The sequence below is a fragment of the Heloderma suspectum genome, chromosome 1 (assembly GCF_057233095.1).
Source record: "Heloderma suspectum isolate Gila_16-S chromosome 1, 16-S_ref, whole genome shotgun sequence".
Lineage (NCBI taxonomy): Eukaryota > Metazoa > Chordata > Lepidosauria > Squamata > Helodermatidae > Heloderma > Heloderma suspectum.
In genome coordinates, this window is record NC_139458.1 from 125,236,937 (window position 1) to 125,309,025 (window position 72,089).

The 72,089-nt window shown below is 44.2% G+C and overlaps 1 protein-coding gene across 5 annotated transcripts; it reads left to right on the top strand.

The window, feature by feature from the left end:
* Positions 1-4,221: 4,221 nt before the first annotated feature.
* Positions 4,222-45,261, top strand: IFITM10 (interferon induced transmembrane protein 10). 5 transcript variants are annotated; one of them, XM_084856162.1, is made up of 4 exons: positions 4,222-4,326; positions 4,451-4,503; positions 5,421-5,853; positions 43,963-45,261. In XM_084856162.1, exons 3-4 carry the CDS (start codon positions 5,641-5,643, stop codon positions 44,110-44,112), a joined length of 363 nt encoding a protein of 120 aa, XP_084712288.1. In that variant the 5' UTR covers positions 4,222-4,326; positions 4,451-4,503; positions 5,421-5,640; the 3' UTR covers positions 44,113-45,261. The 5 variants fall into 5 exon arrangements, with proteins under 5 accessions (XP_084712288.1, XP_084712295.1, XP_084712310.1 ...); XM_084856169.1 differs by having other exon boundaries at positions 4,222-4,264; positions 43,963-45,254; XM_084856184.1 differs by lacking the exon at positions 4,451-4,503 and having other exon boundaries at positions 43,963-45,260.
* The last annotated feature ends 26,828 nt before the right edge of the window (positions 45,262-72,089 follow it).

Genomic DNA, 72,089 nt, shown 5'->3' on the forward strand with positions numbered 1-72,089 from the left:
GAATATGGATTTGAACAGAAATCTTCATGGTCCAAGTTCAACACTGAACATTATATCAGCCTCCCCCAACCTGGTGCCCTCCAGATGTTTTGAATTTCAACTCCCATCACCCCCAACCAGCACAGCCAAGGTTCAAGAATGCTGGGGGGATTCCAAAACATCTGGAGGGCACCAGATTGGGGAGGGCTGCACTATCATACAAGCATAACGATGCCTGTTAATGTTTTTCTGGTAGCATGACTGCCATGACTAGATAATACCACATGCATCCTACTAGTCATCCCTCCTTGTCCCCCTGCCCCAACAAAAGGTAATGGATGATAACATGATGGATAAACGCCACACCAAGGGCTTCATTCTTATAAGCAATTTCTTGAGCCACGCTACAGTGCATCTCAGCCTAGCAGCTAAACTAGGGCTGGAGAACCTCTTTCTGTCCAAGGGCAGAATTCAGTTTCAGAGAAGCTCTCAGGAGCAGCATTCCAGTGGTGAATGGGGCCAAAAACACCAGCATATTTCAGTTTAAAGCTCTTACTGCCAGGAACTAAGCTTTGGGAGAGGCATTTCAACTTCTTAGAATGGGGAAAAAACAGTGCAAAAGGCAGGAAAACACCAAACAATCAGTAGTCAGGTGAAAGGGCGTGGCCAACTGGGGAACCCTGGAGGTTCACATTACGACCCCAGGTGGGCCAGATTTGGCCCCTTGGGCCTGAGGTTCCTCTGTTCCTGTTATGTATCCTAGCAGGGGTACTGTGGCTTAGTTATTGTTTTGAACCTTGGCAGCTCCTGTGTTGCAGAACCCAGAGTCAGAGAGACCACGGAGTGAAGGAAAAAGAGATTCTTTATTTAACGCGCGGGCTTAAGGCTGGAATCATTTCCAAAGAGCCAGAAGCCCCGATTTACATTAGCACATTGGTTTTATAGACATTGTGACACATATGAAACGGCTCCTCCTCCCCCTCCCGCATGGGGTTGCAATCCTCAACATTTCTTCTCTTAGCACTATTGTTTATAATACAAGAACTGGGTTATAGGGTAGCCATGATAAGGAGAGAACAGAAGAGAACAGCAGAGAACAAGATATACAACTGTATGACCTTTGACAAGATAAGGAATTCCTGTGTCTCGTCAGCTTACAACAATATATTCAAGGGAGAAAGAGCTCAGCAAGAACATGAAGCATGAGACTGCATGAGGCTACTTAGTCTGACCCCTGATATGGCTGCTATACCTGTAGAGTTGGGAGTAGGAACAGTGGGTGGAGCTTCTGTTAAGTTCTTCACTTCTGTGTGTGATAAATAAAGGACAGGTAATTGTATTTGAGGCCTGGCATTCCTTCTACCTATACAGTAGTTCCCCACCCCTGAACTACACTGAACAAACTGCAGCACCAAGCCAATCTGTTCAGAAGAAAAATGGGAGCTCAGGAAGTCACGCTGAATTGGAAATATTTCAGGGTTTGTTTTTAAAATAAGTTTCTCAGTGAGGGGGTAACTAGTGACACAAACTTCCAATGGTACTACAAATCATCTAGAATTCTAGGATCAATGTAATGATTACTGTTATATGTGACATGCTTTGAAATCTCGAAATACATCATTCAAATGCAAAGTATTCTCTGTTTAGAGCCCAGTTGGTGTGTCATACAGCAAGGGCACAGTGAAGCAGAGCAAAATGCAAAGCTTCCAAGGCTGCATTTTTGTACATTCCCTATAGTCCATGTACATGGCTGCCCAGGCAGAGCTTGCAGGATCTCAATGCGTGGCAGAGATTATGACTTCAGGAAGGGAAAGTGAGATTTGCTAGGTACTGGGGAATATTTTGGTACAAGGGGTACTGGCTACTGATCACACACAAAAAGGCTGTAGAGGAGAAAGCCGAGTGGTACTCAAAGCATCTGGTTCAGGGTGACACACTCTTTAGGTGGTGGTACTCTCTAAATGTTCTGTGATCTCAGAGTAAATACAGACAAGATCAACAAGCACAGAAACAATCCAATTACCACCAACTGTCAAGGGTAAAATTGCACATAAAATAGGACAAAATATATAGGTGTACATATTGAAATGATACAAGTCTCAAAGCCAAACTGGGTAAATCCGGGTGCTTTCAGATGAGGCTTTTATTATGCAATCACACTGCCTCATTCACAGAATTTTACAAGGGGTCTAGATGCAATCTTCCATTTGTAGCTCTCCTGTATTTTCATGCTGCTTCTTCCATCATTTTTCTTATCAGTAAAAATACATTAAGGGAAAAATATGGAATAGCTACACAATTTCTTTTGACTGGTAGCACCTGTTCCTGATATAGTAAATCTTTCCAAAGACCATACTAGAAGTGACATATTTCAGAGAAGAAATGGATTCCAAACAGGTTACAAATACTACAAGAAACAATCTTATCTATAGAACCACTGTGAACAGCAATCGGGGGGGGGGGGACCAATAGAAGGATAGGAATAAACTACTTAACCAAAATCTTGACAGGGATCATGAAATGCAAGAAGAATTCAGAGAAGTACTGAGAGACTGTAATGAACACAAATTATTTACACTGCTCTCAAATAGACAGGATAAATCTCGTCTCAGATCATGAGAACAAATAAAAGTTTGGAATGAGTGTTGTTTTGATCAGCATGGAGTTAGCAAAAATAAAGGTGGCTCTTGTTTTCATTTTCTTTTTTAAATTTATCCCTGAAAATTAGCTTCAACTCAAAATGTGTATGAGGTTATCATACTTCTAATTTTTGAAATACACCTTCTCTCATACACATTGAAAAGGGTGTGTATGTAGAGGGGGTACTATTGGATGTTGGCAGGACTCTTCCCCCTCCCTTTTTTTTTGTATTTGGGTGAGTGTGGAGAGGGCACCCTCTAGCCTAGCTCATATGGGGCCTAAATTTTGGAAGGGAGTTCTGGCTCTCAAGCCTAGCACAATTTCCCGTTCCTTTCTGAATTTTCCTCTATCTTTCCCACGCCCGTTGGTCATATATATATATATGTATGTATGTGCGTGCGTGCGTGCGTGCGTGCATATATACATATCTGTATGTATGTATTCTGTATCTGTATGTATATTTTAGTGTTGAAGTTACTGTAACAATATTGTTTACTGTAACAATAAAAAAGAACAGCTGGATTTTGACCAGATGGTTTGTGCTTCCTGGGTGGAGCCAAGAAGTAGCCGAGGGCAACACCCACGGCTTCTGGCCTGAGAAGAGAGAGGCCGTTGCCTGAGAACGGTCTGTAGAGGGGGATTTGTCTAAATAAAACTTGGATGTTTGTTTATAAAGCGGAGTTTGAATCTGTGGGGTGCAATCCACCAGCTTTGAAACAATTATGCTCACCGCTTTGGTAATATTACTCGGAAGTGGCATATAAATTTGCGAAATAGTGCGCGCGCGCATGCGTTCTACACAGTCCGCATTCAATATTTATCCAGTTTCTATCCATTCCCCGTGACTGGGTCGCACGGAGCGCTTCTTCCCTTGCTCAGCATCAGCGTTGTACTACCCTCACCACACGAGACTCTTCCCCCAACACCTCATCTGAAGGGGATTGGGCGGGTAGGGGCGGCCAGCACTCTTCCAGTACTGCTGGCCATGCATGCTTGTGACAGACGGCATGAGTGTGTGCGTGCGTGCGCGCGTGCGTTGGGGGATTTTTTTTGTTACGGATACCCGAGCCCGGCCTGAAAGACCTTCTCCTCACAAAGTCGCCTCGCGCCGAAGCGACCCTGCCGCCGTCCCGCGCTTTAATCATTGGCCGTCGAGAGTGCGTGGCCGGGAGATGCCGGCGCCGTGGCACCAGGAGAGGGCGGCGGGCCGCGTTTCTGGCAGGTAGGCGCCAACAACAAAACAAGCGGGGGGGGGGGGGGATTATGGGTGTGCATTTTTTTGTTCGCTCCCTCAAGCAGAAGGTCGCCGTGTGTGTGAGCGCGCGCGCGGGCAGGCGCGTGCTCGGGGCCAGAAGGGCAGCGACGGCAGCGGGAAACACGCACACGCACACGAGCGTGCCTCGGCGAAGTGAAGTGGAGCCGGCCAGCCTCAAGGCTCCAATGAGCCCGCGCGCGCGCGCGCCTGTGTGTGTGTGTGTGTGTGTGTGCGTGCGCGCGCGCCGGGGTGGGGGGAGAGATGCTAGTTGACCTCTCCCCCCTCCTTTTTCCACTTCCCTCCTCTCCTCTCCCACTAACTCCAGTTGCTAAAGAAGAGCCGGAGGCAGTGTTGAGCTGGAGATGTAGGAGCAGCAGCAGCTCCCTCCTTGTGAGTATCCTCTCGTCCTGATCTGTTCTGGAGAGATGGACGGACAAACGTGGAGGTTACAGGCAAGCTGTTTTCCTAATTGCAAAAGCTGATGGGATAGAATGAGAGCGAGCGAGAGCTCTTCTTTCAGGCTCACCCCCCTCCTTCTCCCCTCCCTTTTTTCCCCTCTTTCTTCTCTTTTCACAGCCACCCCTGACCCTGCGACATTGTCCAAACCGAACCGGGAAAACTGCTGACAGGTGAAAGGGGTGGGTGGGGTGGGGGAGGGAAAGTCAATTACATCAGGAATCCAGCAAAGATGAGGAGTCAGCAAAATCTACATTGAGAGGGAGAGGAAAAGACAGAGAAGGCAGGGCTGGTCTGTCGCAGCTGTACAGCCTGTTCCAGGAACAGAATCGCCCACCCAGCCAGCGCCCAGCAACCCGCTTTGATCCTGGCATGGGACAGGAGAGCTTTGATGAAGAGATGGACAGAAGGGATGAGAAGGGCCGAACTGGGAGGTGGGGAGGGGAATGCTGGGACACAGTTGGGAACCCTCCTCAATCCCAGTCTGTGCTCTCATCTTTGGAAGTGTTTCTCTTTTTAATTTTGCTTAATAATAATTATATTTTTAGAAGACTGTTAGTACCCATAAAACTAAGGTTGAGTGAGTGAGTGGTGACAGAGTTGCTGTTGTTGTTATCAGACAATACCGCAAAGGACTTTGGCAGGGAAAAACATAAGGCAGTGGGGAATGGATAAGAAGAGAGAGAGAGCGAGTGTGATGGATGTGTCAAGCTCCATGCCTTTCCCAGTGTGTTAATGAACTCTGGGACTGTCTGTGTGGGAGGCAGGGGAGGGGAAGCCAGGCATACTGCGGGAGCTGGGACACCCAGCTGCAGGGAGCCCAGGAACTGTTACACTGCTGCATACATTAATGACTGCTCAGTGTGCAGGAGAATACTCCTTTGTGGTACATGTGTGTAAACAATATTCTCTCTCTTCCCTCCTTGCCTGGAAACCCTTCCCTCCTCCTCTTCCGCCGCCTCTTTTTCTCCTGAATATCTTTACTGCCCCTTCCTCTGTCTTCATTCTGTGCTTTCCTTTTCTGATTCCTGCATCCTTGTACTCTGTCTCCCACATCTTCTTCCTTCCCGATCCTCCCTGCCTTCTTCAGGGGATCACTCTTTGCCAGGATATAGTCGTGTAAACTGGGGGCTGCCACCACGGAGAGACCACAGGAACCCCCTTTGGGCCCTCCATGTCCCTTTGACGGGGTCTTTTGGACTCGAAGACCCCCACAGGCACCCCAGCAGGGGTGCTTTGCTTGCATCTCCAAGACACCCCCTGCACAGCAAGGATCGCCTGTCCTGTCTCCCTCCTCTGCCGTTTGCCTCATGGAGAACAAGAGCTGCAAAGGGGATAGCCTGCGGCCACCGGTCCAATGCAAACACTCTGTAGAGAAGAAGACGATGACTAATCCCACCACGGTGATTGAAATCTACCCAGACACCACTGAGGTGAACGATTACTATCTCTGGTCCATCTTCAACTTTGTATACCTCAATTTCTGCTGTCTGGGTTTCATTGCATTGGCGTATTCTCTCAAAGTAAGTACTGGTCTCAGCCCCATATAATGAGGTTCTCTGGGGTCATTCCACATCTAGAGTAAGCCTGTGTTCCTCCAGCTGGACTCAGTGGAGAGATGCTGATTACTCCAGTTTGGGAATGAGAACTGTTCCTTGTTGTATATTATCAGGGGGAATGTCTTGGGTTAAGGAAGTGAACATTCTCTAGACAGCGGCATAAATATTTTGGTTTGTATACTCAGGATCCGGAATCTAATAGAACAGTGAAAAGGAGTCTTTTGGGGGTTCTTTTGGGTAACCTACAGACATTCTCATGCCAAGATAAGGGGAATAAATAATATAAGAATCTAGATGGATAAGATTAGATGCACCAGCCATTATAAATCTGAATTGGCTTTTGCTGTTGCTGGAGATTTGCAATTATCTCTCTTTCAGTTTCATGGCTAATAAGGTAGACAGCTGAATTTTACAACTGGAAGACAAACAGCCAGGTGTGTGTGTTTGGGGGTGGGTGGGATGTAAGTAGAGGTCTTTTGGTGGGTTAGGGAATCTTGCATGCCACTGTCATCGATACTGCCACCATTTCTGTATCACTTGTAACATCCTTTATGAATGGTATTGCATTTATCTTTACAACAATCCTATGAGGTATGTCATCAATTCCCCCTTTTTATAGATGGTGATCTGACGATAAGAGATTTTGACTTGCCCTATAGTTTTCTAGTGAATCCATGGCTGAATAGGGATTTTAACTCAGTGCCACAGGACCACGCTGCCTCTCATATTTCATGAAGCATTATCTGTGCAGCACTTTCCAAACTTTAATTCAGCTTTTACAGTGTTCTGGGAAACAAACTTGTTTCCCAGCTTAACAGGCAGGAATGTAATGGCTCAGCTAGGTTTTAGACATTTTTTCACTCATCAAATGTAGGAATATGGTTTTGGTTCTCTGAGTACGTCTTGAACTTAGTACGCTAGAATGTGTTGCATCAGTGTTATGTGAACATCTGGAGTCCAACTGATGTAAAAGCATGTAATAATACTGATGCCTGCAGTGGAGGAATTGGGCTTATTCCTACTAGGTGAGAGCCTAGCTCAGTTTTGGCAAAGGGTACTTTTTGAATATAAAGAATTCCATAGAAGAGTCCTTCATACAAATATTGGCAGGATAAGTGGGAGTCCTTTCACAAACCTGTGGCATTGGGATCTGACCCTTCATCACAAACCTTTTTGTTTCTGGAATCTGAGTGGCTCCCAATGGAAAAGAATCCTTTGATGAAGAGAGCAGCTGCAAACTGGAAGACTTGAGAAACCCTTGGGAAGCAGCTTTAAGTACAGATGAATCAGTTGTCAGCTTCTAACTCTGCTCTTTGGAGGACCTCTGGTCCTCTTGTAAACTCCACTACTCACTGCATAGGCCAGTTTCTTCCTTTGGCAAGTAGGAAGGGTTGAAAGAAACAGCTGCTGTTCTGCTGCTGTTCAGATTACCCAGGCAAGGAGGAGGAGGAAGAGAGCAACTCATGCTTCACTCTCCCCTGGGCCTCATAAATCACAAGGTCAGTGAGGGAGACCTTCTAGGAGAGAAAGACTGCTGGCTAGAGTGGTGGAAGACCAGGGGCGGGATGGGGGATGTCACTTGGATAAGGAGGGTAGATATGGAAAATAAAAAAGGGGGAAATCAGCAAACATGCTGGAGACAATGCACTCCCACTATTGAGTTAAAAGGAACCTGCAGTCTGTTATATGGCTGTAAAAGCTCTTTGGCCCACTTGGTCATCACAGAAATGAAAGTGGCAAGGATGGGTGTCAGTGAGAGAGAGGAAGAGCTGGCCATAGAGCTTATCTAGCTTGTACCTTTTCTAAGGTAGCACTACTCTCTGAGCACATTACCTGCTGTAATTATTCCTCATAACTGCAGGGTGAATATGAACCAGCTGTGTGCCACAAATTCATTGCTGAGTGCAGCCAACAAGCAAATTGTGATCATCTATCAAAAAGGATTGTTTTCTCTCTCTTGCTCTTTTCACATACCCCTCTTTTTTAAAAAATAAAAAGGGGAAATAGTTAATGGGCTGTGAGGATGAGGAAGGCCCTGGAAGTGCTGTGCAGCCTCTGAAGTCCAGTGTCCTGAAAGATGGGGCATATAACGAATGTGTTTTGGCAGGCAGCATTTACACTATTCAGAGGGATTTCATCACAGAAATAGATCAATTAATTGCATATAACTCCAGCAACCGTGAATTCCAGAAGAGTGGAATGGGGATGTTTCCAAGCTAGCTGTACCCTCAGTCTCTTCAGTATTACAAGCAGGCCACTGAATACCTGGCTTGGACCAAGTGGTTCCTGTGTCCCCAAACTCTTGTGGGGGGGGGGGGATTTCAATATGTTGCCTCCATTTGTTGTGTTCTTCCATTCTTCAGTTTCACTATGTGTGTACAGGGTTGCACGTACCTTACAATGCAATTCTGTACATGCCTACTCAGAAGTAAACCCCATTGAGTGCAATAGGGCTTACTCCCAGGTAAGTGGGTATAGGATTGTAGCTTTGGTCTCCTAAAAGAGATTTTGGGATGTTGAATGCATTTAATGTGCTGTTGTGTGCCAGCTGCTATACAGGGGCTAGGCATTCTTTGGCAAGCAGTTCGAAAGTTATACAGCTCACCACCACCATCCTCCTTCGAAACATGGCTTTGCACCCACTTTAAGAGCCGTGTCTTATTTGGAAATGGCAGGAAGGTCATTTTGATCATAAGCTCCCTTGTTGCATGTTCAAGCTGCTGTTTTTGTCCTGTTTATCTGCCTTTCTCACAAGCTCCTTGCAAAATGGGAAAGAATGTCAGAGCAAACAGGCCATGGCTGTTCTATGTTAACTCTGAGGACATATATATAGGCACAATACAGTATGCAGCACACAGGTTGGCTTTCTATGAATGTCAGCTTCCATTTTTAGAAAAATAATGTTTCTGTTTCTGATGGTAATAGAGAAAAGTTTGAAAATATGTATATAAGTGCTAGAGCTTTTATATCCCTGGGGGCTGTGGGGAGAAGAAGGAATTTGGCCTGAGCTTTTTGGCCTGTTAGCCAGCCTTTCTTCAAGGCTGTTAGGCTCTAGTTCTCCGTCAGTGTTACCACCATGGTTCAAGTATTCTTGTATCAAAATATTCCAAGTTATATTGAAATAATGGTACAGGGTACAATCCTATGCAATTTAGGGTACAATCCTATGCAAGTTTAGACAGAAAAAAAGTCCTACAACTCCCAGCATCCCCTAGCCAGGATGGCTGGCTGGGGAATGCTGGGAGCTGTAGGACTTTTTTCTGTCTAAACTTGCATAGGATTGCATCCTTATTTACTATTAGACATCTAGGGCATATCTCCACAGGTATTTTCTTGGAATACCTACTATGTATTCAAACTCTGTGTTACACACTGTACCCTTATCCTGTCTTTGCTAACAGTGGTTCAGCTGGGTAATTTTAGACCCTGGACTTAATGATCGGGGGGGGGGGGCTTTAGACGGTCATGTGTATTACTTCAGTTGTGAAGCGCACCACAAACATTTATCTTCTCCCGCACCCACCCACCCCCATGCTATGCTTTTCAACTGCTTCTACATTCCTAAATATGTTAGAGAAAAAGCAAAACAAAAAACACACAGTTTGTCAACCCTGATAAAAAGGAAAGTACCCTGGGCATGTGCACATTCCTGTTTTAAACTTAAATCATAGCACCACCATTACAAGAATAAAATGGGGTTTGCTTCTGCTGCCCTGATGCTAAACACATTTATTTGTGAATAAGCACCATTTTATTGTAGACAAATACAATACATTTTAGTAAAAAGAATAAAATGAGCATCTGTAAACATGTACATGCTCAGCCAGCCACATATATGCAGAAGAAAGGATGCTGCAGAGCAGAGTCAGCCCTGGCAGGCCCCAGGATGCCACGCCAGCCCAGATGCTCACTCCAGGCCTATTTAACTAACTTAAATCCCATTTATTTCAATGGGTCTACTCTACATAGGACTAAGATTGCATATTATTCCATGTTGCCTACCTCTGCTATAAGCCATCATTCTAAGTATTTGGGTTGGGGGGACTGATAACTTGTAGCTGCTCAGTGGTGAAGGAAATACATTCTGCACGTGCTGAGAGGCACTTTTTTCATGTATTCTGGGACTCACACCTGGCTTTGAAAACAAATTGCAGGGTTGATTACCCCTAGCATAAATGAAGCCATGGGCAGGGTGCCACTTTCTCTGTTTTGAGATGGTTTTTCTACGCCTAGGACACAGTCATGTATGCATCTGAGTCCCTTGCTTCCTGAGAAGCAGGAACCTTGGGGGAGCATTTGGCTTGAAGGAAAGTACAAGACTGAAGCCTTTGAAAGAGTAGGGCTGAAGGAAAACCAGACATACATGCACACAGAGCAAAGGACATGAGAAATTTGGTGTGTTTTACACATTAATAAAGTGGGGGAGACATGCAAGAGAGATTTGGAGGCTCTGAGCCAGAGTACCTACACTGCCAAGTTTCAGATAAATCTGTTGAGCCATTTTCTGAGTATAAACTACTGCTACCCTGATTTCTGGTTATAATGACAAAATGTGATTCATCCAACTTGCCCTCAACATAGGACCACTATTGTGGCACTGGAATTGAATGGCACTTGGGTTGCTGGGTGGGGAATCAACAATAATTTATTAAGATTTTTCATTTCTAATAACAATAATAGAAATGAAGGAGAAGAATTATAACTGAAATTGTAATGCCCCTGACAAAATCTTCATTTTGAAAAATTGTCATTTGGGATGGTAGCATGACAGCCAGGAAGCAAAGAGGCTTCTGATAATTAAATTGAATGGAATGTATCAGCCCAAACTCTCTCTTCCCTTCTAACTCATTCTCTACCTCAGCAGTAGGCGACCGGGTGCCCACTAGGTGTTTTCGACTTCAACTCCTGTAATCCCTGAGTGTTGGCTATGCTGGCAGGGGCTGATGGGAGTTGTATTCCAAAATATCTAGATGGCACCCAATCGCTTACCCCTACTCTACCATTAATGGTATTTCTGGTTTCTCTGCATAAAAGAGAGTCGTCTTAGCAATTGACCCAGTTTGGGGAATTCTTTCCCCAGATTGGTCCTTTTGTCTTTCTACTTGCTGATTTTCTGGCAGAGGGTAAGAGATTATTTTATTTCAAAGCATGTAAAATACAGTATTTTAGCAGCATATTGCTTGCTACTGCTGCTTATGTACCTAATCTGGTGCTACTTATTGTTTTACATTTACTGCTGCTGTTCTTTTTTGTTTGCTTCTTACACTTGTAGTTTATGGCTAATTTTATGATTTATTTGGTATATTTTTATTAGCTGCCTTGGCTATCCTATTGATAGAAAGGCAAGACAGAGATGATGGTGATGATGGTGATGATGATGACGACGACGACAAAAAATAACTGTTTGACTAATACAATCTGTCACACATTGATGTGATCAAGAAAGAAAAACCAGGATGGGGCGGCTGGAGGGGTGGGACCTACACAGATAGAGATGGAGTTGTATGCAGTGGGTGCCACTGAGTTCAATGTAAACAGAATGGAGAGTGTAAACAGGGTGCAATCTGGGGAACAGTTGAGAGATGGCAAAGCCTGCAGCAGATACTGGGACCAGCAGTGTTTGAGGTGAGAGGCAGGTTTTGCCCTCCTTTCCACGTTCCCCATTTGCAGCCTGTTTACTTTCTCCCGTATAATTTAATGGCACCCCTTGACTTACATGGGATAAAATAAACAGATTCCAGTCAGCAAGACTGAGGTGGGATGGGGTGAGATCCACTTTTAATATTGAGGGGTGAATATAGGGGTGGACATGCTGTTGATGTTAAGTGGCCCAGACCCTCCTGGCAGAAATCCCCTGTGGGTAGTGTACTGGTGAATTGTGCAGAGTGTCATGAGATGGACCACATTTCCCAGCAGTCCAGTAAAGATGTGCTTTCACATCAGACTAAAGCCCTCTTCACATGTTATTCCTATGATGAAAGTCTGGCAGTAGGATGGCTTAAACTGGAGCCTGGTCCAGCCAGGACCCACACTAACCAGATTTGAGGATACCAGTATGATTCAAGTCCACTTATGTGAAAGAGTGATAGAGTTTATTGATGGTAAATGGATGCAGAGAATAAAAGCAAAGAAAGCTTTTACATCCTTAACTCTCAGTTCAGTCACCCTGGTTCCCAGGGAGGGGAGGGATGCTGTCCAATGGGGCTGGTTATCTGAGCAGGTGGTGCACCTTCCTTCTCTTAGACGAGAACAGGTAACAGGCCAATTTGCTCAGGATTTTATAGAGCAAGTCTCACTGAATTAGAAAACTGTCAGGAGGCACACCCACACTGCCCACCCACTCCCACTCCCTTTATCACCCCCCTGTTCTCTTGGAACAGAAAAGGGAGTGTCTTTATCAGTTGAGGAAGTACAGATCATGCAGAACTGTGCAAAGCAACTACTGTGCATTGTCTGTTAGTTTCTGTTAGTAGCAAAAAATGTGGCCTTCACTGTATGTGATTACAGCTATGGGAACCCACTATAAATCATAAAAATTGCCAACTGCTCTAGCAAATTAGCATTTGTTGTTCCGTTCAGTCGTGTCCGACTCTTCGTGACCCCGTGGACCATAGCACGCCAGGCCTTCCTGTCCTGCGCTCTCTCCCAGAGCATGCTCAAGTTCATATTCATTGCATCGGTGATGCTATCTAGCCATCTCATCCTCTGCCGCCCCCTTCTCCTTTTGCCTTCAATCTTTCCCAGCATCAGGGTCTTTTCCAGAGAGTTTTCTCTTCGCATTAGGTGGCCAAAATATCTGAGCTTCAGCTTCAGGATCTGTCCTTCCAATGAGCACTCAGGGTTCATTTCCTTTAGGATGGACTGATTTGACCTCCTTGCAGTCCAGGGGACTCGTAAGAGTCTTCTCCAGCACCACAGTTCGAAAGCATCAATTCTTGGGCGCTCAGCCTTCCATATAGTCCAGCTCTCACAGCCATACATTACTACTGGGAAAACCATAGCTTTGATTAGACGGACCTTTGTCGGCAAGGTGATGTCTCTGCTTCTTACTATGCTGTCTAGGTTTGCCATAGCTTTCCTCCCAAGGAGCAAGCGTCTTTTAATTTCATGGCTACAGTCACCGTCTGCAGTGATCTTGGAGCCCAAGAAAGTAAAATCTGTCACTGCTTCCATTTCTTCCCCTTCTATATGCCAGGAAGTGATGGGGCCAGATGCCATGATGTTAGTTTTTTTAATGTTGAGTTTCAAACCAGCTTTTGCACTCTCCACTTTCACCCTCAACAAGAGGCTCTTTAGATCTTCTTCGCTTTCTGTCATTAGGGTGGTATCGTCTGCATATCGGAGGTTGTTGATAATTCTCCCAGCAATCTTAATTCCGACCTCTGATTCATCCAACCCGGCATTTCTCATGATGTACTCTGCATATAAGTTAAATAAGCAGGGTGACAAATTAGCATACCTATGCTGTTAATTACTGCATAGGGCTACACCACTGGCCCCGCCTCAACATTGAATAGCTCTTTGTCCTTGGCTCCTGATGTCCATGTGTTGAACGTGGACATCTGCAGCGGGGAAGCCTACATATGGGAAACTCTACACGAGGAGACTTCTGTCTCCACACTCAACATGTAGATGTCAAAGGCGAGCAAGTCAGCTCTGCTTCCCTTTCGATATGTGCAGACTGCTGTCACATGAGAAATACAAAATGGGGACTTATTTGCAAAAGAAAACAACACTGTTTGTTCTTGTACATTCTAATTATGTATTAAACATATCAAAAATCAAGAGAAAAAATGTTTAGGTGAATATTTCTAAAATGTCAGTGTAATGATGGTTGCCACTTTAACCTGAGAACGTATGATCAACTTTTTCCAAAGCTCAGTGCTCTCATGCCTACTAACAAAGCACATCTATTATTTCTCACTTTCAGTAATCCTAGCCTTCCAATTATGCAAATAATATGTAGGTCAATTAATAACCTATGGAGGCACAGCAAAAATGTGCTTAAATATGCTAGGAATAATAGTCCTGCTTGGAAGATAATGGCTATATATGGTCTTTGTCACAACCATATATAGCTTAGAAAATACCAGTGTTCCTGACGAACTTTCCGGAAATTTAAAAGTTGTTTTTTGACTGCTTTTTGGGGGCAAAATATTTCTGTGATTTTCAAAATGGTATACTATTTCTCATATTTGATCAGAAGTCCACAGAAAACATTATGTTGATTCACATGCAATGCTAGATCATGCTCTGCCCATCTTCAGGCTTGCACACTCTTTCAAATTCCTCCCCCTTTCTGCTCCCCCCCCCCATGTGCTTCATTCCCTGGGTCAAAATGAGCAAACTATGGTATGTCCGCAGATCAGAATTACAAACCATGATTGCCACCGCCACGACTACAGATGGTATGATGGGCAAACATTTTGCCCATATGCACAGCACATATACGCTCACCCTGTCCTGAATCACTGCCCCTGTTTGCAACCCATGAACAGAGCTGTGGAGATGTATAATGATGCACAATTGTGTTCTTTCAAAGCAGACATGTCAGTTAGAAATCCTAAGAGGAGATTGTCCATAGGGAAAAGTATGCTTAAACAAGGATTAAATGAGTATTTAGTCCAATCCAATCATCTCTGTAGTCTGTTATATATCACAGAGCTTATAGCTCAGTATTTTTTCTATATAGAAGCAGTTCTCATGTTCGGTTAATGCATTTTGTTAGGATAATCATATCCAAACTTTGGAAGTTCTGTGACAGATGTTGGAAATCCTCTGATATATCTCCAAGTTCAATATATTGGACACTATCCAATAAGGTACAACTGCGAATGTAATTTATGCTGCGCTAGCGTAAATTATTGTAGTGCAATGTCAATAGCGTTACTGATGCACCGGTTTCCCTAGCTATTATCGTTGTGCTAGAGTAATTTGCACTAACGCAACAGAATTTACATTAGCAGTTATACCCTGTTAGATACTGCCCGTTATTACTTTTTTGGGTATGGGCAGCAACTGACAGAACTAACAAAGTTTAAGAAATTGCTAATAAAATTAAAACAAGCAACATTCACTTCCTGAGATACATGGTACGTTATTATGAACTGAATCTAGAACTGATCTGTATGAAAGAGCAATTTTAGATGAAGAACAAATACCTGTATGTAAAAGTCAATTGAGTGTATTACCATAAAGGAGAATTTGTATCATTAGTATTATGCACCATAAAACATAGTAAAAATATATATAAACAGTTCCAACTTGTGTGGGAGGAGGAGTGGTCAGGAGAAGCAGATCAATGTATATGTACAGCCAGTCACAGCTCCAATCTGAGGGTTCACTGAGCATCGCCCCACCACTGCAGCAGCAGCACCCCCCCTTCCTGCATCTTTAAAAATCTTTGCTGCGCTGCCACCAGCTTCTCCCATTGTGACAGCTGGCTCCTGCTGCGTTGCTGTGCTGGGACCAGGAATTCCTGGTTGAGCAGCAGCGTCACTTTCAGAACTTCACATGTGTGTGCTCACAGCGCCTTCTCCCACAGCAGGAAGGCTCTCTGAGGCCACCCAGTGCCCATGCCCAGTTGGGCACACTCCCTTCACACAGGGGAAAGGTGTTTTTTTTAAAAGGGAGCCAATGACAATAGACCTGCTTCCTTCCACAAAAGGGGGGGTCTACTGGACAATGTGGTGGCCACCCAGGACTCACTGCTGAGCCCAGCCAGCCAATCAGACACTTAGAAAAGAGGCAGAAAAGAATGAGAGGGAGATCAGAGTGGGAGAGACTGCATGTGTTTGCTTGCTTGTTTGTTTGCTTGCTTTTTCTTCATTTGCTTTGAGGAGCCAGACCAGACCAGCACAATCCCAGTATTTAAACTTGTCTTAGTAGGGGAGGGGGGAAGGGTATATCATTCATTTGTGAGTCTAGTTTATAATGCATTTGTGAGCCTGGAAAAATCATAAACTAGATTATAATGCTTTTGTAAGACTGGAAAATCAGAAACTGGTATGTAGTTGATTTGTGAGACTGGAAAAATCATAAACTGGATTGCAATGGTTTTGTGAGAGTGGAAAAATAAACTAGCTTATAATGCTTTTGTGAGACTTGAAAAATCATAAACTAGATTATAATGCTTTTGTAAGACTGGAAAATCATAAACTGGCATGTAGTTCATTTGGTTGAGTGGAAAAATCATAAACTGGATTACAATGCTTTTGTGAGACTGGAAATATAATAAAATGGCTTATAGGTCATTTGTGAGTCTAGAAAAATCATAGATTTGCTTATAATACATTTGTGAGTCTGGGAGAATCATGGACAGGCTTACACCATATTTATGAGTGTGGAAAAATTATAAACTGGTTTATAATGCATTTGCACAATTTTATCTTTTTAAAAACCCCTGTGCAAGATGGATGGATGGCCAATTTTTATATGTTTAAAAGCTCCTCTGCACAATCTTGGCCCCACCCTGATGACCCTTTGACTCTGCCTCTGCTGACCTTCTTTCTGCCCCACCAGTCAGATTGGCCATGAGCAGAGTTATCAAGGTGCTGTAACTTAGGGGAACAAGGTTGTGAAGTCCAAATCAGATATTACTAGTGATAACATTCACTTGGATTCTACAGTAATAGAACTTGGATTATTTAGAAGAACTGTTGAAATCAAATATTGTGCCTGGGATCCTAACAGCATGCCCAGTTGCAATTTTTCAATTTCACCCACCCCCCTGCGACCTTTGAACAGCAGGTCTTCTGTGCCCTGTCAGATGTCACTTTTGAAATTCTCTTCAGCTTCGAAAGAAGTTTGCCATGTGGCTTTAGGATTGCTGTTGGGCCATACTGAAGTCCTATAGTTCTTTGGTTATTAGATTTGTGTACCACCCAAATGGCAAATACCCTCAGGATGGTTTACAATCATAAAAACAACAACAATGTAACAACAATACCACAATAATAGTATCAAAATAATACAATATGAAACATTAAAATCATTTTAAAATATTTAAAAAACCAGCTCATTTTGTATCAAGGCCTGTGAAATTTTGCTAACTTGCTAGTATAGCAGGGTAAATATTAACATAGTGGACATAGTAAATATGCATAGAATTGCACTTCATGTTAACATTACATTTATATTAAAGAATGGCAATCACAAGGAAAATCATGTTGTTTGAAGCCTTTTATAGGAACAAGTTGTGTTCTGTTATAAAGTGCAAATTATGTATTGTCCTTGTGCTAAGCTTAAAACTGAAATGAGGAGTAACTCAACACAATGAAACAGGCAGCTAAGAAGCAGATCTTGAGGTTGAAAGGAGGCTTTTCTTTAGATGATTCTAGTAGTGTAGGTCTTGAAATACCTTGCTTTTCACCCTTCCTCCCAGTATATTTATTGTTTTAATAGAATGGACTCCTGAGAATCCTAACAGCTTGAGAAATACCTTCTTGTGTGAGCAAAGAGTTAAGCAAGATATTTTTTAAATGCACAGCCCAATAATTAGAAATGTCAGCCTGCAAATCCTTAACAGGTGTCTTGGATGATGTGTAGTTTTCTAATTCTTGCAGCCCTCTAACCTCTTGTCCCCCCAGGTGCATAATCTGAGCCGCAAAAAAAGAAGTTAACTAGTCAAAAGCTCCACCAAAATTTCATGCTGAGGATGCAGTCTTCCAGACTTGGAAAGGTTGAAGAAGGCACTCCAAACTTTGCAGGATCAGAGCCATGTTTGCTATCTGTAAACGTTGCTTGAAAGTAAAGCCTAATGAGAAAATAATGCTTGGAATTCTCCAGAGGGATATAGCTCGAAGCTTGGTTACCAAAAGTACTGAGAATCTATAGCTGCCATTGACTCTGCCAGTTTGCATCAGTTCTGAAGATCAAAAATATTTTTTGGCTCAAATTAAGAAAAGGGAAACACGAGCTGTTCACTGATGCAGAGGTGATGTCTGTCAGACCGTGGAACTATGACTGCATGCTGTCACTGAGAAATAAATAAAATAACCTGCTTTGTAGACTGGCAAAAGCAATATAAGGAATAAGTCAGCAGGGAAATGCAGTGGGTTAAAACAGCTTCTGTATCTTCATAGCTCTCACTGTCAGCAGGGCCTATTATGGTTAATTATTTTGACCTTCTGCATGGCATAGGTCAGATTTCTTTTGTCAGTAATTCCTGCAGCAAGCCCAAAGAACTCTTCTGTCTCTTGTAGCTCTGATGTTATAGCAGTGGGAGGAGATAGGGAGGAATGGAAACAATGCAAACACAACTTTTTTCAAAGGAACAGTAAGAGAGTGACAAAAAGGGCAGTGACCATGGCATCTGTCGCTTGTGCATAGGGGTCTTTGGGACAGAAAAAGGTTGGATGCAGAAAAAAGGAAGCCTTTGAAGAAAGCCCAGTAGTGTAGAGAGTGATGGTAAAATTCTTGAAAAATGAGTGCATGTTATTTTACACACACACAACCACACAATTTTAATTTTAAAAAGTTATTTGGAGGATATGCATTCCCCTCTATCATGCTGGGGTGGAGCATATATGCAGCCAAGTTTTAAAAATCACATAACTGTTGCAGAGTAAATTGCAATGGACACATTGGTTAAATGGTGATGATTGGGGCATGCACTAATTGTATAGAAATACCCTTAGGGTGCAATCCTATGCATGTTTAGACAAAAAAATGTCCTACAATTCCCAGATTCTTTTTCTGTCTAAACACAGATAGGATTGCACCCTTAGGTATCCTAGTGACAGGATAGGGGAACAGATTCATTGCTAAGTTGCCCCCAAACTGTTAGGAGTTTCATAAATCAAAACCATCCCCTTGAATTGTGTCTTGAGATTCCATAGGGAAATATTGTAAATGTTGGACACTGGTGAAATATGCTCCTGCGAGCCCAGTCTCGTCAGGGGATGGACTGCTGTGTGTTCTCCACCAGCTGATGCTTTCAAGCAATCATCAAGGGCAGCCCCATGTTGGGTGCATTACAATTGCCTAGCAACAGGGAGAAGGCATGAATCACTGTTGTTAGATTTATATCCTGGCTAATGGAGGCCAGTTTTCACATGAGATGGAACTGGTAAAACGCATACCTGCCCACTGCTATAAGTGAGCCTAGGAGTATCCCAAGGCAACAATCTTGGGTGACAAGATGGAACCTCCAATCACTGCCCCTGTTGCCCCGCAAGCTAGCATATGTGCACCAGAAGAAGGCAGTCTAAAGGCAGTCTAAAAGTAATGTCTCTTACTTTCTGGAAAACTTATCAACAGAATAGAAAACTGGAAATATTTTCCCAGGTTACTATAAACTGTCCTAAGGCTGGTTCACACATGCATCATCATCACTCAGCTGGAGCTTCAAGTGATGATTTGCATATGTGAATGAATCCTTACAGAGTCATCACCACAGATATAAGTTTTCATATCACCTGATCTCAGCTCAGACAAAAGACTTTTCAATGGATACAGGTCAGCTGAGATTCAACAAAGTTTGAGGGTGGGATCAAGTGATGAGATACTGCATAATGGGAGACCACATGATCTGCATGCCAACTGTTGTGTGAATGCAGGTTACTTATATTAATTGAGAAGTAGTTCATTTCAGGCAGTACACACACTTCAACACAAATTCTGTAAAGAACATTGAGCCGCTAACGTCACTAGGGCTGCATGTCTGTTCAGGCAGTATTTACTGAGGCCTCAGTTATGAGTACAACTAGAGGCTGTCTCTTAAAAAATACAGACTACTGTTCTGTGTTAAAGCAAGTTCAGAGTATTGTGACTGGGATGCAGCCAACATGCTGAAGGGTATAGGATCCCCAGTATTTGCTTTTGGAATTTATTAATTTAGGGAGCAATCCTATGATCGCTAGATGGCCATAGGATATCTGGTTTTCCAGAAACTGACTTTGGAGCCCACGCTGCAAGGTTGGTTCCCAGCTGCCTCAGAAGCAGCGTGGAACAGCCTTGTGCTCCATGTTCACAAGAGGAGTGTGGAGTTGCCAAAAAGGGGCATTCCCGGAGGGCGTTCCAGGGCATGGAGGGCGGAAATGCCTGTACGACACATCCAATGTGTCGTACAGCAGCCTCCTCCCCCACTCTGCCCTCCCACAGCTAGAGAGCCGCAATCGGCTGTCTAGCCAAAAATGCAGGGCAGGAGAAGCATGGAGGGAATGATCCCCTCCGTGCTTCTCCTGCCCTGCATTGGATAGGCGGTCGCCTATCTGAATAGGATTGCACCCTTAAGGACTTAAAAATATAAAACTTAAAAATTATGCTAAATAGCTGAAATAGTGCTTTAATGAACTATATTTTGGATCATTTTTTCGACAGGTTCCTAAGATCCCAGCGCTGTGAGCTGTTACATTAGCACAGCAGCATATGGGAATTAGATTTAAGAGTCTCAGGACTGGCAAAGCAGCAGACAGTGATAGCCTTATAACTGGCATCCTGAACAGCTCAGTGTTGGATTATTGTTAGAAACTTGCAAATGCAGTTTTGGATTGCAGGGGTTTGTTTGTCTGCATGTGGTACAAAGCCCCATAGCCTCCCCCACCCCTTGCCTTGTTTGCCACTCCACAGCACAAAGGTTTAATTTAAAAGCAGAACAAAATCCTAGCTATGGTGGGAAGAAGGACACAGCTTAGCCTTTTCTTTACTGTGTTAGTTTATACTGAATAAGATCGTGACTTCAAAAAAAAGGAGGGGTGGGGAGCACATTTGAACATTCATGGCCACACCTGCTGCCTGAAGTGGTACAATTCTTCATCATGTGATGCTGCTGATAATGTTCCTCAGCATTCAGTGCAAGGGCTTTGCTTATACTCGGGGTCTACACAATTGCCATATTAAGGATCAGAAAGGAATTTTTCCTCAAGTCATCTGGATATCAGCTGGAGGGGGGTGTTTTTCTCTACAGTGTATGGTTTGCTTTGCATGTGCAAATATGGAGCGATTTGCTATATGTGTGCCTTTCTGTATGCAACTGGTTTGGATTACACAGTGGTGGATAGTATTGTGGATTGCACTTCTGTTTAGATTATAGTTTGATATGCAGAGGATTGTTGGCTCTTGCCTTTGGGGAAGGGGTGGACTAAATGGCCTTTTGGTCACTTCCGCCACTATGGGCCAATTCAGGGCCAAACTAGACTTGACATTAAGCACATTAAATGGTGCCATGGGTTTTTCTCTCACAATGCAAATACTTCAGAGGATTTTCCTTGGGACTACAGCAGGGGAGGAAAAGGTTATAATCCTCCCCGCCTGCTGTGATCCTGATAATTATCACCCCCCCAGCAGATGCTATTTTTTTAAATTGCACATTAAATGTAAAGATTCATTTAATGTCTCTAGTTTGGCCTTCACATGCTCCTTTACTTCATTTCATATTCATCATGTGATGACTTGCAACTGAATGTGTGACTTGCCACCATTTAAAAGCATTGGGCCAGGTTGCATGACAGCCCATGGGTTAAACAGCCCATGGACTGTCAAGGACAAGCAGGAGAGAGCAAGCTGTATTACTGCCACTTGCGCTTTTATGTAGCAACCCATGATCGACTCCTTCATAGGTTGCTGAGCGTGTCATTTGAACCCAGACCACTGCATAGTTTAGGGTCTAAACAACCCAGCAGTTAACCCAACAACAAACCATGGGTTAACTGCTGGGTTTTTTAGCCCCTAAACAATCCAATGGTTTGGATTCAGACACGATGCTAAGCAGCCTACGAAGGAGCCGATCATGGGTTGCTAAGTAAAAGCGCAAGTGGCAGGCAGCTTGTTTGCTTTCTCCTGCTTGTCTCCAACAGCCCATGGGTTGTTGAAGCCATGGGCTGTTGTGTCATGTGAACCAGGTCAATGTGTCTGAGCCAATATGAAAGTTCTGTCTGGGGTTGTTTGATCTGTATTAGTTTGTCTTCACATGCAAGTCACTGCTTGATGCTGCTTTCATCAAGTAGTAAACATGCATATGTCAACCAGCCATTAGAGTCTATAATTCTGTGCTGATGCTCTGAAACGAGGGGAAATGGCCCAGGAACAGGTGACCAAGGTCAACTGCAAGGAAAGGAAGGAGGAATGTTGCTCTTACTTGTAACAGTTAGCTTTGTGTACATAGACCCAAAGGAAGGATGAAAAGCAGTGAATGTAGACACAACTTAAATTTCAGCTAGTATTCAAGCAAGTATAATCCCTAGGGTGGCAACATACACATCACCAAAAAAGAGGAAATGCATCGCCAAAAAAGAGGACAAAAGAGGAGGGCAATTTGCATAATATTAATTTGCATAAAATGTATACATAAAGGTGCAAATTTAGATGCAATAACTATAATTTAAATAGAAATACAAGACATTTCACCATAGTGGGGAAAACTGTGACCAGGTGACCTGTGTGGCTGCTCAGTCTGCTGTCCAGGTGCTAACTATGGATGGGCAACTTCAAGGCTCCTGCTCACGCTTCTCTGATGGTTCTTTATCTTCAGACCAGACTTGGACTGGACAGCTCCTCAAATAGAAGACACTGTCAAATAGTGCACTGTCCACTGCCCACTCTACAAATAGAGGACTGTCCTCTGTCAGATAGCAAACCTGGCCACCTTATCCCTCATGCCATTACATGAACCCTGGTGGGGCCAGATTAAGTATCATGCCAGAGCTTTGGAGCAATGTTAGACTATGTACAGCCATACTTTCAAACAGGAGTGGGTAGGTCTGTCTGCTGCAGGGTGTGGGGTTTTCTTTCCTTCACTCCTGTAATGGCACATGTGCAACTTCCAAGCCCAGCCCAGCACTGTCCCCGGCCCCAACAAGCTTTACTTGGCTGTCCGCTTTAGGAACATAGGAAGCGGCCTTACACTGGATCAGACCATCGGTCCGTCTCGCCCAATATTGTTGAAAATGACTAGCAGTGGCTTTCCAGGGTATCGGGCAGGGATTTTTTCAGCCCTACCAGGAGACCTTGGGGATTGAACCTGGGAACTTCTGTATGCAAAGCAAATGCTCTGCCACTGAGCTGTGGCCCTTTTCACTTGCTTTCCAAGAATGATTTTTTCTTCAAACATTTGGTACTTATTATTTTGAAAGTATTTTCACTTTAAGAACTGATCGGGGTGTGTGTGTGAGGTGGCTTCATGGCTGACACAAGAACCAGGTAGTGCTATTTACAGCCCTTCTCCTGGGAGGGGGTGGTATGTGGCTTCTTGATTGACACAAGGGTCAGCCAAGCAGCACTGTGCACTTAGGAGTTCTGAAAATCAAAAGAACCTAAACACAATCAGGGGTGTGGAGAGTTGTAGCTGTGCCCAAACTGCAGTGAGTGCGCTTTGACACACTGCTAAAATTATGAAAATACTTTTTATTCTGTTTTTTATCTTTATAAATGAAATAAACAGTACCAGCAACCTAATCATTATCTACAGTTTCCCAACCATACAGTATTCTTAGGAGGACACAGCAATAACGAAAAAAGAAAAAACAGAAGAAGGAAAAGGAAGAAGAAAGCAAGAAAGAAAATGAAAAAATAGTTACTTAAAAGGATTAAATTTAAACTCCATTACACACAAACTTCAAATACCATTCTACTTAAAAGTTATACCTATAACATTGCCAATATTACAATTCAGTACAGCATAGATAATCAACCTTACATTTCAATATGATATCATCAGTCTTATAGCAAGGGAGCAGGCCTACAATTCATTTCCAGTAACCATATATTGCCCTTCAGTTAACTTATAATAGTAGAGCTTAACAATTTAACCAGCCAAAAATATTACTAACCAAAGTCTCATAATAATAATAGTAATAATAATAATAATAAAGGAAGGAAATTAGAAAGGATAAGTAATAATAACAAATCACTAATAAATTTTATGCTGTTATATAATAATAAAGCTTAAAATCAACCAGCCAAAAATATTACTAATCCTAGTATCCTAATATTGATAATAATAATAATAATAATAATAATTAAAAAGAAAATAATTATAAAGGATAAAGAAGAAGGAAAAAAAATACAACAATCACTAATGTATTTTGTACTATCTGTATTTTAAATAGTATCATTTCCACATATATAAATGAGTGTGCACATTTCTATACACCCTCAGACAGTAGATTAAGTACAGTATATCATTTTAAAGAGAAAGGATTTAAAAGAAAAGAAAAAAATGAGAGAAAAAAGATGGATATATATGAGCAATTATCTCTGGCCTAGCCTGGATCTTACAGACTAAACATAGCCAATTGACAAAACATGTTTATAAATTCCAGTTCATGGGGCTGGAACAGAAGTCTCACATGTTTTTCCAATTAGCCACACCTCCGCCATTTTGTGATTTAGAAACTTCTTCATCTGACCTTCAGAAAAAATGCAAAATGTAGCAGGATATTTTAAATGATATTGTAAGTTCATTTGTTTTGCCAGGTTTTTCTCCTTGGTAAATTGCCTTCTTTTATCAGCAACTTCTTTGGTGTAATCCGGAAATAACATAACTCTATCTTGTTTTGATCCCCCAAAAAGATTTCTGCCCCCTCTTGCCAAACACAGGATATAATTTTTTGTGGAGGTTCTTGCAAATTCGTCTATAATCGTATAATCAGTCCCTTTGGTATTTGGCACATGGAATGCCTGCTCAATATCAAGTAAATAATCAGATGACACAGGGAGTATCTCATGCAGAAGCTTATCTACAGAAGTAGACAAATTTACATCAGTAGGTAGATCTTTGATACCAGTAATATGTACATTTGCCCTGCGCATGAAAGCCTGAAGTTGGGAGATTCTGACAGACAAATTGTTGTTAAAAGCTTGTGATGCAATCTCCTGTGCTGCCACCCGATCTTGCAGCTCGTTAACCTTTGCCTCCATCTTTTGCCAAGAAGTGTTAATTAAGTCCACAGCCCCTTGCAGGGCGGTGATGGAATTTTGAATTGTATCCAGCCTCTTAGCCTGTTCAGCAAATTGTGAAGACAAAGTTTTTATCAGAGCAAGCAACTCCCCTGTATTTCTATCACTTCTCGGAGCCTTTGCCACGGGAGGTCTAGGGGGGGTCAGCAGAGATCCTGCTCCTTTTTTCCTCCTTGATGTTGCCATCCTTCTCTTCAAACAGATCTTGCAGGTCCTCAAATATTTTTGGTATTTCTAAGTCCATAAACACGAATAACTACATTTGGAACTCGTCAGCCCTGTTTTCTCCTAATTAGATAGGAGTTTCAAAACAACTTTGAGTGATGTGTAAGCTCTGGCAGAGTACCTTGGAGATCAACCCTTCTGCTGCTTCGCAAAATAAGCTGCTCTTCCAAGATTTCATCCAGATGCTGCTCTTGCTTCTCCTTTTAATTCCAGGGGAAGATGAAAAGGTTTTTCAACCTTTTAAAAGCTGTTTGAGATAGCGTCCTGCGGAGCCTCTGCAGAACACTGCCAGGGCGACATGGCTCCGAACCGGAAGTCAACTCACTGCTAAAATTATGTATGCCTGTATGTACTTGTATTTAAATTTAAAAAACAAACAATAGAACTAGAACCAAAATTCACAAATGGTATAGGCTGGCGAAGAAAAGTTGTGTTTGTCTCCCAGATAATATCCAGCTGCTGCTTGTGACACTTAAGCAGCCACATTCTGGGCCCTGTCTACATGACACCGCTTTCACCCTTCATTCCATTGCAACTGCGCAGCATTTCGGCTTCGAATTAGCTTCTGCTGGGATACACTCACAGTTTACCGTGGGCTTCCCTAACAGATTCCACTGTGCCCTTTTTTGTCATTATACTTCAGTGCGCAGCTGTGCAGGCCCGTGAGCGTGGGGTTGTGACACTTCAGTGGCTGTTTTGTTTTTTAGGGGCTCTGTTGTGTCTGTCTATCCCTCGTTAGGTAAAAAGTGGGTGGTTCTGTGCTCCTTCATTTCCACACCAACTGTTTGTCAGTTCCCCAGCCTGAGACTCTCGCGACGGTTCGCACTCACAAGTGTGAGCGGTACATGCCTACCGATTGCTCCAAAGTGGTGGCTGGAGTGAAGCTGGTCCTCCCCCAAGACCGCTGGCCCTTGGGCACTGAGTCTAAAAGCAACCATCGCGAAGATACGAAGCTGCAAAAATGTGCGAAAGTGTGATTAAATAAATGAAAATGCCTCTCTGTGCCTCTGTAACTGCGCAGCTGCGAAGGGGTGGGGGGAGTAAAGGGGCATCACAGAGTGACGCAAGCACTAGGCACACCTACAACACACCCACTGCAAAATGAGAAGTTGGTTTGGGGAAGGAACAGATGGCTCACAACTGCGGGGAAACCTGCAGCAAAATGCCTCCTTGGAAATCTGCATTTTCCGGGAGAAAACCACAGATGACTGCAAAGTGGTGACGGCGGCGTCTTTCTTGAGGGACCTCAACTCGCAGCCGCCCTGGAGTAAAAGGCTCATGTAGATGGGGCCCTGCACAACAATTCCCAGCACTATCTTGGAATGATCAACATTTTCCCAGGTACAAAATATTGCGGCCTGTGTGCTAGCAAACTGCAGCACCCCCACTGTGCAAACATAGCCTTTTGGGAAAACATGAGAGATGAATGTATATTAACTGAGCAAAACTGATTGCATAGGAAGTTTATGTGATATAGTACAGTGTGTGAATCTCTTTACAGTGGCCAAAACATCTAGATAGCACCAGGTTGGGGAAGGCTGGTCTAGGAGGATGCTCAACTGTTTTGAGGGGAGGAAACTAAAGGCATGGTCAGGGGTTCATATGCTCCACAAATACTGTATTAGTTTACTATGGACAACTTGGTTACATATGCTATGATTGTGGCTATGTAATCACCAGTGTCTGGTGTATTGTATTCCCCAATTCTGTACAAGCACTGTGTGAGCATAACATTCAGAACTGAGTTGCAACAGCTTTTTAAAACTCAAACTTATAAACCATGTAACCGTGAAGGGAGACTTGAAAGTGTACAAGCAACGGTGGTGGAGGGCAGCTGAAAAGGATTTCTTGTGGTGAAGGGATGGGACTCTTTGCCACTTCCCATGACTAGCAGAAGTAGAATATGTTCTGCCAACAAAATAAATAAAATATGTGCAAACATGCTTAATGTACATATTTTCCAGAAGTTTTCGGTGCAAAATTTGGGTTACCTTGGTATCAACTCCCCCCTCCCCGCTGCCTCTCATTTTGAAGAGCCCCTGCATACACCGGTCAAAAATCTTGTAGCCATTTCCTATAGGTGGCAGTTAGTAAGGCTGTTGCTCATATCTTCAGTCTTTAACACCTGAAAGGGTTCATATGCACTAGTTATGTCCAATGCACAAGCTGTCTAATGTATAACTGTTAAGGGTCAGGATACAACATTGGGTGAATACAGATGACCAGCTTACTATGTAGGAAATGTTAGGATGTTTACTTGTTTCCTAAATGTGTAGTAAAGTGCAAGCAATACAGGCAACCATGACTGCTGTTGCTCTCCCTCATTCTGTGAAGATTGTCAGGGTGGACACTGAGCCCATAGAATCCCAGAGTAGTTCTGATGCTGAGGAAGAGCAGTCGCTCCTTCGGGAGAGGAGCGCGCTCCTTTTTTCCCAGGACCAACAGCTGACGGAGCTTCCTCCCACCCACATTCCTACTTTAGAAAGCAGTCCAGGGAGTGACTCAGCACAGATAGCAGACTGGGGGGGATGCGCGGCGCAGACGCAGAGAGCGGCGCCAAATGGTTCGCGCTCAAAGAACGGTTGCGCCCAGAGGATCCAAGGGAAAAGGGGAGGGATTCTCCCTAGTCCTTATATTCAGGGGTCTGCCAGTAATTGCCCTTCAAATGGGGACCAACTGGTCTAACTTAGGGCATAGGGATGCTGCTGCTCAGATCTAGTTGCTACCTGTAGAGCTGTTAAGTTGTAAAAGAAGAATAAAGCTTTGAAAAGAATCCCTTTGTCTGTGTCTGGACTTGGCTACTGGATTAGACTGAGAGCCCTCCAAGGAGCCCTTGACAAAGATTTTACCTATGCTTTCACGTACTGCTCAGTTTTCAGCATAATTTCGTGGTTCATTCTTTATTGAAGTAGATGGTTTATTCCGTTCCCACAGTCTTAAAAGTTAACCCATTCTGACATAGTGCTGTTTGCACTGGTTTTCAAATATGCATGTAATTTTTAAATAGTATTTTATTTTTTAATGATAATCTATTCTGTGCATATACACACAGCCTCCATGACATATAAAAAAGAAAAGAAAAGAAAAAGTCATCAAAGTTCAAGAAAGTCTAGAGTAATCATATACACTCCATCCTTATACAACACATAAACAAACATGACTTCAGTGATATCATGGTATGGTTTCTTGGTAGAGAAAAAAATCCACACCAAAACATAAGTGAAAATTAAAAACAAAAACAAAATGCAGGTATTTAAATATTTCAGAAAACATAAATGACACTTGGAAAACCATGGAGAAAAAGCAAGGAATACATTCCTTAAATGAAAACTCGGGGGCTGTTCACACAACACACTAACCCACACTCAGTGGTTGAGTGTGGGTTGCTGTGGAACTGTGGGTTAACGTGTTGTCTGAACTCAGGATATTTTCCATAGGGTGGCTTGTTAACCATTCAGTGTGGCTTGTTAACCACCCTGAACAACCCAACAACAAACCATGGGTTCTCAAGGTGGCTTGTTCGAGGAAAATAAGCCACACTGCATGGTTAACAAGCCACCCTGCAGAAAATGTCCTAAGTTCAGACAACACACTAACCCACGGTTCAACAAACAATACACGGTTCAACAACAACACTCAATAGTTGAGTGTGGGTTAGCGTGTTGTGCGAACCCAATCATTAGCTACAAAATTGTGTAGCACAGGAGAATACCTTCTGCACTCAAGATCACCAGCCATGGATTACTAATGCAGATGACCATCAACTATGTGGGAAATGTGAGGAAACCTCACCACTTCGTAAAGACCCTAACCTTACCGCATATAAGAATGCATGGTAGAGAACCCTACCCATGATAATGCTCATTGTCTGCATTAGCTCATTCTAGAAGAAAAATAACTTTTTCCTGGGATATGGGTGGCTGCTGGAATTTGGAGGGGGGGGGTCTTTCCACCCAGCATTCAGTCATTATCAGAAACAGACCACTGAATTAGATGGGTCACTGTATTCAAAGACAAGATTGAATTGGAGACAGTCAGGATAATATGCTTATTGGGATCCTAGCACTGCTATATACTAGTATGACCTTGTTCCCTGGCTCTTACAAACATGAGGCAGATAATGCAACACCTAGAAGCAGGAAAGGAGTTTGCAGGGCAAATTTCTAGAGGCAGTGCGTATTATAAGGTGTGTGTGCAGAGGGGAGGATGTACAGCAGATAGATGGAAGGACATTTTGAGTCCACTATAAACAAAACTCATGCCTTATCTACACTGGGGTTGTGTTGGGAATCTCTAATTTGCACACCTGGGTAGAATCTATACTTTTCTTTCAGAGGCATCGCGGTACCAGTATTTTTTTGACAACCCAATTGCTTCTTTGTGGGGGCACATCAATTAATACAGCACAGTATCCTTTGTGTTTATAAAATCTGTCCATGCTGCAGTTGTGGGAGAAATTGGTGTTTTCAATACCATGTGAGTCGAGTTTATCAGTTTGTAATGCAATTTTGTGTCACATACCGCTGTATGGGGCTGTCATCGTGTGAGAAGTGGGAGGTAGTTGTAAGATGAGCCCTGGTACTTCAGGGGGGTTTTCAAATTCATTGTTTAAGATATGCACACCTGCACTGGTGCACATGACTTTATCTTACCAGAGGGTTTTTTATGCCATCACTGTCATCTCTTCCATTGCCTTGTGTCCCATTGAAAAATGTGATCATCCTCCCTTGTCATACTGCTCTGGGAGTTGATGTTCTTGGCTGCGGCTGCCACAGCTTCTCTCTTCAGTCTCCTCCTGAATGGCCAGGCTGGCTTGGAATTATAGGAGTTATGGTCCAACACATCTGGAGGACACCATGTTGGGGAAGGCTGTTCTATATGATTTCCATAGGCATCTTGGCTGACCACCCTTGGAGGCAAAATGCTTGTTCTGATCCAGCAAGGTTATTTTTATTGCTTATGAGGGTTTTTTTTGTTTTTTAAGATCTCTGTTCATCCCCTACCTGTGTGGCAGATTGGAGTGAAAGCAGGAATACTTTGTTTGCAAAAGCCATTCAAACCATGTGTGTGTGTGAGAGAGTACAGGGATTGGGGAGTTGGCCTTTATCACATTTGGCTCTTCTTTTCAAGACACTTGTCTTGAACTTCCAGTTTGGTACTAAAATACTGAACTGGAAGTGAGCAAGGCTCTCATGCAGATGTGCCTTTGCATTTTAAGTAGGATGTAATTTCATCAAACGAGAGCTGATCATTTTATTCTACTTGCTGATCTCTTGAAAATCACACCAAAGGCTACAAAATGGAAACTGGATCCCCAGAGGTTTTACTTTAATTTACTTAATAAATGACACCTTTTCAGAAAGACTGGTTCTAGTTTTGAATTCTGTGCACTTTCATACTCTGGCTATGAGCTCTTGGGAAACATTTGGCTTAAGGAACCTACACCTCAGTTCTCCATTTCATCTTCTTTGGCTCATTAAAGCATTACAAGGACAGATATATTAGGGGGGGGGGGGTTGAGGCTTGGTAACAGTCCCGCATAAGTTGCACAAGAATATTTCAAATCATTTTAGGTAAAGAAGGGATTTTTAAAAAAAATCTCCAAATTCACTTTGTACAGAACAAAAGGCTATCAGAGATCATAGGCATGCTTGCCTCAACACAAATTCAGCATCGCAAGGGTAGAAGCCTAGATTCTTGCATGCACATTGGCTGCTGTCAAGTGGTTTCAGTCTGGACTGTTGAAGATAGTTCAGAAGTTTTAGTTCATGTGCCCTGCCACAGCCCACTTTCCTGATGGGTTAAGGAGGTGGGAACACATCCTGTTGCACAGGAAATATACTGGCTACCTATTACCATGAGTTGTTGTTGTTGTTCAGTCGTTAAGTCATGTCCGACTCTTCGTGACCCCATGGACCATAGCACACCAGGCCTTCCTGTCCTCCGCTCTCTCCCGGAGTGTGCTCAAGTTCATATTCATTGCATCGGTGATGCTATCTAGCCATCTCATCCTCTGCCATCCCCTTCTCCTTTTGCCTTCAGTCTTCAATCTTTCCCAGCATCAGGGTCTTTTCCAGTGAGTTTTCTCTTCGCATTAGGTGGCCAAAATATTTGAGCTTCAGCTTCAGTATCTGTCCTTCCAATGAGCACTCAGGGTTCATTTCCTTTAGGATTGACTGATTTGACCTCCTTGCAGTCCAGGGGACTCGTAAGAGTCCTTTCCAGCACCACAGTTCGAAAGCATCAATTCTTCGGCGCTCAGCCTTCCTTATAGTCCAGCTCACACAGCCATACATTACTACTGGGAAAACCATAGCTTTGATTAGACGGACCTTTGTCGGCAAGGTGATGTCTCTGCTTCTTACTATGATGTCTAGGTTTGCCATAGCTTTCCTCCCAAAGAGCAAGCGTCTTTTAATTTCATGGCTACAGTCACCGTCTGCAGTGATCTTGGAGCCCAAGAAAATAAAATCTGTCACTGCTTCAATTTCTTCCCCTTCTATATGCCAGGAAGTGATGGGACCAGATGACATGTTCATAGTTTTTTTAATGTTGAGTTTCAAACCAGCTTTTGCACTCTCCACTTTCACCCTCAACAAGAGGCTCTTTAGATCCTCTTCGCTTTCTGCCATTAGGGTGGTATCGTCTGCGTATCTGAGGTTGAGGTGTTTTAATTTATAAAGCCCTTCATGGCCTGGGTCATGTAAATCTTAGACCGTCTCCCTGCTCATGAGGCCCTTCAATTTTTAAGATCATGCAGAAATGACCTGCTAAGATTTTATGAGATACACGAGAATAAGGAGTTGTCCTACCTTCTTGGCATGTTCCCCAGTGAGATCCACCACTGTTCTTTCCTGCTGACCTTTAGGATATTGCATGAGAGTGATACTTTTTAAGGAAGACTTTCCAGAGTTTGTGTTTGACTGGTATTGTGTTGGCTGGTCTTGTGTGTGTATTGTTGTTGTTGTTTTAATATATTGTTTGATTGCAGGTGTTGCTTTAATGAGTTTTATGGCACAAGTTCTTCTTGTTTGAAAACAATTTGAATTTGATGAGATAAGGCTGGATATAATTCTTTTAAATAAGTGTGGAACTCCACATGTCTGGGGCTTTTCCTTGTTGTCTTTTATCAGAATGGGGGTAGTTCCCAAATGGGCAGTGGAGAGCCCCCATGTGTTCAGCACTTCCCTTCCTAGAAAAAGATAAGACACCAGTACATGTGGTTAAGGTCCATTTTTATCCTTTGGCTTACTGTCCCAGGTGGTAACTGCTACTTTTATGTCTAGATGGATAGGGTTATTTCAGGTAGACAGAGGCACTGGACAGACATACTGCACTAGAGATAACAGAGAATGTACCAGCAGTGTATCTCATGCTGAACTGTGGCAACTATTCCACTAATAAATGCTGCAGACACATTATGTGTGTACAACTCTTGAGATGAGATGTCCACACTGTGCCAAGAAAACTATGAATCTTCCTGGTGAGAGTGCGATGCCAAAATCTCCTTTATTGATCCTTATGCAACAGCAGCTAACAGCAAAGGGAAGAACAGCAACAAACAGCTGAATGAGAACAGGAAGAAAGATAGTTGCACCTTGAGAAATGCAGCTGACCAGGAGTTTTATATAACAAAAGGCATAGCTGTGAATCTCTTAAAACACATAATCGGAACCATATGAAAATCAGTAGCCTGTTTTCCTAAACACCTCACAGACTACTTAACAGAAAAGTATAAGTGAATAAAAAATAACCCTCTCAACATAACCCTAGTTGCACAATCATAACAATAGTTTGAAGACCCGACATCCTGGGTGCTCAAAGATGGAAGAAGGCAGGGCTCTTAAAATGGCTGTGCAGAAGAGAGAATTTTATAAGGGCAGCTTTTTCATCACTGCAGGACAACCTGCACAAACAATGAAATTCCCCTTTCTGCTCAACTAGTCACAGGAGCCGTGTCCTTCTTTGTACCTGGTCTCTTTAAGGCACTCATTCACAATTATTGTGTGGAAGCATAGATTTGCATGGATGAGGCCATGGCTGGCAAAATAGCAATCATCAGGGGTAGCAGCATAATACCAATAGTGCAGTGCTTTGGTCCTATAGACAAAATGCTGCAGCAGCGGCTGCTTAGATTATATTGCTAATATGCTCTAGGGGACAGGAGGAAAGAGAGACGTGTGTGAACAGCAGTTGCTGTGACAGGCAACAGCCTATGTTCCTTAAACATGTGTTGCCAGAAGGACGTGTAAAAGCATCCAAGGTATTGTCAGCCTGATTAAAGAGTGCCTGCCTGCTCTGTAATAATCCCTGCTGATACTCTGCACTGTTTCACAAAGCACTAAAGCATTCCATGTGCTAGATAATCCGCAGTAATCTCCAAAACAATAGGGAGTGGGGAAAGGGAGTACTGTAGGGAAAGGGGGAAAGGAGGATGGAAGGGACAACAAAGATATATAGATCAAAAGAAGGGAGAAAGTTCATTCCTGGGTTCTTGAGAGATGTACTTCTATCGCTTTCAGTTAGATGCTCCTAATTATCATAAGCATCCTGCAAGACATTAACGAATTACTCTTTTCTTTTGTTCCCCCCCCCCCGCCCTCCACCACCTCACCCCCAAGGTTCTGTGTCCTTGTACTTCCCAGGGACTTGTGCTGGGATTTTATCAGCTCGTCACTGCAAAAATCAGGCTAGCAACAGTTTGGAAGTAGCTTCAGGGCTGGCATGAAACTTACCACCCTCATGATCTTGACACAGCATCCTGAGAACAGAGTAGCTGTGAGGAAGAACCTGCCCTCTCCTTTATATAGACAGATAAAGGAGATAAAGGAGAAGGGGAGGGAAAGGAGGACAGCAAAAGGAAGAAGAGGCAGGGAAGACTCCAGAAAAGGATAAGTAAACAGAGAAAGACCAGGTTCGGACAATAAGCTGCAGCATCCACAGGGGCCAGGTTGCATATGCAAGCCCTGCTTGAGGGTGTTGTGTCGTGTGAACCCAGTGAGTATGGGTTATGTGAGGGTTGTTTAACACTCATATAACTGACACTTGCCAGGTTTGCACAATACAACAGCCCTGGAGTGAGGGTTGGATATGCAAAATGTCAGCTGCAAATGCCCCGCACGCACCGCAACCTCACCATGGGTTAAATAACCCATGGTGGGCTGTCTTGTTATGCAAACAACCCCAAGGAAACAAAGGATCAATTCACAGACTATGCGGGAACAAAACCAAGTTTACCACCAAATGTACACTCAACAGGAAGTCGCAGCCAATTCTGGCTTTCTGATGGGTGTACTTGTATGACAACATGTGTTTCCAAACACCTGTTTGTCTTATTCACACATTGCATTTTTAGATGTATGCTTTTTAAAAAGTGGTTTTTTTTACATCTAAAGTAATATAAACTGTGAAGCAGCACATAGTTTTAGGATGTATACGTTGGACAGAGGGAACTCCCTGCAGTCCTCTTCACGGCACATGCAACTTCATCACTCAGTAACCAGAACGTCAAATGATGATTTGAGTATGTGAAATGGTCGTCGCATATGAAAGAGCACAGACAGAGCTTTTATATTACCTTAAACATGACACTTTTCAATGGGAGGAGATTCACACATTCAGCTGGAAATCACTTAGGGATGGTGTGATAGAGGTATGGGTAGGCAGAAGGTAGATCTGGATCTACTAGATTTCTGGGTAATTTATAATAGATTGGCTAGGATTTGTTATTCCCAAACAAAACCTAATAACAACACAATGACTCCCCCTCCCCACTGCCCTAAATTACACTGCTAAAATGAAGAATATCTAGGGTACTCAGGAATTGATTTTGTGTGGAAGGACTGTTGGCTCCTCTCAGTTCTGGAACTCAAATTCTTGGGCTCAGAATTCTTTATTTCCAAGTGTGTCTTCTGCACCAGGCTCCAATTAGGGGACCTCAGGGTTCTAGTAAAAAAAACAAGTAGATCCTGCAAGCCAGAACTCTATCACTGGTGCAATGGCTAGAGAATTCAGCTTGGATGTCAGAAGCCCAGGTTTAAATCAGCACTCCATCATTAAGTTCCTTTGGTAGCCTTGGTCAAGCACCTCACATTGTCACCCGTCTCATTTTGTGAGGGGGGAAAATATCATTTTGAGCTCCTTGGAGAAAAGGCAGGATACAGTGTAACTAATAATAATTGACACTAATGCTTGCTAATACATTATTTAGGGATTTAAAAAAAATTGCAGAGATGACTGCTGCTACTGTGCAGTGGCTGTGTGATATTCTCTAGGGATATATCTTCACCTGCAAACATAAACCATTAAACTGTTAGGAATTGCCCCAAGGAGCTGATTTAGATGTCACCAAATGTAGGACATGATGCCATACTTTCTCCTGGTATCTTGGATCTCCTGCAGAATTCTCAGTACCCTTACAAATCCCAAAATTCTCTGCAGGAAATTATCTGCCTAGGTTTTTTTCATGGAGATGGAGCTATGTTTGTATACAGGCAGCCTAGGGATAGGTGAGACTCTGTGCCTTTAACAGCTATGTAACAAGCACAAATCAATGCACTACTTTTCCGATGTGCGGCTACCTTTAAGTGTGCAGCTACCTGTAATAGCTACATAAAAGTGCAGCTACCTTTAATAGCTGGCAGCCCTAAGTCAAAGCTGGCAACCCTAAGGAAGACTGTGGGAAAGAGGCAAAGTGGAAGACAGATGAAATCTATGCGAATAAAATGGCTGAGTTTCCACAAGCATAGTTTCATTATTATTATTTTTAATTTTTCAAAGTCTTCCCAGTAAATTTAGCATCAGGCTCTGCAGTGAGGTAATCACTTTAGACTAGAGATGTCAGAGAATTCCGCCACGGATCTCGGTGAGGCTGAATGCCAGTGCATTCGGCCCCCTGAACTCCATGGCGGAACGGCCTGCCGCCCCCCCGCGGATCCCCCCAGGACGAGACTAACCTGGGGCGGATCTTCCGGGCGGCCATGGTGATCAGCATGGAGTTTATATAGCCTGTTTGAGAAGATAATATGATCACAACTGAGGATGGAAGGGCTTCCACATGGTAAAAGTCAGGATCCCGAACTGAATTTGGTCTTCAGTAGATTAATACAGGGCCTGCAAACATATTGGGCAGTATCCAATACTGCCCACACTATCACAATGGGAACCTAGAAGTTCCAAAGCAATTCTGAAACAGGACAGGTCAGCGGAGCTCTCAGAAGGGAGCTCCGCTGACCTGTCCTGTTTCAGAAGCAAACGTTGACTCTACTTTCCAGAGTTCTTTTAGGAAGGGCTAGTTTCTGTTGCACTTGCCGTGGGTCCCATGAGTGCAACAGAACCAGTAGAGGCACAGCAGCAGTATCGGATACTGCTCATTGAACCTCTTCCTTTCTACAATCTCAGTTACTGTCAATGAATTTTTCTAAATAAAATAAACTAAACTAAAGTGAGGCTTTGCAAATATATATATGATATGCCTCTATTCTTAATTTAGTCAGAATGCAGATTTGGCATTTTCTAAATTTCTAAATTTAGTGCAGAGACAGAAATATATTCCCTCCTCTCTCTCCACCCCCACCCTCAGTAAGACTATTTTAATCTAGGTAGAAAAAAGCAGGTTGACCATATTTTCAAAGTACTCTGAGGACAACTGCTGGTTGTCCAGGACTTTGAAATCCATTGATATACCTCAGTGTAGGGTGTTTAGGAACTCAGCACTGCAGATGATAGGAGGATCTGAACTGTACACATGCAATCATATCTTATTATGTGACTGCATCTGAGGGCTGAATGACACGTTACATGCAAACATATGCATTAGATCCTCTACTCACCACCCCAAAGCTACTTCTTTTAGGGAAAAGCAGCTTCAGAAGGGGGCAATTAGCAGCAGCTAAATGGAGAAGTAGAGCAAGAGGCTAACCCTTTCTCTTTCCAATTGCTGTCCCAATTGCAACATGCCCCAAAGCAACTCCCTCTGCCACATAGTGTTCCAGACACTTTACTCTGGGAAGCACATATTTGGAACCCTAGTGGGGAGATGCAGGAAAAGATCATTGATAGGGAAAGGCTTAAACACCCCCTCCTTTGCTGAAAATCACCCCTTTCCAGAGCTCCTTTTTCCTAAAAGAAGTTGTTGTTCGGGGTTTAATATATGCATCCATATAACATGTTGTTTGGCCCTAAGTCTTCTAAGGCAGGAGTGGGCAGATTTCAGGCTTGTGGGATCTGCTTTGCTTTTTTACTAGAACCCCAAGAGCCATCAACTGGAGCCTGGTGCAAAAGAGGAATGCTTAGAATCAAATAACTCTAATCCCACAGATTGGTTTTGGGTACAGTGCCAAAAATGAACAGAGCTCACAGCCCTTCCACACAAAAATCCACTCCTAGTTACCCCAAGCTTTCTTTATTTCAGAATTATAATTTAGAGTAGGAGAAGGGGGGAGCGGTGATTGTGTTGCTGCTATGTTAAATGTGCATCAGAAATCCGATCTGCTGCAAATCACCCAGAGATCTACCAACAGATCCAGATCTACCTTCTGCCTACCCCTGTTCTACAGTTCAATCAACATCGGCAATTTTCTTCAATAGAAACTGTGCCAGTGAGCAGGCGGCAAGGCTACATTTTGACAAGCAAGGCATATATTTGAAGAAGAGCTGCCTTGCTAGGGGAACAAAGTGGAAGATTCCATGTATTTAGAATGCACGGGATGTTGCTCTATGGCCTGAAATAAGCTCCAGGCTTTAGAAATTGGCGAGCTGGAAGCACAGAGCCAATCTTTGGACTTGCGGCATTAGTTATTGCTGTATGTTCGATGAGCACTGAAGACAGTAAATGCTGTGGGAGTTAGCAAATTGCTGAAAAGTAACTTGCATGAATTTGTTGAATATTTCTGGAGACCAAAGCTTGGTCGATAAAAACCATCTAGCACTGACTAGGCATCTGCCCTTCACTACACAGGCTGGTGGATTTGCCATAGCTGGTTCGCCACTGACGCCTGGTGTCTAGCTTGGTGCATTGCAAGTGGACTACAGTTTCTCCTGATGGAAGGCGCTAAATATAAAGCAATAATCAACGAGAGTGTCTATTCCTCGTTTTTTACCTTGTTTTTAGTGTTTTATTGGATTTTTATTTTATAACTGTTTTCTGATTTATTTTGTAAACCACCTAAGTTGGATTCAGAAAGGCAGTATAGAAATGCCATAAATAGATAAATATCTACAGTAAAGATGACTGTGGGAACAAGATCATAGCTGTTGTTGGTCCCTTCGGTGCACCCCTCTCTGTCTGAAGAATCCTTGTCTGGGAGCAATGAGTTTCTGACCTTTTCAATGTTTAGCAGCAGACAGTGTGGAGATTGCCATTAAACAGGGTGGTCTTCCTAGCAGAGTTTTTTGCAGGATCAACAGCAGCAAATAGGAGGGACTTCCCTTTTCCACCATCAGCTTAATACCCGTGTGCTTTTTACTTAGAAAGACAATGCCTAGTGTCATACTGGAAACAAGTGAGGGCTGAGCAATTGTCAATTGGCTGCATCAGCGGGGGTAGGACAACAGGGCTCTTGTGCTTTAATTGTATAGAAGAGGCAGGGGTGAGAAAAGCCACCCACTGAAATGCCCTCTTCATAACTCCTTAAAGTGTAGAAGTCCTGTCCTCCTTCACATCTACTCACCTTAGGAAGGAGTGGATGAGCCTTTGGGACCCAGGCGTGGAGTGTGAGTTCAACAGCACTGCCTTTTGGGATTTGGGGACAAGGTACATTGAGAGACGTGGCAAGCAGAAGGGAACAAACAAAAGAATGCAGCAGGGGACAGCTGGCTGCCTTGGGTGTGAGAATGCGCTCCAACTTAATATTTTGCCAAGGCCTGCCCTGTCAAGAGGATCTCATTAGAGATGGACAGTTATAAGCACAGTTATATATTTTTATATATTAATATATATATATAATTTCATAGTGTTGATGTACACCTGCCTTTAATGGGGTTGGGATCATCCAATATACGTGGTGACTTGTCTTGAATAGTTTCCAGAGTGGGAGTCATGTTAGTCTGTGCTGTTTTTGCTGAAAGAGTCTCATGGCATTTTAAAAACTAACACATTTATTGTAGCATAAGCTTCTGTAGACTAGAGTCCACTTCATCAGATGCATGAAGTGCTATCATAAGTTGCAGGTAAATATATACATGGTTGGAGAGGGGGGGCGTAAGCAATGAAGTCAGGGGAAAATGCAATGGAAAAAGTAGAGACAGTGACAATTATGTTAAAGCTTGTCTTGAATAGTAGTCCTTGAGCTAGGGTGCAGCTGACAACTTTGTACTGAGTTCTATGAAATAAAAGAAAGACAGACCCTAAAGTGGGCTACAGCTTCTAGGTTTTATTGAACAGTCACTGAAGCAGGACTGGTACTCTATCATAGTGTTAGGCACAATCTTTATAGCAGACTGCACAGTTTCTGACCCAGCAAACTGAATAAAGCCCACCAGCTAAAGGATGGTGGCTCACTAGGGACTCAATAAACCTGTTTTTCCTGTTTGCCTATGCTTGCAAAAATGGGAGGAGGCTGTCACCTACCTGTCGGGACTCACTGGGACTGTTCGCATGACACGACAGCCCACTGTGGGTTATTTAACCCATGGTGAGGCTGTGAGGTGTGTGTGGCCACCATTTTGTATATGCAACCCCTGCGTGGTCTGTTTAAATAACCAGCCACGGCATGTCGTCCAAGCCCAATCAATATATGACTGGTGGGCTGCATTCAGCTTTGTGAGTAACAAGTTGTGTGGGGCTCATTTATAGTGTCCCCTTGCCCATATGCGTTTAATCAAATTGATCAACCCTTTGACACAAGATTGGTGTATTTTTGAGGTCATATATCACTTATGCTTAGGGTTCCCAACATGGTGCCCCTCATGTTTTTTCTTGTTTATTAAAGATTTTTTAAAAAACTGAGCAGCTGGCGTTCTGAAAAGTGAAGTGCCGGCCTCTAGCACCTTCTTTATTTCCAAGAATGCTTCTGGGCCCCAGAAAATAAAAACATGTGCCTGGTGCTTTGGTCTGAAGCATGCCTGGCCACCCAGAAAAAAAAGAAAAAGGTACCCTGGGGGGGATGGTAGGGAATATCCTGGAGAGCTAGAGGAGGTAGAGAGTGGAAAGGTGTTTTGCCTGTAGGGTGTGTATGTGTTTCTCTGGGTATTACCAGTTTGCCTTCTGTAAAATGGGTGTTAGAGCAGAAAAATGTGGGTTCAATAAGTAGTTTAGTGTTTTGGAACTCAAACCTCACCTCTGCCTTGTACTTAAATTCCTGGGCGAGTTACTTTTCTTTTAGCCTCATCAGCTTGTCTTCTGGGAAATGGGCATTTTGTGACTGGTGACACCCACCATGACAGCCATTTTGTGAGAGTATCGATGACACTCTCTCCAAATTTCAAATGTGCCCACTGGCCCAAAAAGGTTGGGGATCCCTATGCAATCCACATATCCCCAACAGGTGTCTTCTCCTTTGCAGACTGATAATGGAATAATACAGAATTTCACTTCCTTAAGTCAGTGGTCTCCAAACTTTTTTGATTGTGCACCCCTATCAGTAAAAAAAAATGAGCATGCACCCCAATATATGTATATTTATTTATAAAGTATATACATGTACTACTGCACTAATGTATTATGTACATTATAAAACATACACAAAAAATAGAAATCTTTTAAAAGGATGAGATAAAGATGAAATAAAAATATTTTAAAAGTTTATTTATTTTATTAATGGTAAAAAAACAAACCTTTTTTGCTGTCACTAAAAAAAATATTGTCTATTTTGTGAGGGTTAGTTTATTTAATACTAGATAATATCCATAAGAAGGGGACGGCAGAGGATGAGATGGCTAGATAGCATCACGGATGCAATGAATATGAACTTGAGCACGCTCCGGGAGAGAGCGCAGGACAGGAAGGCCTGGCGTGCTATGGTCCATGGGGTCACGAAGAGTCGGACACGACTGAACGGCTGAACAACAACAACAAATATCCATAAATCCACTTAACTGGGCACACATCGTCGCAATACGCTGAAGGCAAACCATCAGTGAGGGTGCCACTGTCAACTTGCAAGGAAGGGAAAGATGCGCTTGACCAGGCTTCTGCCTGTGCCAGTCACTGGCTGTGTGCCCTGCGCAGAGTTGGATGAGTATGACAGCCCCTGCTCCTTGGCCGACTGGCAGCTTGATCCTTCCCACTCTCCTTCAACAGGATGGCAGCTGAGAGGAAAGCATGCACTTCCTTCTTAGCTTCATTCTGCCAGAAGAGAGTGGAAAGGGTTAATCTCCTTCCAACCCTCCTTTGGCAGGATGGCAGCTGCTCCCGTGCCGCAGCACAGCAAGCAACTGCGCCTTCCTCTGCCGTGCCTGGCAGACTGGCGCAGTTGCTCTCGGTGGCTGGGCAGAGGCAGGATAGGATGGGAGCCAAGAGAGAAATGCCATGAGCTTCCCTCTCGGCTCCCGTCCCATCCTGCTGCTGCCGCAGCCATCATTGCACACAGTGGCAGCTCATTGGGGCAGTGGGAGGCTGCTCAATTATCAGGCAGCTAACGCACTCCAATGGATCATCTTGCGCACCCCACTTTGGAGACCACTGCCTTAAGTAAGCATTTGCTTTAACAGGAAGCTACCACTGGAATTTTCTTCCATACCAATCATAGCATCAGCAAGTATATATTAAACATATTATCTTGTGAACATCTTTTGTACATATGCAAGATGTAACACAGCCAGTCTGCAGGTCCAGTCACATATGGAACATGTGGTCTGTGTATGGAGAAACACAACTGCTGTAAGTAAACACAATTACTATAGCACATCATTTCTGCAGCCTAGTAGACCCATAACTGGATTCATATTCACCAAACATCTTTCAGAAGGCCAGCCATGTTAGTCTGTTGCAGTATAGACAACAAAGTGTCTTGAGGCACCTTAAAGACTAACAATTTAATCTTTGGTGAACTAGAGTCCACTATACCATATAGACATGTGTGTTGGCAGGGGGATATAAGCAGTAGGGTCAAATGGCAGTGAAATACTAAAAGTACAGTCTGTGACAATTCAGTTAAACCTTAAATTGTATGCAAAACAAGCACAATAATCATTCACAATGCCAGGAACTGGTACTAATCCAGTCCTCCTAGCTTTATTAAATAAATATCTGTAGCGGAACATGAAACCATTGTCTCTATTCATGCTCAGACACATAGAATTGGACCTCTTGATAAGTTCTAATTCACCAGCTTCTTCACACTGAAGTCTCCTTCTTAAAAAAAATGCATCGTTGTGTTTGAGGTTTTTGTGTTAACAGCCCACGACCATTCTCCAACAAAGAAAGGATGGTTGCGTTATCACCAATTACTGCTGTTGTGAATGGTCACTGTGCTTCTTTTGCATACATTTAAACTTTAATTGCATTGTCACAGACTCCACTTTTGGCATTTCATTGCCATTTGACCCCACTATTTACTATTTTTCCCCCTCTACACCCATTCCGGCCAACTGAGGATAGTCATGCATCTGATGAAGTAGATTCTAATTTGCAAAAGCACTGATCAAGCATTATAACAGAATTGTATTAGCACATAGAATTTTCAAATATGGCTGCGGTCACATCAAGCTAGATCCATATACCTACAGCCTGTGCACACCCTGAAATTATTGCTTCGTGACACAACTGTGGGCTCTCTGCAGAGGCCACAATCTTTCAGTCACTTCTAGAATACACTGACAATCGGTAGAGCCGTTCCCGAGTATGGTGCTTGATGATTCCAGTCCTAATGGTACTAATTTTGAATCAGTATTTCTCTATCAGTCTGTCCTACTGGAAATGAAAGATGAATTTTAGCTGCAGTGACTATAGGCTAAACTGCACAGGATCTGCAGAAGACCTCCATTAGCCTAACCCTATTAATATTAATATTCTGTAAGCTCCGTAAGCGGCTTCTTACTGCAGTGGAATGCTGTGCCAGATTTCACCCTCCCAACCTCTGAAGTGGGCTGCAGCTCTCTCACTAGCAAGGATTGCGGATACGCACATACAACTGGGCTAGTGACAGCTTTCATGATCACATTTTCAGTACACACTTTTAGCACCCGATCTGAACAGGATCAGTGCCTAGGGACACATGACAGGGCTAGCATTCTCATTCTGAACTGTATGGTGCCCTGCCATAATGAGTTTTACTCAGAAGGAACTTTGGAAATTAGCCTGGCTGCAGTCATGTATCAGACAAATAAAGACTGTTGAACCTAATGGCTTTTTCAGAAAGGTATCCATCTCAGCTTTTAGCTTGTGGAAAGGAACACATTTCTGGCTTGAAGTTTTTGCTAATAGCTCTAAATCCAGAGAGGTAGGTCTGGCAGATGTCAAGGAAATTAAACATCTCCACATTACGGATAGATGGTTTCCTCCCCTACACAATGCTACATCCCTGTTAATGGCCTAATGCTCCAGTCATCCCCATCCCACCTCGTCCCCACCCCCATTATCTGCAGCTTATATAAACAAATTTTGCAACCAGTGGATGGAGCACAGATGTAGTTTCCTCAGGGCAATTAGTTACTGCTCTTTGGCAAAGCCAAATAGCACTTACCTGTCCTACTCATCTCCAGGTGCCAACTCACCTGCTCTCATGATGACATTTGCAGTGCTGTTTCCCCTGCTGAAAAGAATGCAGCAGCTATGTCTTCACCCTTTAAAGTGGAAAGAGATAGGATTCCCAGCCAGAGGAGAGAATGCCACAGTATCTGATGCAGTAGCATCAAATACTAGGTGTTTCTACTCAAAGTATTCAAAACACCTGGACTGCACTAAAGATAATGGCTTGTCATAGGCAGTTTCTCTTGATTTAGGGCTTTAAAATTGACCTTATGTCATAGCTTCGTTTTTTACATGCCCCCAATTTTTCTTCTTGTTTCCAGGTTCGGGATAAAAAACTTCTAAATGACCTGAATGGTGCTGTTGAAGATGCCAAGACTGCCCGTCTTTTTAACATTACCAGCTCAGCACTGGCCACCTTCTGCATCATCCTTGTCTTCATCTTCCTACGATACCCACTCACCGACTACTAGAACATGGCCAGCAGTTGCTGTCCAAATTCCTCCATGCCAGAAGCCACCATTAAGTTTCTTATAGAAGGGACACAAACAAACAAAACACAAACGGAACTCCCTCCTAATGGCAAAAAACACCCCAAACAAATAAAAGAAGCAACCAGGACCCCTCCACACACATTCCCCATAGCCTGACTGGTATGCGAACTTCTGTAGCAGAGAGTTTTACTTTTACATTTTGTACACAAAGTATTTATTTTCATGATAAATAGGATTTGATGGTAAGATGGAAACTCGGCACAGCTTAATAATCAAAGGGGATGGTGAACTTCAATGGAGAGAAAACAGGGCCATCGATGATCCTGCAGTGAAGGTTACAGAACCAGCCTGAGTGCTGAACTGAGGGAATGGGACAGATGGCTCTGCTGGGCAAGTTGATCTGCAGACCTCTTTGGGATCCACCACAAAGTCTATACGCAGTTTCAGAGCTCAAGAGGGAATGGGGTGAGGTGGGAATGCTCACTGCAAAGAGAGAAGCATGGCCTTTGCAGAACATATCAGTTGCATTCAGACTGCTCCCTACTTCTTTCCCTCTCCTCCCCACTCTGTGTCCTCAACACACACACGCACCCCTTTGCTGTGTATATTTTACCTGTTTTCATACTGATTTGACTGAAGCCCATAATAGCTTGCAAAAATGTTTTAAAAACCAGGAAATTTTGATTCTATACAGTTTACGCTACCCTCTCCTGATGAATCCTGGAGCCTTCCAGGATAAATCCCAGGGAAAAATAAAATGTAATAATGGTCTTCTTTGGAACCTCATGGAAACACTGAGAATGTAGACAACATATGGAAAATTCACATAGATCCTGTATCTCTGTCAGCTTTCAATAAAAAATACCTCTAACCATCAGACATTGTACTACTACAGGCTGTGTGTTTCTGTCTTATAATACAGTCAGCAGCAGGAGAAAATGGCTTTGTCAACCAATTTAAAGTTGTTAGATTGTAATTGGTAAAAAGTCACTGTTTAAAACCAGCAAAATCATTCTATTTAAATATTACAATATTTAAGTGTGTGTCACACTGTAAAAGTAAAAGTTTTCTGCAGCTTGCCAGACAACAATGCCAATCAGCCATTTAGTAAACTCTTGGATAAAATGTATTGTTTATTTGATTAATACTTTAATTCCTCAGGAAAAAAAATGTACTCTACGGGACAACAGAACTCACCTATTCACTCATAACGCAATGGGAAACGTCCACCAAAATAGCTTCAGAAAGGCACCTAGAATGAAGTACAAGAGGAGTTGCAGCTGCTCAGCTCAACTGTTGTTATTTGTGGCCCAGTTTATTTGGATACTTTAGATAGGTCACTGTTCCATATCCCCTCCTTGCCCGTCTACATCTCCATGTCTCTCGTAAGGTCCTTCCCTTCACCTTAAAAGGGCCTTTGATACACAAGTAGGTCCTTTGCTTGCCCCAATAAAAGCCCTTGCAGGAGCTTTGAAATGCCAGGAACTGTTCTCCAACTATTTCCTAAGGAACTGGAATTAGGTGGGTTGCTGTCCTGTGGTTACTTTGTAACTAATGGTTTACTCTTCCTTATATATTCCACTGCAACCAGGCCCCAGTGTATATATTACCCAAGAGGCAAAGTAGCTGATTCTCCATGTCTGATCTCCATGTTGTTTTGGTAACATATCGAATGGTGAAATCATAATAGGAGGGGTGAGATCAGGTGCCCAGATTGGTGCCACGACTCACTGAAGACCAATGAAGCTGGTGTGAGAGCCTATCATGTGATCTTCCCCTCCAATGTATTTTCACCATTTCCTACATTACTGGAGTGCCATGGCATGCAGCCATGTAGAAGGAACAACACAGGAATCTATCTTATACTGAGTCTATCTAACTCAGTATCATCTGCACCAGGGATGTAGGATCGTCTACACCAGGGGGAACGTGTGACCCTCCAAATGTTGCTGAACTGCAGCTCCCATCATCCCTCACCATTGACTATGCTGGTTAAGGGTGATGGTGAGTTGCACTGGTGGATTGCAACTCACCATCACCCTTAACCAGCATAGTCAATGGTGAGGGATGATGGGAGCTGCAGTTCAGCAACATTTGGAGGGTCACACGTTCCCCCTGGTGTAGACGATCCTACATCCCTGGTGCAGATGATACTGAGTTAGATAGACTCAGTATAAGATAGATTCCTGTGTTGTTCCTTCTACATGGCTGCATGCCATGGCACTCCAGTAATGTAGGAAATGGTGAAAATACATTGGAGGGGAAGATCACATGATAGGCTCTCACACCAGCTTCATTGGTCTTCAGTGAGTCGTGGCACCGATCTGGGCACCTGATCTCACCCCTCCTATTATGATTTCACCATTCGATATGTTACCAAAACAACATGGAGATCAGACATGGAGAATCAGCTACTTTGCCTCTTGGGTAATATATACACTGGGGCCTGGTTGCAGTGGAATGCACTGGTCTACACTGTAGACCCACCCCTGGTCTACACTGATCGGCAGTGACTCTCCAGGATTTCAGGCAGGAGTCTTTTCCAGCTGCACCTTGAGATGCCAGGGACCATGCCTTCAATCTTTTGCATGGGCCCTACCACTGAGCTACAGTCCTTCCCTAATGTATGAGTAAACTTGGCCAACAGCCAGCTAGAAGACAGGCCAGAGCCATCTCCAATTATGGGGCTGAACAGCTTGGGGGAATGGCATCTTGCAGCTGATTGGTTGCAGTCTCCCTGTAGACTCAACACTTTGGGCAAATGGTCGCTTTGTTCAGTGCTGGTATATGCCTCCTAATGAACTGTGAGGCCTCTCTTCTGGAGTTCCATGCTTTACTTTTTAAAGAAGACAGGAAGAATGTGACCATTCTGATTAGCTCATTTTATACAGAGACACAGATTAGATTAAATTTCATTGGGCTAACACTGTAGTCGCTTATAAACGGTGGATTCAATCCAGAATTGTGAAGAGGGGAACTCTGCAAACTGAATGATCCTGTGGGCAGAAGTGGCAGAGCTGACATTTGCTCATTCCCTCTCTTCCCTGCAGCTCCCAAAAATCTGCTCTCAGGATTGTGGGATCCTTGAGAACAGTATGTGAAGTGGCTTTGGGGGCTGCAGGACGGAGAAGGAAATGTTGAAAGCTGTCACCCACCCCTTTATTCGAGTGGGAAAGCTCTGCTGGAACCTCCACCAGTGGCAGGACCCTTCTGTTCACGGAGGGTCAGCTCTGGATCCAAGCCATTTATAGCCAGTATAGTTTCCATAGCAGACATCGATGATCAGATGAAGAATGAGAAACTACCGAAGACAAACCAAAAAAGGATGTAGCCAGGTCTGTTTGCCTTTTTTGCTGTATCCAGAAGAGGGTTTTCTGAATGGATTAGAATGTAAATTGTCCCTTAGTTTTAGAAGTCACTTAGTATTTCTGAATACTGCTGATGAAAAATAGTTCACAGAAGGTATTATTCATGTTGCTGTTATCCCTTTATATTTATTTTAATACAGGCCTGTATCCAATGTTAAACCTACTTCAAATCGGCCCACTGAACTCAATGGGACTTTAGTTAGAGTAATGTTGAATACAATCCCCTTTCACAAGCTTAAAAGTAACAGGCAGCTGTGCTTGTACAAGTGGGAAGAAATCAAATATGGAACAGACAGGCAGAAGTGCCACAGGCACTAATGAGTCGGCAGAACGAAGGAATTGATACACTACTAACGAGTTGGCAGAACGAAGGCATTGATACGCAACTAAGGAGTTGGCGGAACGAAGGCATTGATACGCAACTAATGAGTCGGCGGAACGAAGGCATTGATACGCAACTAACGAGTCGGAGGAACGAAGGCATTGATACGCAACTAACGAGTCGGAGGAACGAAGGCATTGATACGCAACTAAGGAGTCGGCGGAACGAAGGCATTGATACGCAACTAACGAGTCGGCGGAACGAAGGCATTGATACGCAACTAACGAGTCGGCGGAACGAAGGCATTGATACGCAACTAACGAGTCGGCGGAACGAAGGCATTGATACGCAACTAACGAGTCGGCGGAACGAAGGCATTGATACGCAACTAACGAGTCGGCGGAACGAAGGCATTGATACGCAACTAACGAGTCGGCGGAACGAAGGCATTGATACGCAACTAATGAGTTGGCGGAACGAAGGCATTGATACGCAACTAACGAGTCGGCGGAACGAAGGCATTGATACGCAACTAACGAGTCGGCGGAACGAAGGCATTGATACGCAACTAATGAGTTGGCGGAACGAAGGCATTGATACGCAACTAATGAGTCGGCGGAACGAAGGCATTGATACGCAACTAATGATTCGGCGGTAGGGATGTACGAAAGTCACTTACCTGTTAGCGGATTATGTTGATGGGGGGGGGAGGTGTTCCATCCCTCCCCCCGGAATCCTCGCCGGGGGGGGAGGCGCTCCACGCCTCTCCCTCGGAATCCTGGCCGGCCAGCTCTGCTCCGCAGGGATTCTGCGGAGCCGCCAGCCGGCTCCGCCAGCAGCTGGACATGCCGCCGCTGTTTGCGTCCCTGCAGTCAGCCGTGATAGGCTACGTAAATGTTTACGTAGCCTATCATGTCTGACTTTTAAAAAAAAACAACGCGTGTAAGCAAATGGCGGCAGCCACGGCCGCCGCCATTTGCATTCCTTATTTTGGCACATCTTAGTCTACATCAAGATTTACGTAGACTAAGACGGCGAAAATAAGGGGAACGCAAATAGCGTAGCAGACGTCGCGCGTCCATCAAGTCTGCTTCCCGTGCTCTGTCACTCCCAGGACTGCTATCTAAGCTAGGAATGCTGGTGGGAGGAATCTCTGTCAGCTGTTGGCCCTGGGAAAGAGGAGCGCGCTCCTCTCCCAGGAGCGACTCCTCTTCCTCAGAATCAGAACTACTCTGGGATTCTATGGGCTCAGTGTCCACCCTGAAATAGGCTACGTAAACTTTTACGTAGCCTATCACGTTGTGTTTTTTTTAACCTAGCTGTGATAGGTTACATAAATCTTTACGTAGCCTATCATGTCTTTTTTTTTATTAACTGGAAATGGCAGCCGCAGCAGCCGGTTGGAAGACCGGCCGCCGCAGTCACTGCTGCCAAACCCGCCGCCGGAGCCGCCGCCGGAGCCGCCGCCGCTGCCCGGAAGATCCGCCCGAGGTAATTTATTTATTTATTTATTTATTTATTACATTTATATCCCGCCTTTTTTCCTCCAAGGAACTCAAGGCGGTGTACATACTCCTCCTCCTCTCCATTTTATCCTCACAACAACAACCCTGTGAGGTGGGTTGGGCTGAGAGTCTGTGACTGGCCCAAAGTCACCCAGTGAGCTTCCATGGCCGAGTGGGGACCAGGATTTAGTACCACTAGTTCTTAATCTAGGAATACATGAAAGTCACAATACAGGAAAGAGCCCTTGAGCATGCATGGAGTGCCTTTCCTTCATCACCAAGTAGTCCCAGCTTATCCTCACACACTTAATTAAGAAGAAAGGGTTTCAAGGCTTCCAGAGAAGCATTACCCCAGCATCTCCCCAGGGATGCTATTTCGGGGGGGGGGGGTCAGTTGTAGGCTAAGCTTCACAGCAAGCTTCAAAGGCTTACTCTTGTCTACATTCAAGATTAAATTGCAAAACATCAATATATTTTAACAACCATTTGTTGTGATTATTTGCTTCATTTTTAGACTTTATCAAAACAAAGTTAGCAGTGTTAGCAGTGATACTGACATGGGTCAATAATAGTCACCCTATTTTAAATAAAGGGATTTGTGCATTTAGCATGCATGCCTACCACAGAGGCCTCTGTAACAGTTTATATCAATAGGCACTCAGTGGTTACAATCCAACACAGGGTCAGGCACATTTGAGCCCACTGATTTCAATGGACTTATGTGTACGATTGTATGAGATTGTAGCCAGTATGTACAACATCCACAGCAATTAGCATTTAGCCTTTTTCTCACTGAACACAGGAAACCCCTCATTTGTCAGGGATGTTACCCTAAGGTCTGCCTGCCGTCATGCCTGTAGTCACATTCAGTCCATTTGTTTTTAGACTACATAGCTACTGCCTTGCACAGTCTAGGCAGGGCCAGCCCTGCCATCCAGCAGAGTGAAGTGCTCATCTCAGGCAGGAGATCCTGACGGGTGGGGAATGGCGGTGAGGGGTTGGAGGACAGCTGTGGATGCTACTCAGCCTGCCCTGTTCTCCGAAACTAGCTTACTGGCCTCAGGTGTGATGATGGATGCTGTTCCATTGCCAGTGTTGAAGTAAGAATCAATCCAGTTGGCTTCGGTACCTGGAATAGGGGTAGGGGGCGGCACCATCTTGTTCTTCACCTCAGGCAGCAAATATCTTGGGACAGCCTTGAGTCTGGGGCTCCCACAAGGCCTGCCTGAGGTAACAAAGCCTTTATTACACAGCATTACTGACATGGCAGATAGAGGGCCCCCTCAGACTGTGCAATATATCTATACAGAGCAGAGCAGAGCAAAGAAGAGCTCATTTTGGATTTTAATGTCTGCCTCCAAGAATTCATAGTCCTTCACAGAAAAAGAACCCTAAGTGGATCCAACCCCGCCCCTTCTTTCTCTCTCCTGGCATACATACTTACAGTACAACTCCAGCCCCAAGAACATTACATCTCTTGCATCATTGTACGTTGCCCTGTGACTAGGTCAAACCTTCATACACTATTATTTATAGGAGACTGAACCTCTACAAGGACATTTGTCAGCTGGGTAGTATGCAAATCTAATAAACAACAACAAATTGTTGTTGTTGTTGTTGTTGTCATCTTCATTGTCATCCAGGGATACTGGGGAAGGACACCGAGGCAAGTGGAAGATCAGGGGAACTTGTTAGCTCAGTGAAAGGCTTGTGTAACTGGCAGTCCTTGGAATCCAGTGGCTTTTGTGTTGTGCAAATAGAAAGAGGTTTGGCCACTTTCCAAAAAATGTAGCAATCATCTCCAGACCTTTCTAAAATGTCACTTTACACATCCATTCCAATCCTTTTATCAATCACAGTCTCAAGGCAGTATTCATCCATTCATTGATTATATTATTTGTCTCTCACTTGTTCACAGTTCAGTATATGAGACTCTGAGCGTTTCTATGCGAGGCTGTTAATTGACTGTGAATGTGCTGTATCTACTTTTGATTTCATCACAGAATTGAGATCCGAACACTACATGAAGAGTGTTTCCTTTCCTGCTTTTCTGGTACATAATCTCTAGGTGGCACTGTGGTATAGTGGAATAGCACAAATGCACAAGAGGAAATGGTTCTTCCTTTTGCTTTCACAATTAAATGCCACATTTTCCCTGCTCTAAAAAAATCTCACCAAAAGTGCTGGTTAGACACAGAAGTGAAACTGGAAGGTTAAAGAACCATAAACAGTCATGAGGAGGGAATGACAAGTCCATGATAAATGCTTCATGTAGAAAATCTGTCTGCTGCTTTGCTGCAGCTAAACAGGTGTGGGTCAGGGACAGGGAATATGTGGCCCTCCAGATGTTGTTGGACTGCAACTGCCATCATCCCCCACCATTGGCTATGCTGGCTAAGGCTGGTGAGAGTTGCAGTCCATCGACATCTGGAGGGCCACATGTCCCCCATCCCTGGTCTGGTTTGTATCTCGATGGGCAACTGCCAGGAACTTTCTCTATGCTACATTCAGCCCCATGAAAGAAGAAACAAGGTATACAAAGGAAATAAATAACATACTTAAAAAAAAACCATTCAGGAATATCTAATGTTAAACAAACAAACAAACAAACAAACAAACAAACACAACAGCAGCAGATTTAAACAATAACTGAGACAAGACCACCTTACTATGTATCTCCAAAGGCTTGTCTAAATAAGCCTGCAATCCAATGCATCCTTCCTGGGGTGGGAAGCAAGCCCCATGGCACTTCTGAGTAAACCTGCATGGGACTGGAATGTAAGACGAGAAGGAGTAGGCACTAAGTGAACATCTCTAGGGAGGGTGTGCCACAGCCCCTGCCTAGTCACCTGGAGCAGGGCATCAGATAGCGATGATCTCGTCACACTGGCATGTTCATATAATTACTATTGCATGCCCCAGTCCAGAAGCTAGAGTAGAGCTTAGAGAGTGGGAAAGGCAGATATTTATCAAAGTTAAGTGGTTTGCCAGGAAATGGTAAGCAACTCATGGGTGAGCTAACTAGTTTTACGATTGTTCATGAATAATAAACAGCATCAGTAATAACGTAATATCAGTGCCATCTACATCAAGCATTTGCATTGATAAATAACCTTCATATGTATATTGGTGAACAAGTAGCCATCTTTGTATTCTGTACTGCTTGGTGACCAAAAATACTATGTTGCTCTTGTTCCTTCACCCACAAAATTTGGTTCAAAACAAGCACCTTTCCAAATGTCGCTTCACTTAAGGCAGGGGTGGGGAATCTCTTTCAGCCTGAGGGCCTAATTCAGTTTTGGAGCAGCTTTCGGGGGCTACATTCCACTAGTGGGTGGAGCCAAAGGCAAAAGGAGCAGCCCCCCCCGCCCCCAAATAGCAGCATATTGCAGCATAAATAAATAAATTTATTCATTTCATTTCTATACCACCCAATAGCCGAAGCAATCTGGGCAGTTCACAAAAGCTTAAAGCTCTTACTGCCAGCAGCTAAGCCTTAGGAGAGGCATTTCAACCTTTTAGAATGGAGGGGAAAACTGCAGAAAAGTCAGGAAACACCCAATGATCAGTGGCTGCAGGAAAGGGGGCCGGGCCAGGGAAAGGGGGCAGGGCTAGCTGAAGGCCAGATTTCCACCCTGGACCTGAGGTTCACCACCCCTGACTTAAGGCTGCTTTCAACATTATAATATTTGTTCATGAGAGCAGGAACATAGGATCAAGCCAACCAGACGCCTGTGGGAAGCCCAGAAGCAGGACATGAGGGCAATAGCCTTTGCTTGCAGTTGTTCCCAAGCGACTGATATTCAGAGGCATTTCACATCCAATCGTGGGCATAGTATATATATAGTCATCATGTCTGGTAGCCTTTGATGGCCTTATCTGTCAAGAATTTGTCTAATCCCCTTCCAATGCCTAATACCTGGAGGAGGAAAACAAGGGTATTTGTAGGTTTCACTTGCAGATCGCAGGTTAGAATTGGTGAGCAACATATCAACAGAGACAAAATTTCATTGCTTAATGGGTAGGACAGAAATTTGGAAGACAGATTCAACCATACCTTACTGGAACATTTGTTTTACCATTAACAATAATGGGGATCAGCTGTTTGCAGATCAGATGCAACTGTCTGCCTTTTCACATTGACGGTAGCTCAATTTTACAAGCAGGGAATTAAAGGGTAAGGAACTGTAGTCATCAGGCTAAGATAAGGGTGGGCAACTTATGCCCCTCCAGATGTTTCAGTCTACAGCTAATCCCTCAGCCATCTTGTGGGAGCGAGGCTGGATGCGCCCAATCTCAGAAGCTAAGCAGGGTCAGCCCTGGTTAGTATTTGGATGGGAGACCGCCTGGGAATCAGGCTTCCTGCATTGAACAGGGGGTTGGACTCGATGGTCTTGTAGGCCCCTTCCAACCCTATGATTCGATGATTCAATGAAGCTCCCATGATCCTTCACCATTGGCTATTCTGGGTATTGCTGATGGAAGTTGCAGGCCTTCATGGGGGCTTCATCTTATTCCTCTTCTGTTCAGTAAAAGAAAGGAAGGGTGTGAGCAGAAGTCCCACCAGTATGTTTATCCCTTGGCTCGCCTTGATGTCTTGTTGGACCTCTTTGATGCAAATCAGACCAGCTCTCCAGCTACACTGGAGGTTGGATCCAGATTTACTCAGACTAGGCCCACTGAAATAAATGGGACTTCAGTTAGTCACAACTAACAAGTCCTGTTGATTTCAATGTGTCTACTCTGTGACTAAATCTGGATCCAACCATAGATCTGAAAGGTAAAAAAGGAACAGAGAGGGGGAGGAGGCTATTTCCATAATCGGTCTGTATTACAGAACAGGAATGTCTGTTCTGTGGGATTATATTCTACCCCAGGCACATTTGGGAATTTGAGAAACTGCTGTGGGCACCACCACAACATGGCTACCCCAGAGGATGGTCACATAATGGCTGCCATGGGGGCCTGGATAGTCAAAAGTCAGCTAAAGAGGTGGCGGTGGGGAGAGAGAAATAGTGAGGCTAGAGGCTGGGAGGGAGGAGGAAATGGGCAAGGCAAAGGGGTAGAGAAAGAGCAGCTCTAGAGGCTAAGAAGGGGATAAACAGTGAGCTAAAGAAGTGTGGAGGAAAGAAATAGTGAGGCTGGAAAGGGAGAGAAAGAAGACTGCCTTAACATTTTCCAGGGTTTTTATCTAAAAAAAAAATGGGGGGAGGGCGGCAGAGAGGGGAGAGCTTCGTGGGCACCCTTGGAGGTCCCTGCAGGCACCATGTTGGAGACTTTTGTTCTGCCCTATGGAGGGGAAATGTGAAGGGCTGCATCTTATGTCCTTGAACTAGAGGTGAACTAGAGGCTGAAGGGGCCAGACAAAGAGAGGGAAGAAATGAGGGGGTCTCGTTCAAGATCCAGGTGAAAGTGGGGATGGCAGCAGAAACAGGCCCCTGGAACTTGTCACCTTCACCACGAATGTCTGCAACTTTCTTGAGCTCAAGGGCTTCTGTGCAATCACCAGATGTTAGAACAGGCAGGGCCTTTTACTTCCACTGGGCTCAGGTTGAACCTTTCCTTGGAAAGCTCTCTGGACACCTCTCTTAGCCACCCCCCAGGGGGCTCAGCCTTGATTTTCTTCTGTCAAAATCTTCTCTTAGCTTTCCTTCTCCAGGGCAGAGGCTAGAGACAGCATCATCCAGCCCTGCAAGTCCTCTTCCACTCTCCTGTCACTCTCCGAGCCAACAGTCCATCTCTTCAACCTTAGAACTCAGGCCTGGCTTATACAAGCAAGTATGCTGATATGGCTCCCTTGTGCAACTACCCATGTGATTGCACACCTCCCTGTTGACTGTGCACCACAACAGACTTCTGGAGAACAGTTGACCTGCTTTATTAAACAGATAATAAGTACAACTGGCCCTGAGGCTCACAAATACAAGACTGAACTAGTGGAGGGGAAGAACACAAAATGAAAGTCCCACCTACTGACTTATGGGAGGAGTGGTGGCTTCAGGCAACCTCCCTCCTAGTCTTTTAGCTCTGCTGTTTTGAATCTGTACTTTAAATCTCTGCATTGCTGTTAGGTTTTGTTCTGGTTGTACTTTTATATTGTAGTCTTAAGCTTTTATATTTTATAGTTTTATATTGTACTTTGTGGTTTTAATTTTTGTGAACCACCCAGAGAGCTTTGGCTATTGGGTGGTGTAGAAATGAAATGAAATGAAATCAATCAAAATAAAAAACAAAAAACACTTTACACCAGACTTCCCCAACCTGGTACTCTCTAGATGTTATGGATGCTCATGAGCCCCAGCCAGTATGGCCAGTGGTCAGGAATGCTGGGAGTTGTAGTCCAAAACAACTAGAGGGCTCCAGGTTGCTTTACACACGAAATACCACATCTGTTAAGGCTTAACTTCTGATTTCCTGGCTTTGTGGTGTTCCAGCCAACATGAGATAGCCTTAACTCTAGTCTTAAACCAACAAGCTCTGGGGGGGTTTAAATCACTGAATTAGTAACAGAATGCAGGAGATTCTGATTATGGAACTCCCAAATGATATCTAGTTTGCCCCTCAACTGACATTTTCTCAACCTACCATCCAGGGCCATGTATACTTGCTGTGTATGTAATGAGTGCTTTCAGATGTCTGAAACAAATAGGTGTATGATAATGAGGTAAATTGTGGTGAGATAAATAAAAGATGTTCTCCTCAAAATGGGTAGGTAGATGTCTTGTCCAAAGCTGTCCTGGCCTTGACACTGGGACCATGGGACGTGATGGGCACGGCAACCACCAGGTGAGCAACTTATTCCAACAAAATCTAATGCTGGGTTCATACAACATGACAGACAAGAGTACAGGTTGTCGTTGAATTCTGGGTTGTTGTGTTGAGTGAACTCAGCCACACTAGCAAACCATGGTTTGTTACCCATAAACAACCCATGAAGAGAACCCATGGTTTGTTGTTGGGTTGTGAACTGTGGGTTGCTTGTGGTTAACAAACCATGGTTTGTTAGTGCAGCTGGGTTCACACAACATAACAACCCATGGTTCAACAACAACCCATATTCAACCCATACTCTGGCTTGTCATTTTGTGTGAACTAGTTCAAAGTGTGGGCTGAAGACTTTTGTGTTTCCAGTGCCTGATCACCCATCCCAGGCTCTGTCCCTTTCTTGAGGAGTGTAAGGACTTAAAGGGGCAGGCCTCTGACTTGGAGCCTAGCGCGCCTCCTCTTTTTTATTCTGACAATTCCCTGCAGGACCATTGCCTGTGCTCGCAGGTCAACACTGGGATTTGTATTCCTGGCATGGAGGGAGTCAATTCCTTGTGTGGGGTGCAGGCTCCAAAGGTATGAGCTGCAGACATTCTGACTCAAGGCTCCCTGGCTCAAGAGCCCCTAATCTGGTGGGCTGGGGCTGCAGCTCTCTCAGGCTTGCACATGATGCAGGGACCTGGGTGGCTTTCTAGTACCACTGTCTCTGGTGCCACAAGTCTGATGGATCTAGCTGGCACCACCTCTTCTGAGTTGGAGTCAGAGCCCAGGCTACTGCTCAGGGTGGGGGTCTTGGAAAAAGCTGCTGATGGAATCTAATGCAGCAAGGCTAATGTGCAAATAGGCTGAGGGAGGATCAAAGCAGTTCAAGGTCGGCTTATACCTGCATTGGTTTCCCCCTGCCTGCCTCCACTGGCATTCCTTGCCCAGTGTTTTATGCAGACCAACAGCTACATTACAGGGCACTCCACCTTGTTTTTCCCCAGGGCAAAGGTTACTTCCTGATAAACGGAGCACCATTTTGCCATTTTGCTCTGGCAGCACAGTGTTTCATTTTCATGTAACCAAGCCATATAATTGTTCTGCCTGCTGTTGTAGTGTTGGTTCCAGATGAAAGACACAAAGCAGGGAAGGTGATACCTTAATGATCAGGGAAATTCCCATTGCTGAGCACGTGCTAAGAAATCAATCATGCATCAGAATTCAAGAAAGGAGGTGGTCTGATAAAAGCCAGTATCTTCCTTCCTTCCAGAGCAATCCACAACAATCCACTTAAACCATTCTTTAGACAAAAGAAAGAACTTTTCTGCAAGATGGATTTTTTTTCCAGCATTCTCTTTCCAGCAGTGTCCAGCCAGATGGCACAGGGCACTGACAAGCAGGGCATGAAAGGGATAGCCACCCCTCAACTATATATAATTCAGCAGAATACTGCCTTTCCATTTAGCTAATGTGCCTAAAAACCATGGGCAGAACAATCCTATACACCAGGGGTGGGACACCTGTGGCCCTCTGGATGTTGCTGGACTACAACTCCCATCACCCCTGGCCATTGGCCATGCTGGCTGGGGTTGATGGGTGTTAGAGTCCCAACAACATTTGGAGGACACAGGTCCCTCACCTTACATATACACCAATTACGCTAGCGGGGGAGGAGATACCTTGCTGCTACACTGGGGAAACAGCTGCTATAACATCTGTGTGCTCAGCCCAGGAACGGAGGGAAAAAGCACACATCCAGAAACTACAAAACCAGCATAAACATACCACCCATGGCCAGCAATCAGGGGCTGTGCTGGTGACAACACCCACATGCTGCCTCTGTGTGCAGGTATGTGAGCTGCCCACACAAAGAGAAAGCCAATTAACTCCTAGAGCCTTTCCACACGAGGCTTTTATTGTGCACTCGTGATTGCTCACTCATGGTAGTTTGTGGGTCCTTTTCATTACGTCATCATCCTCCAGGGCCTCTCCCGCTCTTTGCAACCATTATCACAGGTTTTTTCATGATGAGAAAAGTCTAGTATTTTCTCTCTATCCTGCTATATCCCGCCATAGAAGCCTCGTGAAAATGTGCAATTCCGCTATACTGCAGCACCATCTAGTGGCTGTATAATGAAACATATAGAACTTGACATGAAAGAAAATCCCTGAAAAACAGCCCGTGCCAAGGAGCTGGTCTTAATCCCTCAAAGAATCCAGAAGCGGACGCCCCAGTAAGGGTGCAGGATTTAACCCTTGTGTAGAAAAGCCCACAATAGGCGGGAGTGTGGGGGATGGATCCCTGTCAATCGATCCCTGGCAACAACAAAAACAGCACAAGCTGCATAGTCCAAGCCTCTCTTTCTAAGCATCTGGGATGGAAGAGATCCTGAAAGGGAAACACACATTTGTGGGCTTGCCAACTGGTCACCCCAGCAGGGCTCCTGTGCCTTGAAGAATGGCTCTACAGACAGCAAGGCAGCAGGTGCAGTTTCCCTTATGGCAGTGGTGGGCAGACACCAGGCTTGTGGGACCTACTTCATTGTTGTTTTTTATAAGAACCCCGAGATCTAACAACAACACTTGCAGCACAGTCAAAGCCTTTCTTGATCAGCATCTGGAATGGAGGAGATCCTGAAAGGGAAAGACTCATGTGTGAGGTGGCCAGCCAGTATCCCCAGCAGGGCTCCTCTGCTTTCGACAGTGGTTCAACAGACAGAAGGGGTGCAGCGTCCCTTATGGCACCAGTTAGGAAAACATGTTAGGAAAACATTCACCTGGGGCATAATTGTCACAGAGCTTGTAAGGGCACAGGGGCCTGCCTGTAGCTAGTAGGCGAACTATCCTATGAAGGAACAGCTGGGAGCATCCTGATCACTGCTCTTGGTGATGGGGCAGGTCTCCCTCCTGGTAGGGAGAAAGAGAAATAATGAGCAACACTTAGGTCCTGGCGCTCTGAACCTGGATGAGCAGTAGGTGGGTTTTTCTATACATTTATCGTGCACTTGTCATTCCCTACTCACAGCTGTTTACGGGTTCTGTAGATTACATTGTGACCCTCCAGTTTCACTTCTGTGTCTAACCCGCACTTTCGGAGAGTTTTTTTTTAAGAGCAGGGAAAATGTGGGATTGAATCGTGAAAGCAAAAGAAAGTGTGATTTCCTCTTGAGTCTTTGCACTATTCTGCTATACCACAGTGCCACTTAGAGGCCATGTAGTGGAAAAGCAGGAAAGGAAACACTCCTCGTGTAGTGATCAGATCTCAATTCTGTGCCGAAACTGAATGTAGATACAGTGGATTAACAGATGATTAACAGCCTCACGTAGAAAAGCTTATAGTGCCTGAACCTGGATGTGCGGTGGGTATTTGTGAGGAGGTGAGAGAGAAGATGGACTGGTGCTACTTCAGTGCTCAGCCAGCACACGTGCCTCAGCTCCTGCTACAGAGGGGGAAGGGGAGGCTGCAGTGACTAGCCTAAATAGGTATATGGGAGGAGAGAACGGGGACACCCAACAAGGTGGGCTGCAGTAATTATACTTCACACACCCTAAACCAACCTTCCCTAACCTGGTGCCTTCCCGATGTTTTGGACCAGCTTCCATCATCCCCACCCAACATGCCCAATGGTCAGGAATGCTGGGAGTTGTTGTCCAAACCATTAGGAGGGCACCACATTGGGGAAGGCTGCTCTAAACAAAGAAAACACCCCAAGGATATCAATTTGTGTATGTCCACAAAAATATAAACGAAGATAATGTATAGCAACCAATACAATTACAGCCTGGGATATGAACATGTAGTAAATCTGTTTCCAGGAAATGCAATAACACTTCACAATATAAGAATCACACTGAACATCTAATTTAGAAGTAATGTCAAAGACATAAGAAGAGTCCTGGTAGATCAGACCAAAGTTCCATCTACTCTAGCATCCCTGTTTCCTACGGTGGACAACCAGGTACCTCAGGGGACTCTCACAAGTAGGACAGGAGGGCGATTGCTCTCTTCCATGCTTGTTCTCCAGCAACTGGTATCCAAAGGCATGCTGTCTCTGAGCCTAGATATATGTTGCTATGGCTGGGCACAGGTTCTAAGCTCACGTAGACCTGTGTAAGGGATTGTGTATGCATTCAATACAAGCATTTTCAATGGAAATTCATGAGCTACTGTGGGTAGTTCACCCTCTTGCTAAACATACTCTAAAGGCATTTTCAGAGTACCACTTCTTTGGCACAAAAAATCACATCTCTCATTTGCGGTGTACCATCCACATGACCCCTTGAGGCTCCAACAACATTGTGGTTGGGTGAGTGCCATAAGCTGGCTGTTGTGGTCTCTTGTGTTGTATACTAACAGACCAGGGAGGGGACTCTGACAAAAGATGCCTTTAAGGCAAGTTTAGAGAGCCCCTTGTCAGTCTCAACTCTGCAGTCAGTCCCCAGCAGCAGAAAGAGAGCTTGGCTTCTGATGATACAGCAAGCACTGACAAATGGAAACATAAGTGATCTGCACATTCGGGTTGGATCCAGGACCTGCATTCTGTGGGTGGCACGGCTCCACTCATGGAAGGTGCTTCTGTCTGATTTGGGGGGATCCCCCTGTAGCGGAATATGCATTATAGTGGGTGAAATTGATAAGAATTTATTGTATTCTGTAGCTGTGATTAGTTTTGTGTGTATTGTGAACTAACTGTGAGTACTGGAATACATTCTTGGAAATGTGAGAAGGTTGCCACAAGTGGGTTGGTTAAGTACTGGAAGCAGAGAACTGCTTAGTTTAGGAGTTTAGTAACACCTTCACCTAGTGTCAACGGCAAACCTGGCTACATTGGGAGAATTAGGAGTAGTGATATGACCAAGTCCAAAACTTAGGATGAGGTCATCAACATAAGGGTTATAAAGAGCAAGCGTTTGATCTGATTGCCAAGAGATATCCTGGGAGAACGAGCAGCCTGCTAAACATGATTATCTAAGCTCTGCCAACTATGCTTGCCAAATGAAGACTCCTTTGTTGGTTAAGAGGAACAGACCTTTAATTTTACTAATAAATATGCTAGCCACTATTATGCTTCTAATCATCCTAATGGCATTGTATGTAGTGTTTTGCTTGTTTTATCATTACAAAGTTTTGTTATTCTCTAATACTGTTTGGGCACTAAATATCTATTTTGTGGTACCACTTTGTGTTATTTGGCTTGAGAGGTGTTTCAGGGACCATAACTCATATCAATTAATTCTCGAAGCCCAAAACACTCAACTGACATTCATACATCTGTTGCTGAGTGGGGTCTGTCCGTATTGCCGCTGTTTTCTCTCTTGGTCAGGTGAGTCTGTGGAACTCCCTCCGTAGGGAACTTGTTCAAAAAAGAGAAACAATCTATTTGGATGGAGCAGGAATCGGTCTCCCATCTCACCCCCCTCCTCCCAAACCACAGTTCACCCCATTCAACAGGGTCCCTTGACCCTCAGGGTAGCATTGTCAGGAGGCTGCAGGGGCAGCTTTGGAGAGGATAGGGCAGGGAAATCCACTTCATTAGCCCAGTTGCACGTGCATAAATGTGGATCCAGCCCTCACTGTTTGTTCATACTACCAGGGTAACATCCAAATGGGGAATTTGTATGTTCCCCACCAGTATATAGAAGATCTGAACTCACACATCTGCTTGTTTTAACATCTGAAACCACCTTGATTACAGGTTAAGGTGGAGTTTCTCCAGACTTTATCTGGAAGCTTTAGCTGTGAGCATCTCTACACCAGCCTAAGATCCCGCATTTATAACAGGGCTTTCTGCTTCTGTTTTAAATGCAGGATCACGAAGGACTCCCTTTACACGCGCTTCCTTTCCCCCCTCCTTTCCCCCCTTATTTGAGTCTTCCATGTGTTTCATTATACACCTCTTAGATGGCACTGTGGTCTAACTCCTCTTATTGCAGGTTTTCCTTTTTCATGGAGGGATCTCAAACAGAGCTCAAGTGCTATAATTTGATAGTTCATTATCTCTGATCTTTTAAAAAATGGAATAAAGGTCATGGAGGGAGCAATCCTCCAGTTGTTTTCTGGGCCAAATTCAAGGTGTTGGTTTTGACCTTTAAAACCCTATATGGTTCCGGCCCAGCCTATCTTAAGGAGCGCCTCCAGCAACACCAGACAGTCCGCTTAACAAGATCAGCCTTGGATGGCCTCTCTGTCGCATCAGCAAGGACAGCTAGGCTGGTGAGGACGAGGGAGAGGGCCTTCTCTGTGGTGGCCCCCACTCTGTGGAACTCCCTCCCTAGGGAACTCCACGATGCCCCCTCTTTAATGAGCTTCCACCATGCATTAAAAACGTGGTTGTTCAGGCAGGCATTTGGGGTGAGTTAGGGTATTTTTTGAAATATGATATTTTTAATGTAGAATTTTATTGTTTTAAACTGTTTCTATTGTTGTACATCACCCAGAGTGGCTGGATGACCAGCCAGATGGGAGATTGATAAATTTAATAAATAAATCAATCCTATGGCTGCTAGACAGCAGCTAGACAGCCATAGGATATGCCATTTTCCCCGCAAGAGGAACACGGAGCATCTGGAAAAGGGCATGGCTGGGGGTGTTCCAGGGCGGGGAGAGTGTAGCTGCCTGTACGACACATCAGCAGCCTCCCTCCCCGCTCCCTGCTCCTGCAGCTAGATGGCCGCAATCAGCTGTCTAGCCAAAAAAGCAGGGCAGGAGGAGCGTGGAGGGAACAATCCCCTCTGTGCTTCTTCTACCCTGCTTTGGATAGGTGGTCGCCTCTGAGTTTGGAGGCGGCCACCTATCTTGATAGGATTGCACCCTTAGTGTGGGAGATGCCCTTGAGGTTAACAACGTCATCTAAAGGACCCGCAAACGTCCGTGAGTAGCCAATCTCAATAGCAGGATAAAAACTCGGTGTGAAGAAGCCCTGTTTCTCTTCCACAGCAAGGCAAATTAGAGAAGCCCCTCATTAGCTCTCATTCACTTCTATCTTCTATGAAGACTATATACCCAGCCCACCCTCTCCTGCACTGGAGCACACGTAATTCAGCCTTGAAAGAAAAGGAATATGGGTTTTCAGCCCCAGCCTACTCCCATCCATTGCAATCCCACACATACCTATTTGGGAATAAATTCCATTTAAATTTTAAAACAATTCAACTTAATGCTGACTCACATGACCACTGTGTGCCGCGTCAGCCCCTTTTTTCTCTTGCTCACAGAGAAAGATGCTTGTGGCAAATAAGTTACCTGAACTGTTTGCCAAGAGCCAAAGCTGTATGCTACCAGTCAACTATATTTAGGCAGTTTCCAGGAGATTCCAAAATGATGGTTTGTGCTCATGGCAAACAAGTCACTGGTTGTAAGCACTGTTCATTCAGTGCAAGGGGAGAAATGATGGACTACATGATCTTGTTAATTGGTCAATTCCTCAAGTGAATAGATGTAACCCAGAGCATTTTAGGTATACCTAAGTTCCATTGAAATTAATGGGGCAGCCATTTAATTTCATGGTTAAATGCACATCTCACTGATATCCATGTAAGATTTGATTTCACATCTTTTCTGAACGGTCAAATGCCCAAAATTCCAAAACCTACAGCTGACTGATGATGATTTGCAAAAACTCATTATCTAGCTCTGTCTCTTAACTTTTAAAATCTCAGATTTGCTAAACATAAATGAATCATTGTTTTCTCAGCAACTCCCAACAATGTTTTTTTCTGATTGTGATGCCTGATTAAGGAGAAGTGGGTGGTAGAGATCAAAGGCTTATGTCTACACCTTTTTGTGTGATAACCACAACCTCACCAGGGTCCAGTCCGAACCCATGTTGTCAGCTTTTCATGTATGTGTGTGTGAGCTTAAGAAGAAGAAAACACCATTGGTTGAATCGAACATGCCAAATTAGTTAAATGGCCTGTTTTTCTGAGCTTGTGGTGTTCATGTTTTTAGGTTCTTCACCACCACAAGCGTCCTTGTGGCATCTGGATGGCTGCTATCAGAGACACGGACCTTTAGGCTGGCCTTGCATGGTGATTCATGTGTTTTTATCATGCAAGGAAGAAAAAATAATTTAACATCAAGGGCATTTGTTGAGTTTTTTTCTGCCATGGCACAGATGCAGAAGCAACTGTATTAAATATAGCTTATGCCTGATTTGTATTTCAGTAATGAGCTCTTAGAATCAACGAATTCTGCAAACTGCTCCAATCCTTAGTTTTCTACATGCGTCTGTTAATCCACTGTATCCCCCTTTGGTTTCATCGCAGAACTGAGATCCAAGCACTACACAAGGAGTGTTTCCTTTCCTGCTGTTCTGCTCTAGGCAGCGCTGTGGTATAGCAGAATAGCACAAATACACCACAGGAAACCATGATTTCTTTTGCTTTCGCAATTAAATGCCACATGTTCCCTGATCTAAAAAAAACTCACCGAAAGTTCTGATCAGACACAGATGTGAAACTGGAGGGTCACAATGTCATCTAAAGAACCCATAAGCACCTGTGATTTGGGAATGCCAAGTGAATGATAAATGCTTCATGTTGAAAAGCTTGGAATCAATTCAGAATGCTCCCACTCTGCAGGCATATCTCATACTCAAGGTCACAATTTCAGATTTCAACAGAAGTCAGCTGGAGGGGCTTAAGATTCTCTTCCTAGTTTGAATACTGCATTTTCAAGAGCATTTGTTGCAGTTACATTTCAATACTTCATAATAACTTCTAGCAATGTCATCAAAAGATTAGCTCCTTTGATGTGTTGCATGACTAGTACATTGGCATATCTAATTGTTTATATTACAGCCTTCCCCAGCCTGGTGCCCTCCAGATGTGTGGGACTACAGCACCCATCACTCCCTTGTCTCAGGATGATGGGGATTGTAGTTCAACACATCCAGAAGGCACCAAGTTCAGGGAGGCTGGTTTATATTAATAACTGGTATGTAGAAGTAGTAGGTTGTCCAGAAAGATAGGTGCTTCCGAAAAATAATCATATGTGACCTCATTCTTAAACAGAAGTGCAGGAGGGTGGGGATGATGTTTCCTGACCTCCCTAAAGCGGGGGGGGGGGGGTCCTAAGGGAATCAGTAGGGGCAGGAAGGGCACATTGGGGATGAGGATTAGAAAACCAGTTGGTGATGAAGAGCTGAGCTAAAATCTTAGCCTACTATTTCATCAGCACCCAGTCAGCTGGATTCACTGGGGAAAATGAAGAAGAAACCTAGGCAGCAGGTCAGCAAGTGTAGAATGGGTGGTTCCTCCTTCTCCTACTAACAAGAAAACGACCATGCTGAGGTAAATTCTGGGAACCATATTTAAATGTGTATGAGGGAAAGTCCATAATGCGCCTTATTTTATGGTCAAGCTCCTGATTTATCAAAGGTGCTTGGTCCTGAGGCTCAGCCTGCCATTCCAGTGTGGGCCCACAGGCAGGGACATTGCTAGGCACTTAAAATGTTTGGGGCCCAGGCTCATAGGACACAACCCTACATACATTAACTTACATCTATATGTGCAACTTTAGAAATAATTATGGGGATTTATTTAAATTTCACAGGCGGCAATGCCAGCCAATTAATTTGTCATCCAAATCATCTCAAAATAAAATCAATTCTTCAATTAACTTGCACCCTGACCCAGATCATCCCAAACCAATGGAAAAAAGTTCTTTTTCTAACTAATTGCTATGCAGGGGAAGATTTGGTGGGTGGGGGTGTTGCAGCATGTGGGAAGGAGAGAGTTAACCCTTCCCTTCCCAGCCGCAATCCCTCTTGAAAATTGCCCCCTCCATGGCAATTAAACTGAGGGGAAAAAAAACTTCAATTGGCACCAAAGGAGAGTCAGGACTCTGTGGAATAGATCCAGGGCCCTGGGAAATAGATTTGGGGTCAGGCCGTCATTGCTGCAGGCCTAGCAATGCCCCAGCCCACAGACTGGGGTTTCTGCACTGGGGTTTCTATCAACAGCGACCTTCGCCCACCAAGTTAGCTTCTATTCCTCTAAGGAAGTCTTGCACAACTTGATGCCCTCCGGATGTGTCAGACTATAGCTCCCATTCTCAGCCAGGGGTGATGGGAGTTGTAGTCCAACATATCTGGAGGCACCAGGTTGGGAAAAACGGCTATAAGGTGATTGAAGCGTGAACTTCCTGCCATTGGACAATACACAACTTTTGATATGTCAAGTCTACCAGCACTAGGTAGAGCAATCTCTTTTTTTGATTAACACCTTTCTAGCTACATCTCTTGGCTTCAAAAGGTGATAAGAGGGTGATCAGCTAACTTATCTGATTGGTGGAATGTGCTGGATTGCCATCCCTGCCCCCACCCCCACCCAACAAAACATAATAAATATGGAATGTGGTTCCATATACCCTTCTCATCCCTCTAGAACATCCAAGGATGCTGGACACTGAATTTACCTAGGTGACCCCTACGATTGTGAGTGTTCTCTTCCAAGAGTCTTAGCAGAGGATAGCAAGCTTCTTGGGGCACAATCCTATACAAGTTTAAGCAGAGAAAATGCCCAACATTCCCCAGCCAGCAATGCTCAGAATTGTGCCCTTAACCTTTGTTTTCATTGCTTCAGCTACCTCTCTGACTTTTCCTTTGGTCCATAGGTTTCGAACTTCTTTCAGCCCGAGAGTCGAATTTAAATTCAAAGATGAGTGGGGCAGAAGGTAACGGGTGGGGGGCAAATGCAAATGGGGTGGGACCAAAATACTAAAAATACCAGTATATTTTAGCTTAACACTCTTGCTGTTAATAACTAAGTCTTAGAAGGGGCATTTGCATCTTTTATAATGGGAGGGAAAACTGCAGGAGCTGGGAAACCAGAGAACGATAGCAAGTCAGGGCACAGGGACATGGCTAACTGGGGAATGCTGGAGGGCCAGTTTGAGACTGCAGGTGGGCCAAATATGGCCTGAGGTTCAACATCCCCGCTTTGGTCCTTCGTTACATCTTTAACATCTGCCTTCCCTTGCCATGCCATCTTTAACATCTGTCTGAAACCTTGTGGGAAAATTAAAATGTGCACAGGATTTTAGCATGCTCATTGCACCTTCCACATCAGGACACAACTCCAGATGTGTGCCAGGCTGCCTGGGAATGATGGCAATTGCAGTCCAGCACATCTGGAGGGCACCAGGTTGGGGGAGGCTGCCATAAGGGAAATGAGGAAGATGTCAGGCTTAAAAATAATCATCACCTTTCTGTTCAGAGAAATATCACAATTTAAAGCCTATAAATGTATAATGGGAAAAGTCAGGCATGTAACTGTGGTCTGAACAATGTATGAATGTATGAAGGAACTCTCCCTCCCCACCCTCTTCCCTTTTCCTTATCTCACATTCCTTATGCCTTTTGGATTAATAGAATTATAGGATTATGTGTGCAAATCTCAGGTAATATATTATCGACTGCAGTATCTGTGACAGGAGGGAGTGTCCCAAAAGTGTGTCATGCATCAAGGGAAAGAGGGAGTAGGAAAATTGTGAAGAGGGGGGGATTGGGTAAAAAGGGAGAGGGAGGGAGTACAACCACAGTGGTGACTATACTTATGGATGGTTGCTAATTGGAGCTCAACTGTAGATATGATTTGCCCACACAAAGAACTGGATTACAGATTATGCTGAATGCAACTCATAGTACATACAGGTATACAATCTGTGAGAATGACTCTTGCATCTTCATAAGTATTAGTAGTAATAGTGTTACTGTAACACTGCTTTACCTGCCTCTTAGCCTATCCGCCTAAGAACTGAACATCAGGTCCAGCATTTATGCTTGTTTTCCATGTAGAAAGCACACTTCTGCTTTTGATACAAGGATACTTTCCTATTGGAAGTCACTTGGTACATCACTCTAATTCAGATCTGATTTGAAATCTTAAATCTGCTTCATTTAGCAGTCAGCCAATAAAGCTCTCCCTTGCCTTTGGCACAGGGAGGGGGTGACGTTTCCCAGCTCTTTCTGAGCAGTGGGGTTTATCTGTGAACTGGTGAAATGAGTCTGCCCTCCCTTCTCCTCCTGCAACAATAAATGCCACAGTGATTAAGAATGAGTAGCTTGTTTTCCATTGCTGCATCTCTGCACCAGCTTTCTCCACCGAGGCTGGGGCATTTCCCTTTTAAGAGCCTGCAAAACTGGAAGGGAATGAGACACAGAAAGAAAATCTAGGCCACTGCCCCTTTTAAACTGCAATTCTGCTTGCCTGTCTCCCTTTAATCTGCACCCAAAGCCCCAGGATCAGAGGCTGACGTCATCCTGCCCCTGAGCCTCCCTCTCTGATTGGCTGGGGGTGACGTCAGGTGCTTTTTTTCAAGGCATGACCTCATCCTCAGTTCATTTTTAGTTCTAAAGTGCAACCTTCTGTCTTCCTGGATCCCTTCAGCCCTGTTAATGCTTATCTGTACTAGACCCCCCCCCCCCGCGCCTCTTGTGCAGGGACATGCCTGCTCCTTAGTTACTGGGCTGGCATTATGAGTGTATTTCAGTGTGGCTGCGTGTGCGTGTTTGCAGAAGGCTAGAACTTGCATCATCAGCGCCTGCCCCAGCAATTTCAGAGCAGTTCCCATCTGATCCTCTCGTAATTGTGGTTAATCATCTTGACGAATGTACAGAAATTTGCAGTCAGCTGGAGCATTTCAGGGGCTTTGATCCCGGGCTGCAGAGCAAGTGCCAGGAGGGTAAGTGCTCCAAAATGTTAAGGATTGACTTGAGGGGTGGTGATGATGGTGGTGGACTGGGCTTCCTAACGTTGCCGAAGAAACCTGCAGAGTGCTGCAGTACGGTAGATATTATAAGGGTCTGAAACCTTGTGGGAAAATTAAAACGTGCACGGGATTTTGGCATGCTCATTGCACCTTCCACACCAGGACACAAACGCCGCATGCTGCATTCAGCATAAACAGCGTACATATGGGATCATATGTGTAATGCCACTGCAGCTTTTTCCATCCGTGACTGTGCATAAATTCGGTGCAGGGTAGTTTACCTGGAAGGGGAAGTTCGTTAGGGTGGGGGAGAGACTTCTTTCTGATGGTAGAGTTTGTATCAGAGGGTTTTGTTTTTTTGTATTTTTGCATAATTTCTGCAGAAGAGAGTAGGAACAACTCTTCGGTGCACACATAAATCCGAAGCATCGATAGCCTTGGTGCAGTGAAGAGAGGGCTGCAGCCAGCGAATCGCATATTTATGACGTGTATTTAAGTAACAGGAGGATTAAAAATGGGGGTGGGGGGAATCCGATTATATTGAGGGTCAGTGAAATAGCAGGACACCCCGCAAAATGAGGGGAAGGTCTCTGTGCGTATTTGTGCGTGCGCAATTGCGAGTGGGGTGGCGTGTGGGTTTGATGTATGTTTTCCCCACCCCGTTGTTGCTGAGCGGTTGTCGTTATGCCTGGAGGCATTTAAGGGCAAGATCAGAATTGGGGAATGCTCTCTGTGGAGGCGGGATGCTGGGTGTTTTTTTCTCCCCTTTCCTTAATTCTTCTTCTTCGGGAGACTGGGGGCGGCGATCTAAAGCTTTCCCAGTTTTATTTGTGAGGTCGGTGTGAACAGCCCTGTGGCTTCCTGATGCTGAAAGCGTTCAGCTTGCCGCCCGATGCCCTTGGCAGTTTAGAAGAACCCAAGGAAGCAGCGTCTGCTGCGTCTCACCTTGGCTAGTGGCTTCAAGAGAACAGCTAAAAAATAAACAGATCGTGAATTAAAACACGCTGAGACCGTTTCAACCACAAAGCATTTGAATGTGAACTCCTGCCCGCAACCGTGTTTGTACTATGATTCAGCATTTGAGGACTTAACCTGCCCCCCTCCCCAACACATGCGGTAGAAAGGTACAAGCCACCACTTCTATCAGTAGCAAAACCCCTCATATAAAGGATTGTGCACCCACATTTAGTGTCCTCCACTCAGCAAAGCATAGAGCTTTGTTGGCGGTATGGTAAAAGTCCGCTTGGATCCACTACAGCGGTGGTCATAAGCATTCTTGAAGGATACTAAGATTTGATATAGGTAGGAAAGATGACATACAGTCATTCTTCCCGGGCCTTATTGTAAGAGGAAGCAGGGATGCTCTGTGTTACGGTGCTTGGATTTTCTGGGCTGAAAATTAGTATGCTATCAATTGCAAAGGTCCCAATCCAGGATCATGGCTGTAGGCCAGCCTTCCCCAATGTTGTGCCCTCCAGATGTTTTCAACTACAATTCCCATCATCCCTGACCATTGGCCATGCTGGTAGGAGTTACAGTCCAAAATATCACCGTGTTTTGGACATGCGAGGCCACCGTGTTGGGGAAGGCTGTTCTCGGCAGTATATATTACATAACAACCTCCCTCTCAACCTTTCTTAAATCTAGAGGTTTTTATTTCTATCCCTGTTATAGGAGTGTTTCCAATGTACAACAGAGTTGGTTTAGCTTAGCTCTGAGCCTCGGCTCTATAGTAGTGCCAGCTTTAGAAAGACTTTTACTTCTGGTTAACTGAAATGCACTGTGTGACCTCAGTATTTCAGCAAATGACGCCCAAGATTTTGCAACAGTTTAATCTGATACTGATTTTCCAAAAACCGAAGCTGACCTGTGCTGGCCAGAATGCAAACGCTGCAGGTGAGGAGGGGGAAACTCCACATAAACTGAGACACCACAATCCAGAACTTGGGTGCAGAGTGTCTGTCTTTGGCAATGTTGGCACCATTTGGGGAGGGGGGAGCATTTAATAACCTACAAGGAGCTCAGAGCATCACAACAACCTATGAGGGATTAGTGAGGCTGAGCAGGGATTTGGATTTCCTATATGCATGTCTTTATGCATGTGTGAGTAGCAGGACAGGAAGTGAAAGAAAGCTGTTTTTAAAATGTTTAGGTTTTGCAACCATATTTCACATGCAGGAAATGCAAAAAATAATTTCAGTGTTATGGGTGAAAATGCCCTTTGTCTGTAATGAAACCTAAGGAGTCTATGTATGAATGGTCCTTGATCCAAGCTAGGGAAGTGTGCTTAGCAGACAGCAGAGTGAATTTTGATTGGTCAGCTGATTAGTTTTATGTGAATAATAGCTGAGTTCAAGCCTGATTGGGGTGGGGGGGGTGAGTGTGTGTGTGTGTGTGTGGGGGGGGGGAGGGAATATGACCTGGATTGCAAACACACTGGGCTCACCGGGGGTTGTTTAACCCACTATGAGCTGCAGTGTATGCAGGTGACATTTTGAATATGCAACCCCCACAGAGGGGTTGCCGTATCGTGCAAACCCAACCCCCAAGGGATATGCAAGGATTAAATAACCCTCGCATAACCCTCAGTGGCCAGATTTGCCCAACACAGCAACCCCTGAGCGGGGGTTGCATATTCAAAATATTGCCCGCACTCATTCTGAGTTAAACACAGTGAGCTGTGGCATGTCGTGTGAGTTGGGCCATCGTGGGAGGTGGGTGGGTGGAAAAGATGTTGGTTTCACCAGACCAGGTGCTAGTTGCATTCTGCTAACCTCATGAACTTGCATGTGACACGAATATACATATAGTTGCGTTTCCCTAAATACCATACAGTGTTCTAGTTTTGTTCCTTTCATAGAATTGGAAGGGTTGAAAAGGCCTCGTCACAGGAAGATTGGACCATCCACCTCTCAGGTTGTCAGATTGCAATCCAGCGATCAGGCCTGCATCTCTTGATCAATCCCACAGCGGCAAAAGGATGCAGCTACTGCTTCTCGCACTCCTCTTTTCATCCCCGGCCCCTTTGTCAACCTTTCCATCCCATCTGCTGAGGGTAAAACAAGATAACTGATGGATCGAGCTGGAACTTGGGAATGGTTGGTCAGTGGACCCAGGGGAGCGAGCTGTGGTTTGGGAAAAGCCATGACTGAATCTTCCTTCACGGCTGTGGGGCTATTAGAGGCGGCGTGATCTCTGAGTTGGAGCTTAGCAGCCTTACTGGTGGGCCAGTTGAGACCTCAGTGTCCCACGTGACAACAGTATGCGCCTGCCAAAAGGGAATACCGTAAAGAAGAATACAC

What these genes read in the sequence shown, in the direction of transcription:
- IFITM10 (XM_084856162.1), top strand. Translation starts at nt 5,641, where the DNA reads ATGGAGAACAAGAGCTGCAAAGGGGATAGCCTGCGGCCACCGGTCCAA. An exon ending in CATTGGCGTATTCTCTCAAA is followed by an intron (nt 5,854 to 43,962) that starts GTAAGTACTGGT and finishes TCTTGTTTCCAG; the next exon opens with GTTCGGGATAAAAAACTTCT.